Source organism: Oncorhynchus masou, chromosome 11 (assembly GCF_036934945.1).
Source record: "Oncorhynchus masou masou isolate Uvic2021 chromosome 11, UVic_Omas_1.1, whole genome shotgun sequence".
NCBI classification, from domain to species: domain Eukaryota; kingdom Metazoa; phylum Chordata; class Actinopteri; order Salmoniformes; family Salmonidae; genus Oncorhynchus; species Oncorhynchus masou.
The window spans coordinates 33292998-33365086 of record NC_088222.1 but is presented as its reverse complement, the minus strand read 5'-3'; the positions used below and the strand labels follow the sequence as shown (position 1 = coordinate 33365086).

The 72089-nt window shown below is 42.8% G+C and overlaps 3 protein-coding genes, 1 long non-coding RNA gene and 1 pseudogene across 4 annotated transcripts in view; 1 reads left to right on the top strand and 4 right to left on the bottom strand.

The window, feature by feature from the left end:
* The window catches only part of LOC135548567 (protein Wnt-11-like), an 18346-nt gene extending 1117 nt beyond the window's left edge, over positions 1-17229 (bottom strand). Inside the window, exons 1-6 of the mRNA XM_064978311.1 lie at positions 17037-17229; positions 15382-15577; positions 13582-13826; positions 10913-11190; positions 5678-5970; positions 1-128 (exon numbers count right to left, since the gene is read on the bottom strand). The exon at positions 1-128 is cut by the window's left edge and continues 1117 nt beyond it. Coding sequence (XP_064834383.1) covers positions 1-128; positions 5678-5970; positions 10913-11190; positions 13582-13826; positions 15382-15464 — 1027 coding nt within the window. The 5' untranslated portion in view covers positions 15465-15577; positions 17037-17229. The remainder of the gene's footprint in view (positions 129-5677; positions 5971-10912; positions 11191-13581; positions 13827-15381; positions 15578-17036) is intronic.
* An 8762-nt stretch (positions 17230-25991) lies between these two features.
* LOC135548564 (uncharacterized) lies at positions 25992-53031 on the bottom strand. The gene is made up of 11 exons (XM_064978308.1): positions 52716-53031; positions 44761-44881; positions 40969-41079; positions 40747-40795; positions 38677-40490; positions 38410-38443; positions 36484-38294; positions 36278-36326; positions 34252-36059; positions 29205-29241; positions 25992-29093 (listed from the first exon to the last, which is right to left on the bottom strand). The coding sequence occupies exons 1-11, from the start codon at positions 52814-52816 to the stop codon at positions 26638-26640; spliced, it is 8391 nt and encodes a 2796-aa protein (XP_064834380.1). The 5' UTR covers positions 52817-53031; the 3' UTR covers positions 25992-26637.
* A 390-nt stretch (positions 53032-53421) lies between these two features.
* LOC135547863 (52 kDa repressor of the inhibitor of the protein kinase-like) lies at positions 53422-58707 on the bottom strand (annotated as a pseudogene).
* A 5813-nt stretch (positions 58708-64520) lies between these two features.
* LOC135548566 (uncharacterized) lies at positions 64521-65882 on the top strand. The gene is made up of 2 exons (XR_010456845.1): positions 64521-64669; positions 65312-65882. It is a non-coding gene; the product is annotated as an uncharacterized LOC135548566 (long non-coding RNA).
* LOC135548565 (cytoskeleton-associated protein 2-like) lies at positions 64831-70228 on the bottom strand. The gene is made up of 7 exons (XM_064978309.1): positions 70123-70228; positions 69681-69748; positions 68804-69585; positions 66390-66744; positions 66225-66285; positions 65786-66056; positions 64831-65615 (listed from the first exon to the last, which is right to left on the bottom strand). Exons 2-7 carry the CDS (start codon positions 69723-69725, stop codon positions 65339-65341), a joined length of 1791 nt encoding a protein of 596 aa, XP_064834381.1. The 5' UTR covers positions 69726-69748; positions 70123-70228; the 3' UTR covers positions 64831-65338.
* Positions 70229-72089: the final 1861 nt, after the last annotated feature.

Here is a 72089-nt window from a genome sequence, read left to right as displayed (position 1 = left end):
TGACATAGCAGCACCAGTGGTACTTGCAGTGGCAGCGCTCCACCAGCTTCTCTGTGTAGGGGTTGTAGCCACGCCCACAGCACATCATGTCACAGCTGTCGCTGCCGATGGATGTCTTGTTGCATTGCCTGGAATGAACAGACAGAAAGGGGGAAAAAGTTACAACTATGTTTGAGAACTTTTTGCATTCCTAAATGACACTCATTCTGCCCCCAAACAAATGAGAGAAAAACAAACCATTCTACACACTGGTAATACATTGTGGTTTATTGAAAGCCCTCAAGGTCCCTAAAACATTTACATACACATAAACCCAGTCTCCCTAATAGATCCCCCCCCCCCAAACAACCCCATTGACCTTAGAAGAGTTCCACTCTCAAAGATCAACCCCAAAACGTTTTGTCCAATGTTTTGGACAATTCCGAAACCATCTCAAGCCTAACAAATGTCTCTAAAAGGGGGAGCTTGATGAATGCTTATTGTGCATTCACCCAAACATTTTCCCCTTGTGTTTTGTCTTAGGGCACCGAATCCTTCGCTTGGGACCCTTTCTTAAACCTGGGGGCATCTTAAGTGAGCAGAGAATAGCTGTATCATAAATCACAGTGAATACACACGGGAGCCCTCCCTCTATTTAACCCACTCTCGCTCCACATAATTGCATTGTTTTATAATACCAGAGTGTTAATGGCCAGCTTGGTGAGAGACAGAGACACCGAGAGGATGGCTGAAGCCTGCTGACACAGAGAAGGGACGAGGAGGGAATGGGTGGAGGGGCGGGAGGGAAGTTAGAGTCATTGGGAAAAGTAGGACAGACTCATTACAATAGTGGCCTTTGGGACAGGACAATTAACAATAGCTCTACACAGATATGTTTTGTCAGAGAAAAGCTGACCTTTCAGTCTGGTGCCTGGTGTAAAGTTAATGGATCAAAAGCACATTACCATCTGTAAACTCCACATCGCTCTCACACAGCTGTGTGTCTCACAGTCAGAGCTACTAATCCAATTCTGAACTAAAACATCCTTCGATGGTGCCGTCCCTCGTGAGACCCACAGCTCTTGTTGCCTTTGAGATACTGATCATCCCTCAGCTCTGGGGATGTTATTGAGGTTTAACTTGTTATGCATTTCTTATTAATACAGAACACATTCTAACCCCACAAGGAATGTTGCTACAAGGTATATCACTGGACAGCTTTCTACAGAAGGAGGCTTCCAACATTTCTATCCTTTACTAAGAAGTAGACTACATATGTTTACTGCTATTACACTCCAGGTATTATCAACGGGGTCAAAAATATCCAAGGCGAGGAGTAGCGAGATTAGAACTCACTTGAAGGGTAAACACAGATAAGGCCACCCTGAAGTGTGTACCATTGAACACGGCTCCGTCAGGGTCAAACAAAGTGCACTATCCCTTGTGGAGGGGCTAGGGATCGTGGGAGTGAGGTGGATGGTGCTGAGGCCATGTGATGGGGAGGTACGGTTAAAACATGCCCCAGGCCCCTGGGACCCTCATTGAAACACACACCACACGACACATCAGCGTCACACATAGTCACCAGGAGGCTGGTGATGCCTTGTGACTCAGCGTAAAGCACTGCATATATGCCATAGATCCTGTGTTACGGGCCCCTTATCAGGTTGGGGACAGCAGATGCATGGAGCACTGTGACTGCACCTGACATGGATCATGTCTTCAGGTTATCTGTTAAGTGGCCTAAAGAGACATTTGCATGAATTGTTTTCAATGTTCCGCATTTCCAGCTCCAAGAGCCCTGAACCTTACTCCTTACTGAAATGTGTCATACATCTTCTGCAGCCCAGCAGAGATTTAGCTACGCTACTAAAATGAATATCCATGGCAAAAGATACAAAAGGAAGAAAACCCACTAGGCTGCCAAAGATGGCAGTTGAAGTCGGAAATTTACATACACTTAGGTTGGAGTCATTAAAACTTGTTTTTCAACCACTCCACAAATTTCTTGTTAACAAACTATAGTTTTGGCAAGTCGGTTAGGACACATACAAATCATTAAAATCCAGACAGAAAATATTTACACAAGAAGCAATCTAATATCACACAGTCAAAACTCTCCGTCGTTTAGTTAAGTTCACCACAAGTCATGACACAAGTCATTTTTCCAACAACTGCTTACAGACAGAATATTTCACTTATAATTCACTGTATCACAATTCCAGTGGGTCAGAAGTCTACATACACTAAGTTGACTTCTGCATTTAAACAGATTGGAAAATTCCAGAAAATTATGTCATGGCTTTAGAAGCTTCTGTTGGGCTAATTAACATCATTTGAGTCAATTGGAGGTGTGCCTGTGGATGTATTTCCAGGCCTACCTTCAAACTCAGTGCCTCTTTGCTTGACATCCTGGGAAAATCAAAAGAAATCAGCCAAGACCTCAGAATGTGTTTTTAGACCTCCACAAGTCTGGTTCATCCTTGGGAGCAATTTTAAAACGCCTGAAGGTACCACGTTCATCTATATAAACAATATTACGCAAGTATAAACACCATGGGACCACGCAGCCGTCATACCGCTCAGGAAGGAGATGCGTTCTGTCTCCTAGAGATGTACTTTGGTGCGAAAAGTGCAAATCAATCCCAGAACAACAGCAAAGGACCTTGTGAAAATGCTGGAGGAAACAGGTACAAAGGTATCTATATCTACAGTAAAACGAGTCCTATATCAACATAACCTGAAAGGCCGCTCAGCAAAGAAGAAGCCACTGCTCCAAAACCACCAGAAAAAAAGCCAGATTACGGTTTGCAACTGCACATGGGGACAAAGATTGTACTTTTTGGAAAAATGTCCTCTGATCTGATGAAACAAAAATAGAACTGTTTGGCCATAATGGCCATTATGTTTAGAGGAAAAAGGGGGAGGCTTGCAAGCCGAAGAACACCATCCCAACCGTGAAGCACGGGGGTGGCAGCATCATATTGTGGGGGTACTTTGCTGCGGGAGGGAGGGACTGGTGCACTTCACAAAATAGATGACCTCGTGAGAATGGAAAATTCTGTGGATATATTGAAGCAAAAATTCAAATTCAACAACAACAAAAAACATTGAAAAAAAAGTGTGTGCGAGCAAAGAGGCCTACAAACCTGACTCAGTTACACCAGCTCTGTCAGGAGGAATGGGCCAAAATTCACCCAACTTATTGTGGGAAGCTTGAAATGTTTGACCCAAGTTAAACAATGTAAAGGCAATGCTACCATTAAAACTTGTTTTTCAACCACTCCACAAATTTCTTGTTAACAAACTATAGTTAGCAACGCTACCAAGGCAATGCTACCAAATACTAATTGAGTTGTATGTAAACTTTTGACCCACTGGGAATGTGATGAAAGAAATAAAAGCTGAAATAAATCATTCGCTCTACTATTATTCTGACATTTCACATTCTAAAAATAAAGTTGGGATCCTAACTGATCTAAGACTGGGAATTGTTACTAGGATTAAATGTCAGGAATTGTGAAAACTGAGTTTAAATGTATTTGGCTAAGGTGTATGTAAACCTCCGACTTCAACTGTATCTGGCCTTTACCCCAGACAAAGAAAATACCCCTTACTTCCCACTAAGTTCTCACAGTGGTCCGACCGACAACATGCAACGTGTATTTCCTAATGAATACCTTCAGATGAATAGAGAGAATCTTGTTTAATCTTAACCTGTTTCCTTCTGTGTCGTGCTCTCAAATCGATATCAGCTGAATGCACTCAGGCTCTAAGAATAACCACATTACTCACCCCTGTCTGATAGCAACACAAGGGCACGAGTCACAATGGGCATGGCAGTGACACGTGCTCAGACATACCACAGACAGGCCAATCTCAGGGACCACTTGCTTTATCAGGGATTCTCAAAACAAAATGGTGCCTGCCACCAGGGAAGGCGGCAGCTAATTAAATCAACATCCTGGACGAACTCCCCGCTTGAGAAAACAAACAGGAATGGTAATTTCCTAAATGTTAGCTGCACGGCCGTGAAGCAGGAACCAGGCAGAACCAGGCCAACATACTGAGTATGTAGAGCTTTCACAAAAGTGTAGCTATGATTTTGTAAGGTCCTATATTACAACATGGATTCAGGGGTAGACGTAACATAGTAAATGTATATTCGGGACACTCCAATTAGTATGATATGTTACAATTCTCATGGTATTTATTCATTTATCCATTTGGTATGATGTGCTCCGAATTACAATTCGTATGATATGTTTCCCGAATTGCAATTCATACAATATGTTACGAATTGGAATTTTTACAATATGTTGTGAATTTCCAAAACATATGATATGTTACATATTCTAATTTGTTTGTGGGTAATGTTAGCTAGGTGGCTAATGCTAACGTTAGATAGATGGCTAATGTTAGCTAGGCTATATATATATATATATATATATATATATATATATATATATACATATATATGTATGTATGACAGTTAAGCTCTACATCCCTTGTAAAGAGTATTAATATGCTTAATTTTAAGAATTTATTTGGCCACTTTAGTTGTGATACAAACCTTATCAAAGCATATAGGCCTATGGTCTAGGCTACATGAGGTGTTTGACTATGATTCTAAAAGGTCAGAAGTGGTAGTATATAATTCACAATTGATAGGCTAATATTGTCACCCATCAGTTTATTCTTGATTTAATCTTGTCTTTACATGTACTAAATAATATATGTGTGAAATTCGTTTTGATATAGAATGGGCCCTTATCAGGCACCTGTATCGAAACCGGGGCATCGGGAAAAATACACGTCATCTATGCACTTAAACAGCAAAATACACGTCATCTATGCACTTAAACAGCAAAATACACGTCATCTATGCACTTAAACAGCAAAGTACACGTCATCTATGCACTTAAACAGCAAAATACACGTCATCTATGCACTTAAACAGCAAAATACACGTCATCTATGCACTTAAATAGCAAAATACACGTCATCTATGCACTTAAATAGCAAAATACACGTCATCTATGCACTTAAATAGCAAAATACACGTCATCTATGCACTTAAATAGCATATGGAGGATGCTTTCCTGTAGTTCATTTTCATTCCAGCCAGGTCGGCTATACTCCTATTTTAAAGATAAGCAATGTGCTTAATATTTGCTTAATATTAGGAAAGTTGAGAAATACATATAGCCATCACTCTGTTTTCTCTCATAATTGCATAGCCTATAGAAATGTTGTGCAACATGAGCTCATGGGCTCTCATGAAGTGTTTGATTCGATTTTCGATAACATTTGCATTCAATGGGACAATAGAGTTATTAATATAACATTAGAACATTTAAATTGGCTCAGAATAGGGCTCGTACACATGGATTAGTGGCCTGAGGGCACACACTTAATGTGTTGTGAAAAGTGTTATGAAATGTAATGTCATGTAATATTTAAAATTGTATATAGCTGCCTTAATGTAGCTGCCTCAAATACACACATACATACACACATACACACACACACGCACGCACGCACGCACGCACACACGCACACACGCACACACACACACACACACACACACACACACACACACACACACACACACACACACACACACACACACACACACACACACACACACACACACACACACACACACACACACACACAGTTCCTGTAACAGTCTCACCTGTCCTGGGTGCCAACGGAACCCAGCTTGTCGTTCTTGGCACAGAAGTCCGGCGAGCTCTGCAGGTAGACCAGTTCGTTCTCTCTGACAGGCCTGATGTCAATGTCCTTGGGGACCAGCTGCTTGCGCGTACCCATGGGTCTGTGCACCACCTTAGTGGCTGACAGGTACTTGGTCTTCAGGTCAATGGCGATGTCCTTCAGGTCCTGCAGGCCTCTCCAGCAGGTCCGTATGGAGCAGGAGCCAGACACACCGTGACACTTACACTTCATCACCAGCGCATCTCTCAGGGCCTGGAGGACGTGAACGTAAAACACTGTTACTATTGAGGCTAATGCTATAGCAGAAACGTCAAAAGATTGCACAAAGGGATTGATTTACAGTCATATGCCCTGAAAAGAGCTATATACTGTGCATTCGGAAAGTATTCAGACCCCTTAACATTTTACATATTTTGTTACATTACAGCCTTATTCTAAAATGTATTAAATTGTTTTTTCACTCATTAATCTACACACAATACCCCAAAATTAGAAAGCAAAAACAGGTTTTTAGAAATGTTTGAAAAAATAAATAAAAATACAAACAGAAATACCTTATTTGCATAAGTATTCAGACCCTTTGCTATGAGACTTGAAATTGAAGTAAGGTGCATCCTGTTTCCATTGATCATCCTTGAGATGTTTCTACAACTTGATTGGAGTCCACGTGTAGTAAATTCAATTGACTGGACATGATTTGGAAAGGCACACACCTGTCTATATAAGGTCCCACAGTTGACAGGGCATTTCAGAGCAAAAACCAAGCCATGAGGCTGAAGGAATTGTCCGTAGAGCTCAGAGACAAGATTGTATCGAGACACAGATCTGGGGAAGGGTACCAACATATTTCTGAAGCATTGAAGGTCCCCAAGAACAAACTAGCCATCCATCATTCTTAAATACAAGGCTGCAAGTTTGGAACCACCAAGACTCTTCCGAGAGCTGGCCGCCCGGCAAAACTAAGCAATTGGGGGAGAAGGGCCTTAGTCAGGGAGGTGACCAAGAACCAGATGGTCACTCTGGCAAAGCTCCAGCGTTCCTCTGTGGAGATGGGAGAACCTTCCAGAAGGACAACCATTTCTGTAGCACTCCACGTTTTTAGTTATTTTACCTTTATTTAACCAGGCAAGTCAGTTAAGAACAAATTCTTATTTTCAATGACGGCCTAGGAACAGTGGTTTAACTGCCTGTTCAGGGGCAGAATGACAGATTTGTAACTTGTCAGCTCAGGGGGTTTGAACTTGCAACCTTCCAGTTACTAGTCCAATGCTCTAACCACTAGGCTACCCGTCTGCCCCACTAATCAGGTCTCTATGGTAGAGTGGCCAGATGGAACTCACTCCTCCTAAAAGGCAGATGAAAGCCCGCTAGGGGTTTGCCAAGGGACACCTAAAGGCCTCTCAGACCATGAGAAGCAAGATTCTCTGGTCTGATGAAACCAAGATTGAACTCTTTGGCCTGAATACCAAGTGTCACGTATGGAGGGAACCTGGCACCATTCCTACGGTGAAGCATGGTGACGGAAGCATGATGTTGTTGGGAGTTTTTCAGTTGCAGGGACTGGGAAACTAGTCAGGATCGAGGGGAAGATGAACAGAGCAAAGTACATAGAAATCATTGAAGAAAACATGCTCCAGAGGGCTCAGGACCTCAGACTGGGGTGAAGGTTCACCTTCCAATAGGACAACGACCCTAAGCACACAGCCAATACAATGCAGGAGTCTCTGAATGACCTTGAGTGACCCAGCCTGGACTTGAACCCGATCAAACATCTCTGGAGAGACCTGAAAATAGCTGTGCAGCGACGCTCCCCATCCAACCTGACAGAGCTTGAGAGGATCTGCAGAGAAGGTGCTTTAACAAAGTACTGAGTAAAGGGTCTGAATACTTCTGTAAATGTTATATTTCAGTTGTTTTTTTCTCACCTTTTCATTATGGGCTATTGTGTGTAGATTGATGAGGGAAAAAAATATTTAATCTATTTTAGGATGAGGCTGTAATGTAACAAAATGTAGAAAAACTCAAGGGGTCTGAATACTTTCTGAATGGACTGTATGCTCAAATAGTCATCCATATATCCATCTTTCAAGCCAAACTACTACTACTACTCCTACTACTACTACTACTACTACTACTACTACTACTACCAGCCTTAACCCTTGTGTGGCGTTTGGGTCTGTGGGACCCATTTTCAATGTTATATGAAGAACATGTAAAATAACAACTTTTCATTGAGTGCACACTGTGCACCGCCCTACACATTTTTATTACATATGTGGTGTTTGGGTCCACTGGACCCGAGGGTAATAAAAGTGTGGAAAAGTGTATGTGTAGGTGAAAACATGTAAAAATTAAACCAAAAGTTTTAGTGTGTGCCTTCTCTCTGTCTTCCTCCTCCTAACCTGGCTCTCTCCCTGCCTGTCTGCATGTATCCCGCTATTCTCGCACTCTTTACCATTTGTAGTGTGTGAAACTACACAATGTCTTGTGGGAACCTGCACAATGTTATTATAATACATTAGTCTGATACATTGTAGCTCCTTACCACAATCAATCAGTATGGCAAAAATAATCTCTGCTCAGAGGGCCTTAGAAATCATTTTTGCAGAGAGAGAAGCTACAGTAGTGCGGAAGGAGCATCTTCCACTTTGGAAGATGAAGACATTTCAGAATATGAGGATTAAGTCTCTGTCAATTCAAAGTCTGACAGTGAGTTGGAAGAAGAGGATGAGATTGCCCCTCAGCCAGCCCCAAAACCAGCCCATCAGCAGCCAGCCCCAGAACCAGCCCATCAGCAGCCAGCCCCAAAACCAGCCCATCAGCAGCCAGCCCCAGGACCAGCCCATCAGCAGCCAGCCCCAGAACCAGCCCATCAGCAGCCAGCCCCAGAACCAGCCCATCAGCAGCCAGCCCGTGGGCAACCAGCTCGTCAACAGCCTGCAGGAGGAGAAATATAGATGTAAAACAAAATGGTGACATTGAATGGTCTTCTTGCCCAAAGAATGAGCCACCCCGCATGGCTGGCAATGTGATAAGGATGCAACCAGGGCCGACGTGGATGATGGTTACTCATGTGCAGGACATAAAGTCTTCTTTTGAACTGTTCATCCCAGACACCATCCAGAAAATCATTCTGGACACTAATTTGGAGGGCAGGTGTGTTTTTGGAGAGAGATGGAAGGAGATGGACCAAACTCATTTACATTTTTAGATCCAATGGGAAATCCGCAGAATCCCCGTGGAATGCAGAAACAAGCAGATAACATTTCCGTGCAACAATGTCTCTGGAAAATGTACACATTATTTCCAGGATTATCCGCTTTCGATAACTGAGCCACCAGACCAGCTCAGCGGCAGAGAGACAAGCTAGCTGCAATCAGGTCAGTGCAGAGAGACAAGCTAGCTGCAATCAGGTCAGTGCAGAGAGACAAGCTAGCTGCAATCAGGTCAGTGCAGAGAGACAAGCTAGCTGCAATCAGGTCAGTGCAGAGAGACAAGCTAGCTGCAATCAGGTCAGTGCAGAGAGACAAGCTAGCTGCAATCAGGTCAGTGCAGAGAGACAAGCTAGCTGCAATCAGGTCAGTGCAGAGAGACAAGCTAGCTGCAATCAGGTCAGTGCAGAGAGACAAGCTAGCTGCAATCAGGTCAGTGTGGGACACGTGGGTGAACTGCCTTCTCCTGTTTTACAACCCTGGGCCCAACGTTACTGTTGATGAGCAGCTTATGCCATTTAGGGGCTGCTGCCCCTTCAGGCAGTACATACAGTCTAAACCTGCAAAATATTGAATCAAGATCTGGACTGCTTGTGATGCTTCTTCATCATATGCGTGGAACTTGCAAGTGTATACACGGAAACCAGATGGAGGAGCCCCCGAGAAGAACCAAGGGATGCGGGTTGTCCTGGATGTGACACAGGGACTTGGTGGACACAACATCACATGCGATAACTTTTTTACTTCCCACAAGCTGGGACAGGAGTTCCTCAAGAGGAAGCTGACGATGGTAGGAACCGTATGAAAAAACAAGCCAGAATTCCCACCTCAGGCCGACACTTCCCTAGTGTCCTACGTGCCAAAGAAAGGCAAAAATGTGGTACTCATGCTACATCGGGATGGGAGAATCTGTGGCCCAGGAACAACAAAAAACAGAAATCATAATGGATTACAATGCCACAAAAGGAGGGGTGGGCAATTTAAACAAGCTGCTTTCCAGACGATCCTGCAACCTCCACTTTTTACAGGTAGGCAGTATTTTGCTTGCCCTGGACTCCAGAGAAGTGACATAATATCCCTAGTTGTTATTGGCTGCTAACAGGAATGGTTGCAATGGCTGTAATGACAGGCTACATTTGCGCAGCGATTATGTGCATGTGTTAGCGTATGTGCCTCGGGCATGTGTGTGTGTGGGTCGCAAACTTTTAACCAACTATTTTTGGGATCTTGCAGGTCAAAACGTTTGAGAACCACTAAGCTAGCTAGGGAGAGAATATTGCCATAAATATAAATATTTTGGTGATCAAAAATATTAACTGTTTACTTTGCAAGCCCACCAGCAAAGGGGCATCAGGCATAAATTACTAGCATAGGCCTAGCTACTGTTATTTTGGTATGTCAAAACTGCTTGAAATGTATAATTGACTTACATTATGAATTAGTTGGAATTAGTTGCAAAGTATGTTATAACATAATCATAATGTGTTATAGACAAAATAATGAAAGGGCTGTCTGGAAGCCTCAATAAACAGTCATTGCATGTATAGGTTTTATTTTTTTACTTGACTTGAGACTTGACTTGAAAAAACGTGTGACTTGACTCGACTTGAATTGTTCTTGGAAAGCACGATTTAGATTTGACTCGAGACTCGACTCAAGACTCAACTCGTTCGACTTGAGACTCAGATCTTGTGACTTGCTCGTGACTCAAATAATAATGACTTTTATTTGACCTTTATTTAACTAGGCAAGTCAGTTAAGAACAAATTCTTATTTTCAATGACGGCAGTGGGTTAACTGTCTGTTCAGGGGCAGAACGACAGATTTGTACCTTGTCAACTCGGGGTTATGAACTTGCAACCTTTCAGTTACTAGTCCAATGATCTAACCACTAGGCTACCCTCCCATCCCACCTATGAATACTACTACATAGAATGAACAGTATGTCATCAGTGATCTGTGATAATAAAATTACTTTGTACCTGTCTCCCCACTTCACTGTTGTGCAGATGCATCAGCTTGTTGGCGTGGGAGCCTGCCTTCTTCATCTTCATCGGGGCATCAGAGAACTTGGAGCCCATGACCAGGCCATAGTGCAGGTTGTCTGCACATCCGCCCCAGCGGTAGCCCGGCTCAGGGATCTCCCCGGGGATGGGGCCACATGAACACAGGCGTAGGTCCCCCGATGTGCACGCCTGCGCTATGGTGTGGCTGATGGCCGCCGCAGACAGGGCATACACAAACGCCGACTCCCTCGTGCCTGTTTGGAACAAGACAAGGCCTTTTGAGTGAGGGAAAATACATCAGTGAGTATAATTCTTGTAGTAGAATCTAACCTTTATCTATTGTATCATTGAACAGTTTGCCAAGTGAAACCTCAGTAAGAGTAACATCAGATAGTCACTGGACAGATATGGTTATACAGCCGGAGTGGATAATATGGATCTAATGTAGGTGATGAAGTGCGTACACAAAGAGGGCAGATATGTCAATGCTGGACGATGGAGGTGGGAAACAGGAAGAACCAGCCAGACCACAAAAACTTTCCTGTATGAAGAAGACCACTAGTTTATTATTGGCCAGTGGCTTCTCAAGACTGGTCTAACAGTTGACAGATGGAGCTTGTCTTCTCCTGAGGCGTATCATCGTGGATCTCCTTAAATCTTTGATTAGGAGCCAGCTCTTTGTTGTGTTATATATATATATATATCTTCACCCAAACTCAGTGAAACTGGAACTGACATTGGCTCTGCCTGGCTCAGCAAAAATCCCTTTGGCAATGGAAATAAACCCATCAAAGTAGAAGTACAGAACATGGAAAGACTCTTAGACAAATCACTGAAAGGAGTGTGCATATAATGAGACAATGATCGATCAAAATCTGTAGGCACATACTGTATACTTTACTAATGCTTTGTACTGGAAGGAGCAACTAAGAGCCTGCCTATTCATACGACGTATGTTCAGTTGAGTTCGCTGATAATATTTAACATCTTGCAGTACTATAGAAAACCAGATGTGTGTAGGTAATGTGTGACATAAAAGGGATTTAAAACTGAGAAGGATGAGTTGTCACAAAAAAGATGTCTAGATCCCTTCTAATAGTCACTGTCAAACTCAATACTATCTCTCACATGAAGAATGGAATCTTTTGTGCCACAAAAGAGAGTCAAGGCACTGTTAAGCTATGAAGACAACCACATCAAGTACTTGGAACATAAAGAGAAGGACTTTGTAGCACGGATATTAGGGAGGTGGGTGGCTAGGGTGATAAAGGACCATTTTCTTTCTTTCAAGGGAACACAAAGAAGAATGGTAGCCTTTGCTTGGCCCAGTCTGCTCTGCCCTCAGAGCACAAAAGACCCCCAAGGACGATGATTAAGGCTTTAAACTCTCGCTTGTAAATGATCTCCTGCAACACTTGAATTAGCTTTTTGAATCACACCAAGGACACAGAGTTTCTACTGTGCTGATAATTTGGTCTGAGATGATCACTCCTAGTTCTATTGAAAAAAACGTTTGGGTTGCACACCTAGCACAATGGATCTCACACCACCATTTCAATCAATTGATCTCACAGCACCATAAACAGTAGGGGAGACTGGGGTTTGTTGTCTCACGGGTTTTGGTATTTGGCATTTAATTAGGATCCCCATTAGTTACTGCTGAAGCAGCAGCTCCTCTTCCTGGGGTCCACACAAAACATAAAACATGACATAATACAGATAATTAATAGACAAGAACAGCTCAAGGACAATCTAAATGGCACTGTGCAATATTTGTACGGTTAACATGTGTGCATTCTTTGAAAGAACCGATCCACCTGGTCTATTCATGTCAGCATGTCAAAACAGTGAGGTTAGGAGAATTTGTGTTTGACATAGATGAGGGGGGATTTTCTTTACTTTTTTTGTTTTAATTACGGGAGTATCCATGAACAATTATGTTTGTTGAAAAGAAGAGAGGGAGAGCTATATTTCAAACCTATTTTCTGAGTTCCAAGGTCCAGCCATGTAGTAACTGACATCTGTATTAGCATTGGGGTTGGTTGTCACTATCAACTCCATTATAATAAATCCCAAAGCTCTTTTGTGCTTGTGCTATAAAAAGTTCCCTTTGTTGCCGCTCTCTCACACAAGTATTTTCTATGTCCGTGCCCCCCCCCCACACACACACACACGCACACACACACACGCACACACACATGCTTGTGCAAACAAACACATACACACCCAAATTTACTCAATATGTCATATGTTTTTCTTTTCTCACGGCATAAAATGTTGAATTTGTTAGAAATATCCTTAGTTCAAAGAAAGGCTTTTTCTAAGATGATGTATGCTATATTGCTTCATTTCCTGTTACAAAACGAATAAGCTGCTAGCAAACATTGTGACAACCAACAACATACTGTGTGACATCCTATCCCACGATGGGGCTGGTTGTCACAGGTGGACAGAGTGTGTTTTGATGGCTTGTAACTCCATGTTGGAATAAGATATGAGGGTCCCCATTTCAACCCAATACCTTGGTATTTCTCCTAATATTGAAAATAGCCTTTTAAGATATACTGGTGCTGAGAAATACACACAAGAGTAAAAAGTGTGACAGCCAACCCCGGTCTCCCCTAGATTGTGACCAGTAGGCCTACCTCTGTCAAGATCTGGACGATACCTCGAGGAGTCACTGGGGATTTCAATAGAGGAACAGTTCCAGCGCATGTCAGCGAAGGTCTTCTGGCAGGTCTTCTTGACCTCGCGGGCTGCGGCGATGATGGTCTGCATGAGCTCCAGGTTGCTCCGACACAGTTGGGCTTGTGACGACACCAGGCCGGGCAGCAACTTGCAGTGTTGGGTCTGGTTGATGTGTAGGGACGTGGGTGTGTGAGATAGGGCCCTGGAACAGAAACAGATGTAATTATAAGTACTTCATTATGATGGCTTCAACTCAGAGGTTTCTATACTGCAAAAATGTAATCTGAAAAATTCCAAGATCAAAATATTTCACGTTTTTGATATGAAATATGACATGATTTTATGAATGCAAAAGCCGATGCCATAGCTAAAAGTCATTTTCTCACTTCTAACATACATACATTTTTAGGCCCATAACTATAGTTATGATACATACTGAACAATTGCGCTTCAAACATGTTTTGAACCAGTCAAACAGATTATCAGAACTGTTTGAACTTTTAACATTTTTGGCATTCGTACCACTTGACTTGGAAGATACAAAAATACCAGAGAGAGGATGCCAATGAAAATCTCTCAAGAAGTCACGAACAGGTAAAACATAACAGACCACAGCTTGGCATCAGACTATTCTCCTGATTTAGTTCAGCAGAGGAGGTTCCAGAACATGCCAAATGATGAATTCATCATAGGCAAAAACCCTGACCCAGATCTAACTGACAGCACTACATCTATCCATCTATCATCATTTACATTCTTCATTGTTAAATGGATTGCATTCTACCGAGAATTTTGTTTGGCATAAATCATCTGATTACGAAATCTAAAAGGGGGGCACACATACTTGATTTGCACATAGACAGAACAGAAGATTAGTTCATAGAAAAACCACCAGAGAACCTGGTCAGTCAGTGTCTGACTCTGTTTTCTATGTCTTGTAGCAGCACTGCGAGGGAGAGAGAGTTCCGTGAGAACCAGCCAGTGCCTCCTGCACTATGGCCTGTTTCGGATTAGGAGTGAGGGGAGTGGCCACTCCATGCCCAACGATAAGTTGTGACAGACTCCCCTGTGCTCGTGGTAACCCAGAGCTCACAGGTGTTTATGGCCGCATCTGGTTCACATCCAGGCCCCGTAGAAATATCAAGGCTGGGAGAGACCCTTTCTACTATAGGATTTAGCACAATGTCATGCAATCTCCATCTCTCTCTCTCTGAAGCACATTTGCTGTTCGACTGTTATAGCCTATAGAAATCTTACAACAACTCACTCATAGGTTTCAGATGCTACAGATTGTAAAAACAAACATCCCAAATCATGTGCAGGCATAAAATGTCAATCAATCTATGAACCAAAGACAAATATGTACCAAAGTCAATGAGGAATATGTATATCTAAGGGAAGAACTTCCAAATGATGTCACTCTTGGTTATAATGATGTTTAACACACAAGCTGCTTGTTGCTTTCGAGTACTCTGTTCTAACAGAGTATTCATTTTTCACTCCATAATTCCCATTCAAATCTTCTCATTAACATTCATCAGGGGACAAATTGAGAACCTGGACTGAAATAATGCACAGCCTTTCTTTTAGTTTACCGGCAGAAAATGTGGCAAATGTTCATCCTCAGATGGACAATAAAGTTATATTATATTTTTCTGCAGGTTTAGAATAAATACAGTAGGAAACACAAGCCACAATAAACAGTAAAGCAAAAGGAAGACTGCACACACATAAAAGACAACATAAAAGTTCCTTACAGCCATTTGATGCCGGAGCAGATCTGGGACAGCAGCAGAATGGTTAGCAGACAGAGTGGGAGGGTGTTAGACGTTTTCTTCATAATGATAGTGTTCCAACTTAGAGATGACAGTAATGCAGGTGGCTGTTGGCTTTTAGGCTCTTATAGGTGCAATCACAAGTCAACTGCCATGACACCGTCTCCCCCTCTTTCCCCTGTTTGGTGGAATACAAAAATACACCATTAAAGGAACACTCCACACTATTCAAAGCAAAATGTCAAAAGATAATCTATGCTATAATGGTTTTGTTCACTGCCACATGGAAAAGTAATAGAGAAAAGTAATAGAGAAATCTAAAACCCTATTTCAAGAAATGTATTAATTGTGGAACTCTTGGGCTCATCCTTCCCACTGGTGCAACAACACTCACTGCAGGGGCTATTGAGAGTTGACAGATCCCCCCCCCCCCCACACACACACACACACACACACAAACTGAATTGTATTTTCTGCTTACCTTCAGATACATTTCAGATAGTAATATGATCAGTGGATGGCAACACCAGCAGCGCACACTACCCTACAGCAGACACGGTTGTACTTGTACAGGGCATTACCTCCATCAGATAGGGTTTTTAATTGTCGTGTGATGATAAAGAAGCTCTTTGAAAATAACTTTAATTTTATGCCTCAAACAAAACACTAATCTCACTGATTATAGTGATATTTAAAGTGGAAATAATAGTTGCTTAATACGTCTCATCAACACAAATAATAAGACAGTATAATAACACTATTATTTGACTCTATTTTCACCATGTTGCAAATCTTCCTAAGCATCTCTAACCATGTGAGTAATACAAACCTATAGCCTAATGTATATACATGTTGCGAATTGTGATCTAAATTGGCTACGCTGTACAGGAGCACAACATCAGACCCTTTGGAAATGTCAGCTACAGCACATGTGGTATAACGGTTAGCAAGCAATCAACTATCAGCAGGCAATCCGTTTAGATAAGAATATCCGATTTACCATTAAAAACATTTATTCAACATTTATTCAACATTTAACATTTCTTCACAAAACCTTAAAGTTGTGGTCGTTCCATTTGTCCCGATCTCCCATTTTATATAAGGTGCATTGGGTTTATGCGAGGGAAACCCTTCTATGCATGCAGAGGTTACTTTGGTATTTTGTGTGGGGTGAAACTGTCAATGAAATGAATAGGTTTCCCCATGATCACCTTCAACGAATATCTATTAAATTCCCGTTGTATAATATAGCCGTATCAGCCACTAAACCTAAACATTGGACCTTTATTCCACATCGTCTCTTTCAAATTCCCCTCCATCTGCATGTTTGTCTCCTTGTTATTATAGCCTTCTACCTCTATTCAGTCGCAGTGGGAACAATAGGTAAATAAAGTTACTCTTAAAATGTAGTTTGAGTCACGTTCAAGTTAATAAGGCAGCCTACACTCGAGTCCTTATTCGAAAATATCTTGGATATTATCTATCCAAACTCAAATCAGATATATAGTAGCCTAATCTTTTAAATAGCCTGGTTCGTGTTCAACCAATTAAAAGCTATTAAACTTTGAAAATAAGCATGTCATCGATAACTTTAGACTTTGATTGTCATGTCATGAAACTCGACCATTGCTCCTCACCTTTAATGATGATTCGTGTCAGTGTGTAATATCCCTTTGAATTCAATATCCTCCACAAATTCGTATAAATCCACAATTTCGCAATTCAAATGAATCCAAAGAAGTACGCATCGTTTACTCCCCAGCAACAGTGGCTACCTCTTCTCCCTCGCAGGTTATTCAGCGTGCAGTGCCTCTCGCTGCGGAATGTGTTGGATTCATGGCAGTGGGGCAGCCTCAACTCATAAGTACTCCTGCGCCGCTTTGATCTCGCTGGTGATGTCAGGCACAATTAGCATAACAAAGCGGGTTGAATTTGGACTTCCAAGGAGAGACGCAAGATACCCACACTGTCATTGTCTAATCTTGCTCTACATGTTAGATCATTTTAACCAGTTGCGCTATAGTTTTTGTTATATATTTTCGCAGTTTTATTTTCTAGGTTGCCCCCAACACTAATGCTCACAATAATGATAATAGTTTAATATATAATAGAAACCACGAATAGTTTCAAGTTTTAATGTCACATACACAAGTACAGTGAAATGCCTTTCTTGCAAATTCAAAACCCGACAATGCAATAATAAATAACAATGTAATACTAGAAAAAAACACATGAGAAATAAGACGAAATATGAAAAACACAATTAGTAAGTAAGTAAGCATACTGCAGAGTCTTTTCTAATACCATATTTACAATGTGCAGGGATACTGCAGTAAATACTGTATGTATAGGTAAGGTGAAAAAGCAACATTATATAAGATTAACAGAGTAGCATCTGCTTGTATGTGAATGAATGTCCGTGTGTGTAGAGTCTGTACAAACGTATGTGCATATTATGTGTGAGTGAACAGATGTTGTGTACGTGTGTAGGGCCCTGTGAGTGTGCATAGACAGAGTACAAAACTAAAACTAAAGGTCAATAACGATACAAGGTTAACTCAGATAGTCCGTGTAGCTATTTTGTTAACTATTTATAAGTCTTATTGCTTGGGGATAGAAGCTGTCCAAGAGCCTGTTGGTGCCAGACTTGATGCACCGGTACCGCTTGCCGTGCGGAAGCAGAGAGAATAGTCTATGGCTTGGGAGGTTAGTATTTAACGATTTCCCGGGCCTTCCCACCACACCGCCTGATATAGATATCCTGGATGGCAAGGAGCTCAGCCGAATAGGCCCAATAATATATGATGATGATGATGATGATGATGATTATTTTTATTTTTAGTATTATGCTATTACCATAATGGGTATGTTGTTTTATTATCAGCATCGTCTATGCATTAAAAAAACTGAAATGTAATTCCAACTCAATGTGGACAACTTGAATATGCTGAGTATTGTTAAATATATTCAATAATAATAAACAAAAACAGGGGCGTACTGAAAATGTTTCATGCACATAATGATTCCACCATGGTCACCTTATTAATACTTTTACAAGCAAGGCAGGTAACTATTCCCTTATAGTTTCTGTGTTTTAATATCAGTGAATGTTCCCATGCATCGCCATATGCATTTTCTATTAACCAATAACCTGGCTCTCTTTGCTCACTTTGCCTCATGCAGAGAATTCTGTAACGCTCAGTGCTCTCCCCTCAGTAAAAACAACCACACACCCAAGCGCTGTAACAACCATGCAACTAAGACACCTTCATTAAGAATGTTTCCACTGTTAACACGGTTCCAGTGTGTTGTTGTCTGACTGAGGCAGAGCTCCGCAGGTAATTTGTGTTTTTATTTTTTTATTTTATGGGGACAAACTTAATGAGAAAGGAGCGCACAACAATGTAGGCTACAATTACATTTCAGAACGCATGGTCCTATAGGACCATTAACTATGAGTGTAATTTATGTACATAAGATTGATTACGAGGGTAAAAACGCACATGACAGAATAAAAAGTAGGATGGCATTTTATTTTACTGGCTAAACCAGCCCAGAATGAAATTTAATCATTTATAAATGAAAATGTCGAAAACAACGTTTATTAAAATGGGAAATGTTTTATGAACAGTCCTACTGGAATGTTACATTACATTATGGAATACTTTGCCGAGTAATTTTGAAACCCTGATACAGTCTTTGCAAAAACAAAAGACAAACTGGAAAAGTTATTTCGTGATATTTAAACAAAATTAACTTTAATATCCATGTTCCATTTTTTTTATACCTTTAATAACAGTATAATGACAGCCTTTTTCTTCTGTTTGGAAATTGTATGAAAACAGAAATTACATGTCCATTGAATATAACTGGTTTAAAAATGATCCAGGGAGGCTCCAGTTGCTAGCTGGTGGAGCCAGAATACACGGATTAGAAATAGAATCATGACATTATACAAAAATATTAAGTATTTTCAGCGTAAAGGAAATTCAACTGAAACTAGTAACACTATCACAGCCGCTTTCTCACATCATCTGTTTTTACTCAACAGGGGTCCTCTACCAAACAGTATTATTTTTCTGGTCGGGTATCATGAAACTTGCTTGAAACGCAATAAAGGGAAAGCAAATTAATACGCACGCGCACGCGCGCGCAACCCCCCCCTCTAGAGTGGGCTGGGCTCCAGACTGGCCTGCAGGCATGGTTTAAACCACTGACCTTGCTCCCTGCCCCACGCCCAACATGCTAGCAGATCCTCTACTGGCTGCTCCAGAGGGGAGAAGGATTAAGATCTGTCACAGTTTCTTACTGCCGGTTTGATCATGTGGGGTAGACACATTTACGAACCAGGACATGCCCACTTTCCCTCTGCACAGGGGGATTCTGTGGCCCAAATCTCTTTGGCAAACATGATACAATCCAAGGTTGTTATTTGACAGTAAGGTGTCTAGGGAACGCTTGGAGTTTGAGTTAACCTTTTACTGCAGTGGGCTAAATCAGGGTCACACAGAGTAGACTTAAACAAATCCTATTTGTAGTGTGACTGCACTATGCCATGTTTCTGGTTCCGGCGGAGTGGGTGAAAGGTGTTTTATGGCAGTAAACTGTGAATGGACATGGGTTGTACTGTGTGTGGGGAAGGAGGGGGCTGCAGCAGAGCTTACTGTAGCTGGAGCAGTACAGCACCGTCTCAGGGTTGACCGTTTTACACAGAGGCTCTCCATTCCTGTCTGAGCCAGGATCAACATACAGGCCTTTGATCTCCCATCTCACCTTTCAACCAACACACAGGGGAAAGGAATCCCTTTTTTTGGCTGTTCTGACTGGACAGCAAAGCCACACGACTTCATAAAAATGAAAAACCTCAGTTGTTTTACCCAATAACAGCCAAACCTTCGTCAAACCTTTGTTTGGATTTAGCACCTGCAATTATTCTCTGTATATGTATAACAAACTCACAATGCCTTGTTCTACCCCACAGAAAGAGCCTGAAGAGGTCTGAATACAATGCTTAAACGTTTGGGAGGAATGGCTTTTCCAGCTCACAATGTTGTGCCATTGTCTCCCCAATCACAAGTGTACCAGAGCTATAGCAAGAGGAGATAAGACCACTCACCTTTCGCCTCCTGGGATACAGGCCTGAATGGGCCCTGAGTCACAGCTACCCAGCTACTACCCCCTGAAAAGACTAACCTGTCTGGCATCCATTCAACCCTTTCCTTTTATTTCTCTATTCCTCCTGTTCCATGTTTCTAAGCATCACCACCAGACTGGCAAGTTTCATCATGGTGTTGCATAAACTTGTTTTAGCGCTCACATCAAATCAAATCGTATTTGTCACATGCCCTGATTACAACCTTATCGTGAAATGCTTACTTACAAGACCTTAACCAACAATGCAGTTCAAGAAATAGAGTTAAGAAAATATTTACTAAATAAACTAAAGTAAAAAGTAAATAAATAAAAAAGTAACACAACAAAATTACATAACAATAACGAGGCTATATACAGGGGGTACCGGTACCGAGTCAATTTGCGGGGGTACATGTTACTCCCATCTACAGGCACGGGTGTTAAGCGGCTAGTAACAGTGCCTAAGTTCAGGGCAGGGTACTGAGCGGAGGAGGGCTAGTGGTGTCTATCTCCAGATGGTAGCGGGGTGAACAGGCCGTGGCTCGAGTGGCTGAGGTCCATAATGATTTTCCTGGACTTCCTGTGACACCGGATGGATTAGATGTCCTGGAGGGAAGGCACATATACAATGCAACTGAATTAAGTGTCCTCTTGTTGATGAATATTTCAAAAGATCCTCACTGTAAGCTTAACTTCTTCTGAAAGCAGATGGAAATCCTGGAAATCTCTGAGACACAGACAGACATAGCTCTTTCTGGCGTCCTGCAACATTATTCCATAAATTATTACCTCTTACTAGCTCAGACTTTGATGAAAATGGTCTATTTGAATTTTTTTCATCAAATGTTTACCACCAAACACTACGGGATTCTATTATCAGTTTGTTCTGATATAAAACATGACATTTGTGTCTGTGACATCCTATACAACACCATAATCAATGAAAGCACCAAACTTTCCCTATAAAAAGGGAAAAAGCATCATCAAAGAGGCAGCTCACCAATGTGAAAATACTATCTTGATGTGTGGATTTTCAGGAGCTCTTCTTTTGAAAACAGGCAATAGTGTACCTCACAGCAGGGTCCACAACAGAAACAACGATCACCATCCAATTTGTGCTCTACAGCCAGGAGAAGATAGGAGCACATCTTTTGTGGACCATTTGTTTATAACCATTCTTAAACTCTGCTTTGAGGAGCCTAAACCCTTTCAAGTGACAGATGGGTGGCACTTAATTTGGTCTTCAAGGAGTGCTCAGGCCTGTATAGGACTGTTTATCCATTCATGGACCCTTTGGCAAATGTACTTGTCTGGATCCAGAGTCCAACACCATTGGTTACTCATTTCAAAGGTGAAATTATATATTTACAGATTAATTTAAAATGAATATCATAGTTCCATACTAAAATCCAGCCACAATATTATATTAAAGGGATACTTCAGGATTTAGGCAATGACGCCCCCAGAGTAAGATGAACTATGGATACCATTTTTATGCCTGCGTGCAGTTTGAAGGAAGTCGCTAACTAGTGTTCGAGCAATTGCTAACTAGCTTTAGCGCAATGACTGGAAGTCTATGGTGCCTACTAGAATGCTAGTAGATACAATAGATTTCCATTCATTGTGCTAACGCTAGTAAGCATAGGCTACCTCTAATTTCCTTCATACTGGATGCAGAGACATAAAAATGGTATCCATGAGTTGATCTGACTCTGGGGAAGTAGATAAAGGGCTTCATTGCCAAAATCCCAAAGTATCCCTTTAAGTGATTTCTCAATTTGCTCTGCTGTAACTGTCAAGGTTTATAAAGCGCTTATAAAGCACATACAAAGGAGGCCTTCACAAAGATTATGAATGTTGTTCCTTGAAGACATTGTGAGATAAAATTAAATAACACATGAGCATTAAACTACTGAACAAAACAAATCAATATTTTCTTTAGGGTATTATGACATGAAATTAGGATCAAACGTACTTTTTCACCACATGCAGATAGAGGACACGGGACATTTCCTGTAACATGAAAAGAGATGTCAGTGTCGGCTTCTCCAGACCATCCATCATACGAGAGCATATCATGTCTGACGAGGTGTTGCTGAAAGAGGAGGAAAGGGGAGAGCAGGTGATAAAGGTAGCGGAAGGATGGAGGTAAACTACCTGGGTGGGGTGATGCTTCCCTTCACAGTTCAGATTCACTCTGCCAACACCTCTCAAGAAGATTGACCCAGACAAAGATGAAGGAGCCAACAGGGACAAGTGCCGCCACCACAGGACCACAGGCCTCTGGCACAGCATAATAGATCAATTGTGCAGCAGAAAGACATGTTTCCTTTCTCCTCCTCAGAATCGGTGGAGGGGTATCAGAGTACTGGAGCAGTCTTTAATAATGGGTGACGCTTAAATCTGAAAGTGGAGCAGCAGTAGAAAAAGGGGTTACCAAAGCAGTAACCTGATCACAAGTTAATCGTCTTTGCCCTCTGCTGGTAAAGGGGCACATTTTTACTGGGCGAAGCTCAGCGGACGAGCAATCAGTGACCGACTGCTGATGCCCTGGCTTTAGGAGAGGGAGTAGATTCAAGGAAATGTCAGCAGTAGAATTAATATCTCAAGAATATCTATCTATACTTTGTATACACACAGCTTTGGAAGCGCTAAGTTTATCAATGGCATTTCTATACATGTCACAAATATATATTTCCAATAGTACAGTTTAGTTTTAAATGTCTGTCCAGTGCATGAAAACCTGTTTCTAGGTCTGATCGGCTGACTTGGTGTTGCGATAACTCAAATCAAATGGTCTATTTGTCTGTGTTTTAGAATTATGGGGGGCGATGCCATTTGTCCCCTGCAAAAGGAACCTTTAAATAAAATCCAGTTAAGCCTGTCTGCCTTCCCCTCCAGAGGGACCTTCAATTCTAGCAATGGACATGATTAGAATGCCACAGGTCTAACATTAGAGCAGAACCTTTACTTCCAATAGGAAACCAGCACAGAAGTTCTAATTATGACAAGCAATTTCTTGTTTTGATGGGAGATGAAAAGGCATTTCTTGCTTGTTATAGCAAGGGGTCCCAAAAACAACCAACCAAAAAGAGTCAACATGAGATACAGTACAAAACACCTGCAACGAGGTCCACCTTTATTTCTGTATCAGTGGAAATGAGAGGGATACCAATAGCTTATGGGACTGAGCAGAGCAAAGTTTAGGAGTTCCTTAGCTGGATGTAGCCACCAGGGTTGTGGTCAATACCATTTCAATTCAGTCAATTAAGAATGTAAACCAAATATTTTCTCATAGAGAAGCATCGAGTAAAATTGGAATTTCAGTGTACTCTCTGAATTTAAAAGGAATGGACCTCAACCATGGTGGCCACAGCTAAGGAGAATGGGCTGTAATCCAATCTGCAAACAAGGCTCTGGGCTTGTCAGTGACGACCCAGAGCACAGCAGAGACAAATCCGTTTGCTCAGCAGTTGACCGAGGGCATGGAGATGTTCCTTTCACACGGAGCTGAGCCCCAACAATACATCCTTTCTTGTAGGGGAGGTTTCTGCTGTTACAGATCACAGGAAGAATACATGTCCCTTGAAGTAATAGTTGAGATGGGGATGCACTGCTCTTTAATGCATAGATGGAAAGAAACTGTTTTTTTCTTGGTGTGTGAGTCCCAAGGTGATGAAAGAATCACTGGGTCAAAACATATTTCAGTTTATAACCAGTTTGTTTATGCCAAAATACTATCATAAAATAATGGTTAATTGTGGTAATTTCAATTAGATAGAAACAAACAAGATTTCTTCGGTTTTAAGTCAGGATCTACCTTAGTAGTTATTTTACAAATCAAACACTTTCCTCAAAACACATTTTTTTTAAAGGAAAATATATACCTATGGGACTTACAAAATCAGTTGGGTAATCTGAAATTTGAACACATTTGAAAGCACACAGAACCCCAGTCCTTTCTGCTGAGCACTAGACACATATCTGGCAGGCAGATGACAAAAATAAAAATGTATTGCTTGTGGAAAATGTGGTCAGTACCTAGGTCAAAATCTAGAAATGACTGGGAAATTCTCTAAACGATGAGAGGAACAAGAATTTGGCGCGTCTGCACAGCGTCCATCTTTTCACAAAACTTTTAAAGCTTAGCATATCAGGAATGGTTGTCAGGATAGATTCAAGAAAGCAATCTTCTGGCTTTCAAGACTTCTCTATAGATAACAAACACAATGTAGAAAAATGTATAATACAGTGGTTTCGCTCACCCAAAATCTGAAAACGTCTTTCATGGGTGTCTTTTCATAGAATATCTACATCATAGTTCAACATTAGGAAAAGCCCAAGATTCCTTTAAAAAAATACTGCATATTACAAGTGTTTTACTGATGACCTAAAATAGTTGATTTGTGAGAGCAATTATTGCATTGTCATCTTAAGGTCTTTGTTCTAATTGGGTTCATAAGGCTTCTGAAGTGCCCTCCTCACAGCAGCTAACCTCAGAAAGATCATAGGTTATTGCCCTAAACCGACCCAGAGCCCAAGGTCTCACTGAAGACAGACTGATTGCCTCCCTTCAAGATTGGAAGACATCAGCTTGAAAACAATACCCCAGTGATTGATGCCCAGTCCAGAGACTAGGCTAAGGATATGTTACAAATCAGACAAGAGGGAGTGTAAAAAAATAAAATCACCCTCAACATTCAACATTTAAGATATTTACCCCGACAGTGGGAGGAATTAAAATTTGTAGAAAGTGAAGAATGAAAAGCAACCAATGGGAGGAAAAAGTTGGAAGTGCATAGGTCTACTGCACAATAAGCAATTATGAGATGAGATACTTCCTTTTGTTGTTGTCTAGACCAGTTCATATGTTTGAGATTTGTCTTCATGTTTGAGATTTCCCATTAAGATTACAAATCGGTAAGATATACAGCAAGCTACATGGTTTATTTGGCTTTGGATCCCATATCAAAAGGTGTGGCAATGCTTACATTCTCCAATCCTCAACAGAGCAGTCAGCTGCAAGTCCCCCCCCCCCAAAAAAATCTAATTATTTAAATAAAATGCTTTATAACCAAACATTTTCTTGATCAATAAAGGGGACTCTTAATATATTCCAAATTAATTGCCAAAATAATGTCGCCCTCTTGTGACTGCTTTGAACATTGATTTTCTCACGATGGTATGCCTGCTACAGCAATGTGAAGTCATTCAATAAGAACATTGATTTACTCACGATGGTATGCCTACTACAGCAATGTGAAGTCATTCAATAAGAACATTGATTTACTCACGATGGTATGCCTACTACAGCAATGTGAAGTCATTCAATAAGAACATTGATTTACTCACGATGGTATGCCTACTACAGCAATGTGAAGTCATTCAATAAGAACATTGATTTACTCACGATGGTATGCCTACTACAGCAATGTGAAGTCATTCAATAAGAACATTGAGTCTTTTTAGAACTTTATTTTCATTTTTTGACAAATATATATGAAATGTTGAACTCTTAAGGAGACAGTATTTGGAGAATTCTTTACAGAAAATGAACTCTCCTAGACAAGAAAGCATCATAAAATACATCTACATGATTGAACTAACCATTTCTATTTGTGCCAAGGAAGAGAATGATACAACTTATTGACAGTGAATTGATGCAAGTGATTCTTAAATTCAGTCCAATGTTATTTGGTGCTGACAAAAAAAAGTTATTTCAAAAAGCCTGATGGGACTGTCATTTTCAGACATCTGTATTTTTATGATTCATGGGGTTGACTGTTAGTTTTGCATAAAGGCACACAAGCATTGGTAACCCTCAGGTGAGCATTGCTTTTTTTGTCAAGACATTGGTCCCATTAGGCAGTACAATTATCCAAACAACTTAAAACAAAAATGTTATAATAAAAAACAATGAATAAAATGACCAAAATATTTAGATCATTCATGTATACAGGGAAATGTCTTCTAGTAAGTTAAAATGTTTATTGAGACCTAAATTAGGTTGGACATTTACTCAAGGGTACAGTGGGTCAGCAGTATAGGACACCAACTCAGAAACCTGCTTTATGCTAATAAGAGCTTGAGGGAACACAAACTTATTTACAGAGGATGAAGTTCAGAAAGAGACCTGGTCTCCTGCTGTATGAACCCCTGGAGGCTTCTCTTTCCCTGCCTGAAGGTACTCTCCCTCCGGGAAAATGGTAGGATGACCAGGAGTCTTAGGAGGGTTTCAATGTTACTAAAGCTCCTAATGTCTGATGCCTTCAGAGTGTCGAGCACAGTGGCTGGAAGATACCCGGACATGGGATCCAACCACTTCTCTCTCCAAGACTTCATCTCTGTTGGGAGTGAGACCAGGTCAGGCATGTCATCTTTGTACATGCGGAAAACGTGAGCATTTACACCGCTGTTTTCTAGCTTCGACATGGCGTAAGGCACAATCTCCAGGCACCTCAGGGTACTGAGGACCTTCTCTGTGAAGAACTCACTGACCTCAGCAATGGAGTGCTCTATCACCTTCTGACTCACCGCCATTTTGTAAAACTGACTCAGGGGTTCAAGCAGCGCAGAGTGCAACAACGTTATCTGCAGCTTGGAAGCTAAAGAGACAGCTTCCTTGAACCAGGCCTTGTGATGTGTGTCGATATCGCTCTTCAATTCATTGAGGGAAGTTAGGAGATCGGGCAAGCTATTCATAGCTAGCAACACATCTAGGGGTTTTCCTTGAAGAGATTGGCTCAGCTTTTTGGTCGAGCTCAGGACATTCTTCAGCACGACAGCGGTGAAGATGAACTCAAAACGTCTGACTTTATCGAAGTATAGCAGTGCTTGGCCACTCCCTAAGCTATTCTCCTCACTTTTCAGCTCATTCAAGCACAGCATGACTACCTCCAGGAGCTCTACCATCAAATCATGCATATCATGACTCTTCTCCCAGTTCTTAATAAGCTTGTCCCTAAGCTCATTACCCTTCCCCTCATCATGTTGGAATATGGTAATGATCACCTCCTCCAGTTTGATCTGTCGTTCTGCATCCTCTGTGAGCCACTGTAACATGTTTTCTACAGACACTGCACAGTCTGCTGCTGCCACTGCAGGAGATGATCTGGCTAGCCACACATTCAGAGACACAGCAGAGCTGACCATTTGCATGGCCAGGGGGTATTTCTGGGCTATTACAGCAGATACAGCCCTCATCCGAGACCCTACCTCACCAACACTTAGCAAAGCTTGCCCTCTACAGTACGCCATATTGAGCCCCCATTTCTCTGATAGGGCTGTTTCAATAGCATCAGCCAAGACAGCAGTGTCCTGGCTGAACGGGATGAAAGCTACAGTCTCCTCGCATTGAGTGTCCTGTTTGTCCAAGTACCTGATGCACAGGGGGACATAGAGCTGTCCCTCAATCTCAACCGCCTGTTCCGTTATTATTGTAAAGAACTGTGAGTCCCAGAGTTCCTTAAGTATTTCCTCACGCACAGGTGGGTCATAGAAAGACATAGCCTGCCTCTGACCTTCCACCCTGTCCCCTACCATTACAACACCATCCTCCGCCTGTGCGACGCCGCCCTGCGCCTGCCCCTGGGCGACGCCGCCCTGCGCCTGCCCCTGGGCGACGCCGCCCTGCGCCTGCCCCTGCGAGACGCCGTCCTGCGCCTGCCCCTGCGAGACGCCGTCCTGCGCCTGCCCCTGCGAGACGCCGTCCTGCGCCTGCCCCTGCGCGACGCCGTCCTGCCACTGCGCGACGCCGTCCTGCCACTGCGCGACGCCGTCCTGCCACTGCGCGACGCCGTCCTGCGCCTGGGCCACGCCGTCCTGCGCCACGCCCTCTTGCTCCTGGGCCACGCTTTCTTGCTCCTGCGCCACGCCCTCTTGCTCATGCGCCACGCCCTCTTGCGCCTGCGCCACGCCCTCTTGCGCCTGCGCCACGCCCTCTTGCGCCTGCGCCACGTCCTCCTGCGCCACGTCCTCCTGCGCCACGCCCTCCTGCGCCTGGGCCACGCCCTCCTGCGCCTGGGCCACGCCCTCCTGCGCCTGGGCCACGCCCTCCTGCGCCTGGGCCACGCACTCCTGCTCCTGCGCCACGCACTCCTGCTCCTGCGCCACGCACTCCTGCTCCTGCGCCACGCACTCCTGCGCCTGGGCCACGCCGTCCCCCGCCACCAGCGCGCCGTCCCCCGCCACCAGCGCGCCGTCCCCCGCCACCAGCGCGCCGTCCTCCGCCACCAGCGCGCCGTCCTCCGCCACCAGCGCGCCGTCCTCCGCCACCAGCGCGCCGTCCTCCGCCACCAGCGCGCCGTCCTCCGCCACCAGCGCGCCGTCCTCCGCCACCAGCGAGCCGTCCTCCGCCACCAGCGAGCCGTCCTCCGCCACCAGCGAGCCGTCCTCCCCCACCAGCGCGCCGTCCTCCGCCACCAGCGCGCCGTCCTCCGCCATCAGCGCGCCGTCCTCCTCTTGCAACTCTCCTGCAAGGGGTTGTTCTGCCATATCAGCTTGGTGTTCCTCAACTGTCTGCTCATGTCTCTCATCAGGGTTTACATCCAAAGCTCTGAAATCTAAACACACACAGTTAAATAAACACCCCTCTTTCCTTCATTTTCACTCTACTATTACATGGTTCATGTAGAATGTCATGATGAATCTTCATGATTTAAACATTCACTTACCACTTTCCAGCTTCAGACCTTTCATTTGTTTCTTCACCTAAATTACATAACAGAATTGAGTACATTTAAAACACATTTATTTGCTATGCATATCTCCTTTGCCAGGGGATAGGGGGGTGATCTTGCTGTATTGTTTACTGTTATTATGGGGCGGCAGGGTAGCCTAGTGGTTAGAGCGTTGGACTAGTAACCGGAAGGTTGCGAGTTCAAACCCCCGAGCTGACAAGGTACAAATCTGTCGTTCTGCCCCTGAACAGGCAGTTAACCCACTGTTCCCAGGCCGTCATTGAAAATAAGAATTTGTTCTTAACTACATTTACATTTAAGTCATTAAATGTAAATGTTAACTGACTTGCCTGGTTAAATAAAGGTAAAATTAAAAAATGTAATTATCTGTCTGTTTGTAAAATGGACAATTCATGAATAAAATAATTGTATGCATATCTATACCAGGGATTTTCTGGATCAAAATGGGGCTTAGGTATAAAAGACACCTGTCCACAACCTCAAACAGTCGCAAATGGTGTGGTCGATGACCGTAAATTTTAGGAGGCCTTCCTGTTGGCCGCAGTGACAAAATGTAGCCGTTTAAAAGCAAATTACATGCTTTTATTTTGGTGATTTGCTCTCAAAGATGAACTTACTTCAAAATGTACAGGTCCATTATCTTTTCTACATACTTTATATCTGTGGTTTAATTTTACACAAAAATAATTAATCACCCCCCACCCCAAAGAAAAACAAATGTTGTGTGTGTGTGTGAGATAGATATATATACAGTGGGGCAAAAAAGTATTTTGTCAGCCACCAATTGTGCAGGTTCTCCCACTTAAAAAGATGAGAGGCCTGTAAATTTCATCATAGGTACACCTACAAACAAGCTAGATTTCTGGCTCTCACAGACCTGTAACTTCTTCTTTAAGAGGCTCCTCTGTCCTCCACTCGTTACCTGTATTAATTGCACCTGTTTGAACTTGTTATCAGTATAAAAGACACCTGTCCACAACCTCAAACAGTCACACTCCAAACTCCACTATGGCCAAGACCAAAGAGCTGTTAAAGGACACCAGAAACAAAATTGTAGACCTGCACCAGGCTGGGAAGACTGAATCTGCAATAGGTAAGCAGCTTGGTTTGAAGAAATCAACTGTGGGAGCAATTATTAGGAAATGCAAGACATACAAGACCACTGATAATCTCCCCCGATCTGGGACTCCACGCAAGATCTCACCCAGCAGGGTCAAAATGACCACAAGAACGGTAAGCAAAAATCCCAGAACCACACGGGGGGACCTAGTGAATGACCTGCAGAGAGCTGGGACCAAAGTAACAAAGCCTACCATCAGTAACACACTACGCCGCCAGGGACTCAAATCCTGCAGTGCCAGACGTGTCCCCCTGCTTAAGCTAGTACATGTCCAGGCCCGTCTGAAGTTTGCTAGAGAGCATTTGGATGATCCAGAAGAAGATGGGGAGAATGTCATATGTTCAGATGAAACCAAAATAGAACTTTTTGCTAAAAACTCAACTCGTCGTGTTTGGAGGACAAAGAACACCATACCTACTGTGAAGCATGGGGGTGGAAACATCATGCTTTGGGGCTGTTTTTCTGCAAAGGGACAAGGACGACTGATCCGTATAAAGTAAAGAATGAATGGGGCCATGTATCGTGAGATTTTGAGTGAAAACCTCGTTCCATCAGCAAGGGCATTGAAGATGAAACGTGGCTGGGTCTTCCAGCATGACAATGATCCCAAACACACCGCCTGGCAACGAAGTAGTGGCTTCGTAAGAAGCATTTCAAGGTCCTGGAGTGGCCTAGCCAGTCTCCAGATCTCAACCCCATAGAAAATCTTTGGAGGGAGTTAAAAGTCCATGTTGCCCAGCAACAGCCCCAAAACATCACTGCTCTAGATGGGGTCTGCATGGAGGAATGGGCCAAAATACCAGCAACAGTGTGTGAAAACCTTGTGAAGACTTACAGAAAACGTTTGACCTCTGTTATATACCCTTTGTTGGCAATGACAAAGTATTGAGATAAACTTGTTATTGACCAAATACTTATTTTCCACCATAATTTGCAAATAAATTCATTAAAAATCCTACAATGTGATTTTCTGGATTTTTTTCTTCTCATTTTGTCTGTCAGTGTACCTATAATGAAAACTACAGGCCTCTCTCATTATTTTAAGTGGGAGAACTTGCACAATTGGTGGCTGACTAAATACTTTTTTGCCCCACTGATAAATATATATACATACACATATATATATATATATATACACACAGTGAGCACCATAATTCATTGGACAGTGATTATTTGTGTTATTTTGGTTCTGTACTCTAGCACTGAGTTTGAAAGGATACAATGACAATGAAGTGCAGACTGTCAGCTTTAATTTAAGGGTATTTTCATACATATCGGCTGAACCGTTTAGAAATGACAGCACCTTTTGTACATGGTCCCCCCATTTTAAGGTACTACAAGTATTTGTTGAATTGGCTTCACAGATGTGTGTTGTTAGGCAGGTGTATTCATTTTTGTTGTTAGTGAATGAGCTGTTGATGAATAGTATTGATTATAGACTTTGCTATTGCCTTTGGAGGTTGTTGTTGGGGTGTGACAACATAGGGCTCAGAAATGAAAATCAATAAAATCAGGAACATTGCAAAAACCCTGGGCATGCCCAAGTCAACAGTTTGGTTCATCATTAACAAGAAAAAACAACAACCGGTGAACTCAATTATGTCAAAAGACCCGGTAGACTGAGGAAGACCACTGTGCTCTCTCTTTAGCCTCCAAACTCATTGGACGGCAATTCATCGTGCAACAAGACAATGACCCTAAAACATACTGCTAGAGCAACGAAGGGGTTTTTGATGGCCAAAAAGTGGAAAATCCTTGACTGACCAAGTCAATCACCGCATCTGAATCCAATTGAACATGCATTTTACATGCTGAAGAGGAGACTGAAGGCAATAAGTCACAGGAACTGAAGATGGCTGCAGTACAGGCCTGGCAGAGCATCACCAGGGAAGATACCCAGCATCTGGTGATGTCGATGCATCACATACTTCAAGCAGTCATTGCATGCAAAGGATATGCGACCAAATATTAACAATGAATACTTTATTCTACATTATGTTAAACTGTCCAATGCTTTTTGATGCCCGAAAATGGGGGGGGGGGGGACTATATATAAAAGCTTCTATGATTTCTAAATGGTTCATCCGATATGTATGAAAATACCCTCAAATTAAAGCTGACAGTCTACACTTCACCCGAATTGTCATTGTATCCATTCAAACTCAAAGTGCTAGAGTACAGAACCAAAATAACAACAAAAAAGATCACTGTACAATGAATTATGGTGCTCACTGTATATATATATATATATATATCAAAAGTTTGGACACTCACACTCATTTCAGGGTTTTTATTTTATTTTTTTACTATTTTCTACATTGTAGAATAATAGTGAAGACATCAACACTATGAAATAGTACATCATGTAGTAACCACAAAAGTGAAACTATTCCTCAAAGTAGCCACCCTTTGCACACGCCTGGCATTCTCTCAACCAGCTTCACCTGAAATGCTTTTCAACCGTCTTGAAGGAGTTCCCACATACGCTGAGCACTTGTTGGCTGCTTTTCCTTCACTCTGCGGTCCGACTCATCCCAAACCATCTCAATTGGCTTGAGGTCAGGTCATCTGATACAGCACTCCATCACTCTCCTTCTTGGTCAAATAGCCCTTACACAGCCTGGAGGTGTGCTGGATCATTGTCCTGTTGAAAAACAAATGATATCCCATCTGGTTCACGCTTAGCGGGACTGGCGTATCGCTGCAGAAAGCTGTGGAAGCAATGCTGGTTAAGTGTGCCTTGAATTCTAAATAAAATCACTGACTGTGTCACCAGCAAAGCAACCCCACACCATCACACCACCTCTTCCATGGTTCACGGTGGGAACCACACACGCAGAGATTATCCGTTCACCTAATCTCACAAAGACACAGCAGTTAGAAGTAAAAATCTCACATTTGGACTCATCAGACCAGAGGACAGATTTCCACCGGTCTAGTGTCCATTGCTCGTGTTTCTTGGTCTTCTTATTGGTGTCCTTTAGTAGTGGTTTCATTGCAGCAATTCGACCAAGAAGGCCTGATTCACACAGTCTCCTCTGAACAGTTGATGTTGAGATGTGTCTGTTACTTGAACTCTGTGAAGCATTTATTTGGGCTGCAATTTCTGAGGCTGGTAACTTACGAACATATCCTCTGCAGCAGAGGTAACTCTGGGTCTTCCTTTCCTGTGGCTGTCCTCATGAGAGCCAGTTTCATCATAGAGCTTGATGTTTTTTGCAACTGCACTTGAAGAAACTTTCAAAGTTCTTGGCATTTTCAGGATTTACTGACCTTCATGTCTTAAAGTAATGATGGAATGTTGTTTCTTTTTGCTTATTTGAGCTGTTCTTGCCATAATATGGACTTGGTATTTTAACAAATAGGGCTATCTTCTGTATTCCACCCCTACCTTGTCACAACACAATGGATTGGCTCAAATGAATTAAGGAAAGAAATTCCACAAATTAACAAGGCACACCTGTTAATTGAAATGCATTCCAGGTGACTACCTCATGAAGCTGGTTGAGAGAATGCCAAGAGTGTGCAAAGCTGTCATCAAGGGAAAGGGTGGCTACTTTGAAGAATCTCAAATATAAAATATTTTGATTTGTTTAAAACTTTTTTGGTTACTACATGATTCCATGTGTGTTATTTCATAGTTTTGATCTCTTCACTATTATTTGACAATGTAGAAAATAGTAAAAATAAAGGAAAAACCTGGAATGAGTAGGTGTGTCCAAGATTTTGACTGGTATATAGATTTTTTTTTTACCGTTTGGACATAGGCAGCCCGAGAAAAAAAACACTTAAGCGCCCCGTCCAAGACTTTTCTATGCCGACAAAAACCTGTGTATCAATAAAATCAGTCCTTAAAACATCAGCTTTGGAATGCTAGAATGAGTATTGCTTTTAATTTACCTGCTCAAGACATGGGATGCTTTCTGGGTCAACTTCGATGCACTTCTCAATGACCTCCCTTAGTCTTTGAACAGTTGGGTAATGCATGAGAAGCATCACGGTGTCGGTTTTGCTGCCCTTGCAGACAGTGTTCTTCAGCAGAGCCCTCATGGAGTTCAGGGTGGTCTTCATCAGGTCCCACTCCATACTGACGCTCGGTAGAACAGCCACCAGTCTGAGCAGCATTGTCACTGTGGGATGGCTTTGAGATTCTGGGTGAAGCAGTATCTCAGAGATAGAAGCTGGTGGTGACATGTCCTGATATTTCTCTTTCCACACTGTGGCCCAGTTACTGATATCCTGCTCTACTGTGTCAGGATCAGGGAGGTCAGACAGGTAGAGACTGTATAGCTTGTCTGTGGACTCTGCACGGATTGGCTCTGAAATGGGCTGTGGATTGCAGGTGGGAAGAAGAGACAGGAGCTTCAAGGCTTTCAAATGACTGTCGGAGAAGTTGTACTTCATTTCATCAATGAGGCAGTGCAGTACAGGAACACTAAAGTTGTCCCTGTAGTACACCTCTGGAGACTCATAAGAGTTGGCTTCCTCTGGGAAACACACTTGCTGAGGGGCCACCTTGGATGCTAGTTGGAATGCCTCTTCAAACCAAGGTGTGTGTACAGTGCTTATGTTCTCCAACATCTTGTTCAGTGTCTCGATGATTGGTACGATCTTCTCCACCTCACAGATGATGTCAGCAGGGTTACCACAGCGGAAAACAGTGCTGCAGTTTCGAAGAGGAGAACATGCGTTCTTCAGGATCACAAGTGTGACGACAAAATCCATCTCTCTCAAAGCAGTGGCGAGGACCTGTGCATGTAGCGACATAGTGCCCGTGGCGCTGGAACTAACTGAATCCAGGCAACTCAAGACTCCCTCCAATGTGTCGACTAGGAGATCAAAAAAGTCCTCCCTCTTCTTCCACCTGGAGCAACAGGTTTCTGGAATCTCCTCCAAGGCCTCCCGAGGTGTATTCAGTAACCCATCCACGGCCTGTGCTAACTCTGCCTCCAGTCCAGGTGACTGGTCAAAGAACAGTAGAAGATCTTCCACAATTCCCAGCATCTTTGTGACAGGTGGGCAGTGTACACTTCCTGCTAGCCAACAGGCAAGACCACAAGACTCACTGGGTGTGATGACAGACAGAGGATAGCTCTCGAGGAACTCCAAAGACATCTTCTTCAGGCTGTGACAACCTGAGCCCATGCGCATGAATGCTTGTCCACGACACTGACTCATCGGCAATCCCCAGTCTTCGGTTATAGTTGCTGAAAGATTCTTGACTTGAACATCAACGTCACAAGTTTCAAAAAATCGCAAAAAACCAATGAGCTCTACCTTGGGGGCACATTCCCCAACATATCTGACAAAGACAGGCAGATAGCTCTTATTAGCAATTACAACAGGTTTATCTGTGATAAGAGAAAAGAAGGGGGACTCCTGTATTTCTAAGAGTATGACTTCCCTGATGGATTTTGTGAGAAGCTCTACCATTTCCTCCTCTCCTACGTTAAGCGTGAACTTGCCATCTCTTCCAAACCAGTGGCACAGGCCGAGATCCTGGATGAGAAGGACTTGATCTTCTTTGGAGAGTTCGGAGAGCTGACACTTCTTTTTCCCTAGACGTGCAGCCAGTCTGAAAACCATTTCCAAACTCTGTCGATTATCTCCAGTGTGCCCATTCTCATCCACTGCTTTCATTTCCTGGTTCTCTTTCTTGTCAGAACACTGATTCTCAAGGTCCTCTGTTCCATCTTTGCCATGATCGACTATAAAAAATATAAAAGGTAAATTATTGAATTCAATTTACTCAGTTCAAGTTCTATAATTTTCTATCAGAGAGAGTTAATTTATTTAGTCACTTGACAAAAGCTAGGTCCATCCATATTACCGACATACTAAATGGTAAGTGTTAATACATATTTAGTACCTTACAATTACATAGTCACATGGGGATTCATTGTAACAAATATTTTCCATAACATACCTTCCATGTTGGCTTCAGAGTTCTTCATCAGACTTTTGGATTCTTTATCCTAAAAAACATAAAATAAAAAGACATTAAAAGGAAATCATTTATTTTAAAATGAAAATGAAAACATTTCAGTATCGGCTGCTCTGAAAGACTACATAGGTTTAACGTATTAGACAAAGTAATAATCATGGACATTTATTTCAACAGCGAAAACTTACCAAGCAGATGCCCTCTAAAGCCTGGGGAGTGACCTTCAAGCACTTAGTCACCATCCGGTCCAGATCTCTGCTGAAGTTGGTTCCCACCTGCAGCATGGCCAGACATGGGGACCTGTCCTTGGGGCTGGTGTTCCTCAGGTATTCCTGGAACATCTTGTGGCGCATCACTTCCCCACAGTTCTCCAGTACTGTGCTGGGTAGCACAGACATGATCCTCAGCAGTGTGTTGATGTTCCCAAAGTACTGCATGAGTGGCAGACGGAGAGTCTGAAAGATTGTGTCTGGGATGGTCACGGATGCAACTTTGGTCTTCCACTTCACCCTCCAGCAGCACAACTCGGTGAAGAAGTTGTCGGAGTCAGGCAGATCACTGGCGTAGAGAGGAGGCTTTGACCTCAGGATCTCAAACATGTAACTCACAGTCACAGAGCAGGGAACCAGGGAGAGGAAGTTTAGGGCCTCCTTATGGTCCTCAGAGAAATGATCCTTAACAGCATTGGTGAGGTTGTCCACTAGGGGCACACTTAGTGCATCTTTGTAATACAGAGCTGGTTTCATCATGCTATCCCTGGACGCAGAGGAATTATCAGGCACTTTTATCTGCACACCTAGACTCTGGGCGAGCGCACAAGCTTCATCAAACCAATTCTGGTGAAATACTTTGATGTTTGTTTTGACCCTGTTAAGAGTAGCCACTATACCACTGATCTGGCAGAGTTGGGATGCTGCGCTGAAATGATCCTTCTGGAGTCCTGCACTCAGTTCCCTGGTGAAGGACGAGGTGTTCTTCAGGGCTACCATGGGCACAATAAAATCAAAGTCCCTTATCAAACGCAGCAGTGCTCCAGCTTTTAGAGAGAATGAGGATTTCCACCTCTGTGGGTTGCTCTTGATTTTCTCCAAACATTCGACAAGGGGCTCCAGCATCTGCACAAAAACTTCATAGGAATCGTGCTTCTCCTGCCAGACGGTACAGAACTTCCCCTGCAATTCTTGAACCTTTTCATAGCTTTCCCTAAGACCAAATGCAATGACATGATCCAGTTGTTTCTCAAGCATAGGCATGCTCCCAAAAAACATCAAAACCTCTTCAAAAACATCCAGGGCCCGTTTGACTGATGACACAGGGGTGGATTTTGACCACCATATGTTAAATGAGTAACAAGAGCAGTGTGTGCATATTGCAAGGGGGTACTTTTCTTGGATTTTGCAGGCAAATGCTTTCAGCTTGTAGGAGACATCGCCAGATCCTAGGTAGGCCTGACCTCTGCAGTAACACAAATCGAGATGCCACTCTTTGGTGACAATTTCCAATATGCGCTCAGACATGGCATCACAGTCAAGATCCACATCCAGAAATCCCATGAGCTCCAATCGCATGACATCAAAACTGTCCACAAACCTGAGGAAGAGAGGAAGATGTTTTTTCTCCCCTAACTTCACAACGCGGTCGATGAACAGAGAAAAAAAGGAAGTGCCCACCTCCATAAGAATTCCCTCCCTGACAGCATCCTCGCATACTCTGAGAACTTCTTCCATCTCAGACTTCGACACATACTTCAATGAGTCTTCCACCTCGCCATCCTGTTCAGCAGAGGCCTCACCAGCCTGTCTGCTCTGGCTGTTATATGCAGCTGTCACAGCAACCTGCAGAGCAGATTTGAGTGCCTCCTTATTAGTTTCTGTGGCTGGGAGTTTCGGTTGCCCCACTCTCTCGGTCTCCATCTCAGAGGGTATGTCCTGTGGTTCTTCTTGTGTTTCTTGTACATTCTCTTTTAGAGTGTGATTCCCATCATTCTCAGAGACAGGTTCTGAAATAAAGCAGTGAAGAGCATGAGCCAAGAAGGAATAATTAATAAAACATAGGCATTAATGCAAATATTTGGATATTTACACAATACTGCAATAAATATTGTACTTCCTTACCAGCGTCAGGCTGCATCTCTATTACCTCATCATCCTATGAACAGAAAATAAAAGCATTTAGCAAAATAACGCTTTTGTTCAGTAACTGAAACCTACAAATGCAAATATTAGTAAGAAAACAAGTTAAGAAATATCCAACATCCACTTACAGTACTTTCATTTTGTTTAGTTTTTCAAATTATTTGAAATCTTCAGTTTATTTGAGTGCGGCGCAAAGACTTTAAAAACAACAAGAACACAATAACTGTTATATTTAAATAAACTTACCATATGCAAAAACTGCAATATGTCAATATGCTTCTCCACATAGGACTCAACCATGTCTTCCACATTGAAGTGCACGTCTTGATTGACATAGACAAATGCCATGTTGCACAGTCTCTTATCCTCCGGTGTGGCTTTCAGGTAAGACTGGTACCGCTCCAGCACCATGTTGTACTGCCCATACACGTCTGCCTCTGCGTTCACACAGGGGATGGTGCCCAAAACTCTCAGCAGGCTCTGCACATTTGGGTAAAATGCAATGTCTGGGATTTTCAATGTTGCAAACACTGTTGTGGGCAGGATCCTCCGCTTGCTAGCATGTCTCCACTTCACCTCCCAGCAACCAAGCTCATCATAAAACGTGTCGGGCCGAGCGAGGTTGTTCAAGTTTGCGTCCGCCACTTTATCCCTGCGGATACTGAAATTGTGGTCAGCCATGTAAGACGGCACCAATGAGAGCCATCTCAGAATCCGTACCATCTCCGTGCTGAAGACCCTCTTTACCTCCGCAACAAGGTACTGTAAGATCTGCCTGCTCAGAGTCTCTCTGTAGAAATCCTCCAGAGGGGTTTCAGTTGCAACTGCCTCGCCAGTCTCAGGTGAGCTCTCATCCGGCCTAGCAACCTCCACTCCCAGCTTCTTAGCCCTGCCCACTGCGTCAGAAAACCACTTCCTGTGGAATATTGCGATCTCCTGCAGATGTTTGTTGACCAGCTTTAAGGCGTTGGAGATTGTGTACTGCAAGGTGCTGCTGATGCTGATGGCTCCCCTGAGACTCGGGTTGAGGATGCTCACACAACAGAGGGTATTCTTCAGAACAACCAGGGTGATAATGAAATTGAAGTTCTTCAGGATCGGCTTGAGCTTGGCCATCTGCTCACAAGTAGCGGTGTCTGCGTTCGCAGCCGAGCACACCTCGTTGATGCAGGCGAGGAATGGTTCAAGAATGTCCAACATGGTCTGGAAGGCATCAACACCATACTCCCAGGTGTTCTGGGAAGCCTCTATGATCCTGTCCACTTCACCTTTAAGGTGGCTGTATGAAGACTTGATTTTCACCTCCAGTCTTTCCCAAAGATCTGGGGATCCTCTAATTATTTTGGCGACCTCCTCCACTGTGTTCACAACCTTCTGGATATAAGGTATGGGCATGGAGCGGATTAACCACATGTTAAAGGCATATGGGTCACTAGGTGCTAGCACTACCTGAGGAAACTCCTGCAGAATCCTGCTGGTGAGATCCTTCATTTTCTGACATAAACCACCTGTGGTCAGGTAGGTAAGTCCTCGACAATGCTCCATCCGCAGCCCCCACTTATTCCGAATTTCTGAGAGCAGCATGTAAAACAGGCCCTCAGCATCTGCATAACAGGGCAGGAAACCCATGAGGTGTTTCTGGGGGAACCCTGCCACAGTGACGGACCTGATGAAAACTGGGATCTGATCTTTTCCCTCGATGTTTGTCACATCTTGAAGCAGGATGGAGAAAAAGCGTGCCAACCTCAAACTGTTCCGGATCTCCTCCCGCATGAGGTCCTCGCTGAACTGGAGGACTTCTTTCTGGTCGATTTTTTCAACACAGATGGGGTTGAGAGACTGTTGTCCTCTGTGGTCTCCCATCGGCTCATCTGTGTTGGGGTTTGCATCGTTCCCTATGCTGAATCCAGTGAAGGCAAGGGTTTCCTTAAAGTAGACTTTAAGGATTTCCTTTGCTTTGGAGTTAGCAACATCCTCTCTCTTTTGTTCCTCTTGCAGTAAATCACATGTTGCGCTATTCTCTCCTGGCTTATCTTTCACCTCAGATGGAGCATCATCTTCTGTAGTAAAGGAGAAAACATGGACAAGAAATTGAAAAAAAGTGTTCCTACAAATACCCTATCAAAAGGTGTACTTTCCTAACTTAACATATAGCCTATGACAATACAGACCACATTACTATGCACTACTAGTTGCTACCCAATTACACGTAATTTCTGGTAGGAAAATAGATATAATTTTGCAGCGAGTGGCCAAATATGGAAATATTTTATTCTTATGGTAAAACAAACAACAAATGAGAAGAAATAGATTTACCAAACCAATCCCCTTTAGCTTTCTTCAAGGATGCAAGCTCTGCCTCAGCCTAAATGGATTAAAGACATACTTAGATGTAAACTGGAATTAATGCAATAGTATCAGATTATACACATACTGAGATCAGGTTAAGGATGACTATATTGGGTACAACATTCAGGGTCATGACCTTATAAGGGACACTATAAACCACTTGTGTGTTTTAAACGTGACAATACTTACAGGTTCTCTTATTCTTTTATTCCGGTTGTGGCCTGATGGATTGTTCAAATGGCTTGTAAAATCAAATCTGGTTGGAATAGCACCCTCTTTCAAGGATGTTCTTAAAGTGCTCTGGAAAAGAAACGAGCAAATAATTATAACAATTTCAATGCAAGTAAGAACCTACAGGGAGAAGCATGACCTTCTAATACAGACCTACTAGTGGTATTCAGATAGACCTAGTGCATTATGATTAAGCTAGTCCCAACAAAGGTCTATATGACTTACACATCACGTCACACAGTATGTGGGAAAGCTATTCTACAATAGTTTTTAATTCCCCTAAGCATGTGACAAGACATTATTTCTAGTGTGCAAGATATTTTATTCTGAGAGCAAAGTATATAATACAAGGTGCAGTGAAATTTGTGGTTTTACAGGGTCAGCCATAGTATGACATAGCCTACATCCCAATCCCGGTCAATGGGTCTATTTGCTAATGCATAGATGAGTCACCACCTGAACGGGTCATCTGTAACTCAAGACTCCGCCCTATTCCTGAACAATATAACTGACTGAAAACGTAAAATTAATGCTTTTTTTTTTGCAATATACAGTGCGTTTGGAAAGTTTACTGACCCCTCGACTTTCCCCACATTTTGTTACGTTACAGCCGAATTCTAAAATGGATTCAATAGTTCTCCCCCCTCATCAATCCACACAAAATACCCCATAATGACAAATCAAAAACAGATTTTCTTTAAATGTTGCACATTTCTTAAGAATAAAAAAAACTGAAATATCACATTTACATAAGAATTCAAACCCTTTACTCAGTGCTTTGTTGAAGCACCTTGGGCATCGATTACAGCCACGAGTCTTCTTGGGTATGACGCAACAAGCTTGGCAAAGCTGTATTTGGGGAGTTTCTCCCATTACTGTGCAGATCCTCTCAAGCTCTGTCAGGTTAGTTGGGGAGCGTCGCTGCACAGCTATTTTCAGGTCTCTCCAGAGATGTTCCTGACATGTGCCTTTTACTGCGGTAAAAGGCCTGATTGGTGGAATGGTGCAGAGATGGGAGAATCTTCCAGAAGGACAACCATCTCCACAGAGGAACTCTGGAGCTGTCAGAGTGACCATCAGGTTCTTGGTCACCTCCCTGACCAAGGCCCTTCTCCCCTGATTGCTCAGTTTGGCCGGGCAGCAAGCTCTAGGAAGAGTCTTGGTGGTTCCAATCTTGTTCCATTTCAGAATGATGGAGGCCAGTGGGGACCATCAATGCAGCAGAAGTTTTTGGTAGCCTTCCCCAGATCTGTGCCTCAACACAATTCTCTCTCGGAGCTTTACGGACAATTCCTTCAACCTCATGGCTTGGTTTTTGCTCTGACACACACGGTCAACTGTGGGACCTTATACAGTGGGGCAAAAAAGTATTTAGTCAGCCACCAATTGTGCAAGTTCTCCCACTTAAAAAGATGAGAGAGGCCTGTAATTGTCATCATAGGTACACTTCAGACAAAATGAGAAGAAAAAAAATCCAGATAATCACATTGTAGGATTTTTTTATGAATTTATTTGCAAATGATGGTGGAAAATAAGTATTTGGTCACCTAACAAACAAGCAAGATTTCTGGCTCTCACAGACCTGTAACTTCTTCTTTAAGAGGCTCCTCTGTCCTCCACTCGTTACCTGTATTAATTGCACCTGTTTGAACTTGTTATCAGTATAAAAAGACACCTGTCCACAACCTCAAACAGTCACACTCCAAGAACAACAAGCTGTCAAAGGACACCAGAAACAAAATTGTAGACCTGCACCAGGCTGGGAAGACTGAATCTGCAATAGGTAAGCAGCTTGGTTTGAAGAAATCAACTGTGGGAGCAATTATTAGGAAATGGAAGACATACAAGACCGCTGATAATCTCCCTCGATCTGGGGCTCCACGCAAGATCTCACCCCGTGGGGTCAAAATGATCACAAGAACGGTGAGCAAAAATCTCAGAACCACACAGGAGACCTAGTGAATGACCTGCAGAGAGCTGGAACAAAAGTAACAAAGCCTACCATCAGTAACACACTACGCCGCCAGGGACTCAAATCCTGCAGTGCCAGACGTGTCCCCCTGCTTAAGCCAGTACATGTCCAGGCCCGTCTGAAGTTTGCTAGAGAGCATTTGGATGATCCAGCAGAAGATGGGGAGAATGTCATATGGTCAGATGAAACCAAAATATAACTTTTTGGTAAAAACTCAACTCGTCATGTTTGGAGGACAAAGAATGCTGAGTTGCATCCAAAGAACACCATACCTACTGTGAAGCATGGGGGTGGAAACATCATGCTTTGAGGCTGTTTTTCTGCAAAGGGACCAGGACAACTGATCCATGTGAAGGAAAGAATGAATGGGGCCATGAATCGTGAGATTTTGAGTGAAAACCTCGTTCCATCAGCAAGGGCATTGAAGATGAAACGTGGCTGGGTCTTCCAGCATGACAATGATCCCCAAACACACCGCCCGGGCAACGAAGGAGTGGCTTTGTAAGAAGCATTTCAACGTCCTGGAGTGGCCTAGCCAGTCTCCAGATCTCAACCCCATAGAAGATCTTTGGAGGGAGTTGAAAGTCCGTGTTGCCCAGCAACAGCCCCAAAACATCACTGCTCTAGAGGAGATCTGCATGGAGGAATGGGCCAAAATACCAGCAACAGTGTGTGAAAACCTTGTGAAGACTTACAGAAAACGTTTGACCTCTGTCATTGCCAACAAAGGGTATATAACAAAGTATTAAGATAAACTTTTGTAATTGACCAAATACTTATTTTCCACCATAATTTGCAAATAAATTCATTAAAAATTCTACAATGTGATTTTCTGGATTTGTTTCTCTCTCATTTTGTCTGTCATAGTTGAAGTGTACCTATGATGAAAATTACAGGCCTCGCTCATCTTTTTAAGTGGGAGAACATGCACAATTGGTGGCTGACTAAATACTTTTTTGCCCCACTGTATAGACAGGTGTGTGCCTTTCCAAATCATGTCCAATCATTTGTATTTACCACAAGTGGACTCCAATCAAGTTGTAGAAACCTCTCAAGGATGATCAATGGAAACAGCACCTGAGCTCAATTTTGAGTCTCACAGCAAAGGGTCTGAATACTTATGTTAATAAGGTATCCGTTTTAATTTTTAATACATTCGCAAACATTTCTAAAAACCTGTTTTCACTTTGTCATTATGGGGAACTGTGTGTAGATTGATGAAGGAAACATTTTCATTAATCAATTTTAGAATAAGGCTGTAGCTTAACAAAATGTGGAAAAGGGGAAGGGGTCTGAATACTTTCAGGATGCACTGTAACTCGTGATGGGCGGGAAATCTAGATTTACAATTTTATTTTGGACGATATTATATCAATACTTTGACTCAATTTGTAAAAAACAAACATAGGTAGCGTTAGTCAGTTGTACCTCCTATAGCTTGTTCTCCATCTTAAAAAATAAAGTGAGCCAATAACATGTTTTCAACACTTATTTCCATGACTGATCAAAACAAATTCTCATGCTCTCTCATCTCTCTGCAGCAGACAGATATTGAGCAGAAGTTTTCCCCAAAAAATCTTAATCTGCTCAGAATTAAGATAGAATCTATTCTGTTTGCAACATCAAATCGCAGGATCGAATTGCAATATATATAGAATTGGGAGCGTTGCAATATTACTCGTATAGGCACCTAAGTATCGTGATAATATATTATTGCTAGGTCCCTGGCAATTCTCAGCCCTTGATAACTGGTCTCTTCAGTAAATAATAATACTTACGTCACGACAAATCAAGGAAGGCTCAAAATGATTTGCACAAATTTGGAAGGAATTGTGTAACTCCTCAGGGGTTTTTGGCTCCAAGTCAGATCGATGACAATTATTTAACCATTGTTTACATCTGAAAGGAAAAATTCACAGGATTAGATTTCAAAACTGCAATAAGGATAGGCCTGGCCCCATGTTATAGACAGATGAAAAGTTATATCTGCATATCACTAGCAAACCGTCCTGTGACTGTTTAGCGACATGGAAGGTAGGTCTACTACCGTAAACCACGGTAATGGATTTACACTGAGAGATTTTTTTCACACAAAATGCCAAACAAAAACATTTATTTCTAAGTTAAAGTAATCATACAACTCTATGAACAAGGCCTACTTTTAATACAACTTACACAGACATTTTTACAAAAACGCATTTACTGAAGAACTGTGCAGATGCAAAGTTGGGTAACAGAATTTCGGGACATTCTCAGTTTTTTGCACGACCAAGTTTTCCCTCAAAAATCTTAAATCTGCTCAGAATTAAGATACAAATATGTCTGCAGATGGAATGAAGTGTTAGCTATTATATGAAACCTTTGGTTTGGGAAAAAAATATTTTGGTTATTGAACGACAGTAAGTGAAGTGAACCTACACCCAGTAACAGAATTGTGGTAACGAATTTCATCATGCATCTGTACTGTAATTTGTTTAACACGTTTTTGGTTACTACATGATTCCATGTGTTATTTCATAGTTTTGATGTCTTCACCATTCTTCTACAATGTAGAAAATAGTAAAAATAAAGAAAACCCCTTGAATGAGTCGGCGGCAAAACTTGACTGGTACTGTATGTAACAGTATAACTTTAGACCGTCCCCTCGCCCATACTCGGGCGTGAACCAGGGACCCTCTGCACACATCAACAACAGTCACCCACGAAGCATCGTTACCCATTGCTCCACAAAAGCCGCGGCCCATGCAGAGCAAGGGGAACCACTACTAACTAGCTAGCTGTTTCACATCCGTTACATATATAAATAAATCTTTCTGAATGAGAAAATATTACATCAATTGTTTTGATGGAGTGACTTAAGTTGAAATGACAAACAATTTTTTGTTGATCAAGACTACTTGCATCCAGGGAAAGGGTTCAAAGAAATTGTGACAAAGTGGTTTTCCCAAGTTACCCTACGTTTTAAGGAAAGGAGAAATATTTGCTAGTGTCTGACATACGCTGGTGGCTTTGATTAAAGGGCCCTTTTACTGGTTTGTATGTGTGAGTTTGCGGATTCTCTATAGGCCTATATGTTCATTCAGAAAGTTTCCTAAAGTAGCCTGTCTGGACTGTCAATCCTCTGTCTTGATCACATTGAAGGAGAGGTTGTTGTCCTGGCAGCACACTGACAGGTATCTGACCTCATCCCTATAGGCTCTCATTGCTGTCGGTGATTAGGCCTTCCAGCATCGTGTCGCCTGCAAACTTAATGATGGTGTTGGAATCATGCTTGGCCACACAGTCGAGGGTGTACAGGAGGGGACTAAGCACACACCCCTGAGTGGCTCCCATGTTGAGGATCAGCGTGGAGATGTGAAGTTGCCAACCCTTACCACCTGGGGGGTGGCCCGTCAGGAAGTTCAGGATCCAGTTGGAGAGGGAGGTGTTTAGTCCCAGGGTCTTTAGCTTAGTGATGAGCTTTGAGGGCACTATGGTGTTGAACGCTGCGCTGTAGTCAATGAATAGCATTTTCACATAGGTGTTCCTTTTGTCCAGGTGGGAAAGGCCGTGTGGAGTGCAATTGAGATTGCGTCATCTGTGGATCTTGAAGAGGGTTAAACCAAGGCCTCATACCTTTTAAAGGGTTAACAAAATGTGTTATGATTAACTGTAAGGTCTTCTCTTCTCAGAGATCTCTGTGTGTGTATTAACACTTGTTTGAGTGTTGTGCCCTTCAGACATTATCAGAAGGCGGAAACCCCCTACGTTCATACATACTCCTCCTGTCTGGGCCCCACCTGGCTATCTGAGGTTCTGAGAACACGACTGCTTTTCCGAGAACAAGGCTGCCGCAGGCCTGATGAAAACAGCCACCGGTCAGAAGATGCTTGGACTCGTTCACCTTGTTATGAACCTTGAACCTAAACTTGATCTTTCATCACAAGTATCGGTCAAACCCACTTCTGAGCTTTTAATTGCTGAGAAGATGGTTGCTGCTGTCAGGTGGAGGTTAGAATTATTATAATGTTGTTGCCAGGGAAACTCACGCAAGGAGGACTGGAAGAGGCTATATGAGTTACAGGATGTCTTTGTCATTTTGCAGAACCTGGGGAGAGATATCATATACTGTACTCTGTACCAACTTCTGCCTACAATTGTATTACTAAAGGATCATTTTAATACTTAAACAGAGTGTTTCCTTTCCATTACTAATGTATGTTCGATAATTATATAGAATTGACCATTGGTTGAAGAAATTGACCAACAATCTGTAGGATGCGGGTCTAGGGTTTATCATGATGGTGCTGATGTGAGCCATGACCAGCCTTTCAAAGCATTTCATGGCTATAGAGTGCCATAGGTTGGTAGTCATTTAGGCAGGTTGCCTTGGCATTCTTGGGCATAGGGACTATGGTGGTCAGCTTGAAACATGCATGTATTACAGACTTGGTCAGGGACAGGTTAAAAATGTCAGCGAAGACACTTGCCAAATTATCCTATTTACACTTTGTAGTCAATTTTGACACTAGAATAAATGTTGACTCATATCAATGCCACATATGCCGTTTTCAAAACGAGCATTTGCTTTTTAGGGGCAGTTGACCTCTAATTCCAATGCTTCTCTAGCGCAGAGACCCTTAGAGTGCATAGTTCTTCCTGATGTTGTACGACCTCCAGGTGTTGACACAGTGATCCCAGCCGGTAATACAGCTGTCCCCCTCATGGACCGGCTCGTACATAAAACATCCTCCATTCAAGGCTGAAAAGGCCTTGGGTTTTCTCCTTAACTCGATTTAATGGCTTGTCAGTGGGAAAAGAAAACGGGCAAAATATGTATACTGTCTTAATAAAACATTTTCCACCACCATGCTACAGTGGCTAATACTACTTCCTGATGTTGTGGTGCGCATTCAGACAGGGGTAAACGGACGCTGTGTGTAACACCCGGGAGTTGTCAGAAAATCCGAAAACGGGCGGTGAAAATGGTGTTTTATTAAGACCGTACACAATTTCCCACTGACGTGTCATTGACCCGAGTTAAGGAGGAAACCGACGCATCCTGAATGAAGGATGTTTTACGTACGAGACGGTCCATGGGGGACGTGAGTGTATTATCGGATGGCCACATTAAAGTCGGATGTAAGAAGACAAACAATGTAAAAGGAATAACAGCGCCATCTTGCGGCTGGTAGGCTTCTACAATGTTAAGACAATGTTATGGTAAAAATAACTGTGCTTACAGTTATTAACTGTATACATGACAAACTTGTGGGGCTAGGCCTGCCCTGACTTCTGCAAGGTAACATTTTGAATCACCATTTTCGGGGAGCTTATATTCATGAAGCTCACACACTTGATGCATTGATTCACAATACACTCAGTGGCCATTTTATAAGGTACACCTATCTAGTACCGAGTTGGACCCCGGTTTGCCTACAGAACAGCCTGAATTATTTGGGTCGTGGAACCCAATGTTTCAAGAGACCTAACGTGTGCCAGGAACATATCCTCACCAGCACACCACTGCCACCAGCCTGTATCGTTAACACCAGGCAGGATGGGGTCATGAACTCAAGCTGCTTACACCAAATCTTGACTTTGCCATAAGCATTATGCAACAGTGAACGGGATTCGTCGGACCAGGCAATGTTTTTCCACTCCTCAATCGTCCAATTTTGATAATCGCATGCTCACTGGAGCCACTTCTTGCTTTTAGCGGATATGAGTGGAACCCGGCGTGGTCGTCTGCTGCAATAGCTCACCCATGACAAGGATCGACCAGCTGTGCGTTCCGAGATGCCGTTCTGCACACCACTGTTGCACTGCGCCGTTATTTGCCTATGATTCTTGCCCTTCTCCTTTGACCTCTTATTAACAAGCTGTTTTTCGATCCCAAGACTGCCGCTGACTGGGTGTTTTTTGTTTGTCATACCATTCTCGGTCAACTTTAGACACTGCCGTGCATGAAAAGCACAGGAGGCCAGAAGTTTCTAAGATACTGGAACCAACGTGCCTGGCACTGACGATCATACCACGCTCAAAGTCGCTTAGGTCATTAGTTTTGCCCATTCTAAAGTCCAATCGAACCATAACTTAATGCTTGATGCCTGTCTGCCTACTTTATATAGCAAGCTACGGTCACGTGACTCACTGTCTGTAGGAGAGAACCATTTTCCTGAAGAGGGTGGTGTACCTAATAAACCAGCCTGTGAGTGTATTTGGACAATCGTCAACATAAGGGGGGGTGGTAAGCTGCTTACATCAAAGCTAGATAGCCTGCTAGCTAGTCTGATTAAACAAGCTGTAATACAACATTTGTATTTACAGCGGGAAACTCATGCCTTCAAAATCATGTAAATGTTCCTTACAGGTCAGAATGTTGAATAAAATTTAAACTTTACTGGTTGCGTGTACGATTTGTCCTTCACCTGCCCAAAAATGTAGACAAAATATCCACAGGAAAGTATTGTTTCCAGAACTTCTTAGAAAGCCGGTAGGTATATGGTTCGGCACCAAAGTAAAGTTAGTTTTAAATACACTCAAAACTCCTTGTATATAGTCTTGTTATTGTGTTGCTATTTCCCTTTTTATTGAGCAAATATTTGTCTTAATTTTTAACTCTGCATTGTTGGGGATGGGCTCGTATGTAAGCATTTCACTTAAGTCTAGACCTGTTGTATGACACATGATGTGACTAATAAAATGTTATTGGATTCAGTTCTCTTGTCAATAGCTATTGAACCAAGCATGCCATGACAATGAAAATGGTATAATCTGAATCAGGGAAGGATGGAGAACAAACCTGCGAATTTACATTTTCTAATTTGGATTTCAATTGTCAAAAATATTTTATCGAAGACAGATTGTTCTCCATCCTTCCCTGATACAGAATATACAACTTGCCCTGGCATGCCTTGTTCAATAGCTATTGACAAGAGAAAACCAAACATCCAATATAAAACCAACTTTACCTCGGTGCAGAATGAGTCATATAGAGAGCAATAGTAATGGCTAATTCCACCATGGTTCGTTGGACAAAACCTATGGGGAAATGGAGTTTTTGGTTAAATGCCAAAAAAGATGGTCTGTAGTAAGCTTCAGAGATCTTATACATTTTGTTCGCAGATAAATCTTCATCAGTTGTCACTGTGAATTTTGCAGCATTTATGTAAAAAAAATGTAAAAGCACAAAAAGGATTCATAAATCATAAAGATCATGTTAACTGACTGACTGATAATGTCATAGAACAAAACGTATAAGATCTCACAAGCCTGTGTTAAACACAAGGTCTGAGGTTATCATAAAACTCTACTTTCCCCATAGGAATGGCTGAACTAATGTTTTTTTAGGACTACAAGCTGGCGACCCCTATAGACGGTTTGGTTGTTCAGCAACAAAACCGACGCATGCGCAACTATGGGGCAAAACAGACGGGGTTGGCTTAGATTTTTAACTATATTTTGTATCCAATGCTTATTGAAAACATACATGTGCACCTGTCTCAAATACATTGTTATAGTTGTTGGTTTGCTAGCTATTAGTATTGACATGAAACAGTAAAAATACCTCAAAAACAAGACATGGTATCAAAAACAAGATGAAACGAGTCACTTACGATTTCCCACATGGCAGTTTGTCATTGTTGTAGCCATCTGGCCATCCAGAATCACAACAACTCACGGACTTCTGCTCCACTGAAGCATGCGCATTGTTTTTGTGACGTTGTCAGCTTACCCATCTATACATACACGCCCTCTACAAAGTTTGGTAAACAATAACTAGCTACTTTGCTGTGGATATTTGATCTCAAATTTCAAGCAGGAGAAGGACAAACCGTGCAGACAATCCGTAGAGTAAGTTTAAATGTAATTTATTCAACATTCTGGCTTGTAGGAACATGTACACGATTGTGCAAGCATTGTTTTAGGCTGTATATAGACCCATTTGGGATTTAGTGGAGGGTAAACACAGTTTATGCACCTTTTTAATTTGTGTTTACGCACATTTTTATTTAGTTAATTAACACTCACACACGTTTTATTGCGTTCCCAGCATTGATCAACGGTCACAATGTTAATTTTCTTGATCGGAGTTAAAAATCGTGACTGCCTCTCTGCGAAGAGTGGACTCTTGATTCAGGTATGCTCGTTATGTTCGCCTACTCCCCCCGGATTTGTTGTGTTAGAAGCACCTTCCTTCACCACTCTGTCCAAAGCCAAACCCCCCGCCCAGGCACAGACGTGAAACAAACTACCTCAGCCCAGAGGTGTAAAGTACTTAGGTAGTACTTTTACTTAAGTAGGTTTGGGGAGTATCTGTACGTTACTATTTATATTTTTGATGACTTTTACTTTACTACATTCCTAAAGAAAATAATGTACTTTTTACTCCATACATTTTCCCAGACACCCAAAAGTACTTACATTTTGAATTATTATCAAGACAGGAAAATTGTCAAATTCACTCATTATCAAGAGAACATCCCGGGTCTCCCTACTGCCTCTGATCTGGCGGACTCACTAAACAGACATGCTTCATTTGTAAATGATGTCGGAGTGTTGAAGTGTGCCCCTAGCCATCTGTAAACTATTTAAAAAACAAGAAAATGGTTTGGTTTGCTTAATAAGGAATTTTAAATGATTTATACTTTTGATAAAGTATATTTGAGCAATTAGATTGACTCCTGCGGTGTCAGACATAATCTTAACAAAAGATGGGCTACATAGATTCACATAAAATAACTTTGCTTTATAGCGAGTAGTGAGAGAAAGTGGTGAGGCAGACTAGGGTGAGGCAGGCTGCAATGCAGAAGGCAGCAGAGTAGACACACAGAGAGAGGAAGCAAGCAGAGGTTACAGTGATTACCAAACTTGGGGTCTTCTGAAATTTAAAATTTGATCCCTGAGAGAATCTGTAATTGTATCAAACACAATAACATGTTCTATTCAAATGCATATAGAATACAACTATTTGTATTATATTTGGCATTTTACAATACAGAATTGTATTGTGCAGCTCACATGAGATACTAAGAACATGAACGTGATTAAAAAGATAACATTTCATTATAAAGATCTCCACATCCTATTTCTCTTGACTTTCCTAGTGTCCAGTCCAAATAAATATTTTTCTGAGGGCGACCTGATGTGCATTGTGTAACTACATAAAATTACAATAGGCCTTCCCTATTGACCTGCATGAAAATGGAATCAAACAATGCAGTTCTAAAATTGTAATGTTTTGGTTTATATCGGTGGCGGTTCGTCTGATCTCGATCGCCCACTGGAGTTTATAGTTTACCCACCTTTGTTTTACCACGACATCACTGATACCAATTAATTGTGTATTACAACTTGATTAATCTGACTACCCAATTTAGCTAGCTAGCTACAGTACAACATATGAAGATGATGTCAGATTAAAGATAACTTTCATAACTTTGAGGGATGACCAGGGACCACCCTCTCACGAAAACATACTTCCAATTCACCCTTAACGTTAAGTAATTAATACGGTTTCCTTAACCACAATGTAGCCTTTTAGCAAGCTAGCTAGCTGGCTAGCAAACAACCCATTTTTGCCATTACCATCAACGTTAGCACAAGCTAGGCTAACTAGCAAGCTCTAGAGGTTTCAATGGATCAGCCAGCTAGCTAGTTGGCTAATTAAGAATACCAATTTTACTTTAAAAAGTATAGTTTGTAGTGGATTGTACACTATTTACATCTAACCCAATTATATTGCACTTACCGCTCCGAGTCCAAGGGAAATCTGAAAAATGGGACGTCTGATTTATCTGTACAGATATTACAATTTGGTGCGGCACAGCGGTTGGGCATTTTGGGATCCATGCACTCACTGGTTCAGAATAAATCGTGCATCGTGCAATTAATCCGAAATCCACCCGTATTGAATCTTTAGCTTAATATTTGTACAAAGTCTTTAAATTAACTTTGTACCTATCTAGGTAATTTAATTATTTCATTCCGTAAAAAGTTGATTTGTTGAGCGGTGTAGTTGCCCTAGTGTTCCTAAACCAGGAAGAACACCTTTGTAAAGCGGAAATCGACACCGCTTGGCGCATTGATCTCTGATCTCAGTACAATGTGCACAATTGTATATCTTTGTATTTTTCCTTCTATGTGTATGCAGTGGCGTATCAGTACGATTGTAATAAATGTATTTTGATAGCTGTATTAATTAAAGTTCCGCATATGACAACCGAGTAAATTATATCGGAATACCACGAGGCCTCAAAACGCCTACTTGTCACGTGACAAGATGACTGAACGAGTTCATGGTTGTCAAAAAAGCCTGTTAAAAGCTTTGAAAACGGTGGTTATAACAGAAATAGCTACATCATAGACATACATTGAGAAAAAAAATGCACTTTACTGTGAAGTGTGTGATCAAAGTCAATGAGGAAAGAAACATTTTCAACAATTTATTTCAGAAATGCAGCTATCACACAATAAAATGGTGTAAATAAATGTATGACAATAATAGCAATTCTTATTAGACTGAATCAAAAACGTTGATCTTTATTTGTAATCATTTTTACAAGAAAGAACACAGTCTTAGATCAAAGCAGGTTGCCTAACAGTTAAGAGCGTTCGGCCAGTAACCGAAAGGTCACTGGTTTCGAATCGCCAAGCCGACTAGGTAAAAAAATCTGAAGATGTGCCCTTCAGCAAGGCACTTAACCCTAATTGCTCCTGTAAGTCGCATTGGATAAGATCATCTGCTAAATGAGACAAATGTAACTGTATTTACATTCAGTTCTGTAATTTACATAACCAGTTGCATAAACATTTTAAAAAATGACCTATACATGAATTCAAATCACAAAAAACTTGAAACTTAGTTTCAACTAAGTGTTTTGGTGCATACTAAATCTAATGATTCCCTCAAACTTGCAATGGTCATTGATCAACTTTATACAGCCAAAATAAGTGGTTTCAAGTCAACATATCAAACATCCAATAAGTAAGAGGTCAGCTCGTCACAAATGCTGAAGAGACTACAATTTATACAAGAACAAGTCAACAGGCTGGCATTCTTGCTCATTAGGGTCATGAAATTAATTGGATTTAACTTTCATTGTGAGGGTACATCTTAACGTAACTATCAACCATAAAGTCCAGGTCATGTCTGGCATTATAATGTATGTTTAGAAATGCCAGACTCTTGGAATCTGTGTTTGTCAGGTGTGTTCTGCAGGTACACCTGAAAACGTTTACGAAAAGCATTGCCGTCGACATCCTCAAGGCCCAGGACTGGCAGGTTGCTGAGCACCCTCAAGAATGCAAGCACATCGGGGAAGAACTTCACTTCAGCAAAACTGCAGCGTCTCATGGACGGTGAAGGGCAGGGTCACCTTGCCCCTATGCTTCCACTTCACCCTCCAGCAGTGAAGCTCAGCAGGGGGAGTGTCTGCGTTGGGAAGGTCGTTCCTGTACATCTCCACGTTGTTATCTTCAGACATGTTGAATTTCAGCTGCCCCATGACAGCAGGGACGAGCGTCAAATATCTCAGGGCGATAAGATGGTTCTCAGAGAAGAGGTTGTTCAGTTCTTTGATGACCTGACTCACCACTGGGGCAGTCAGGTGCTCTTTGAAGTAGCTCTCGGGCTGGATTTCTGTTCCAGCTTCTGGGCGGTGCTTTCTCAAGTAGGTTAACAGCCTCTTCGAACCAGAAATCATGATACACCTCAATGTTATCCAAGACCTCGTTCAGCAAGTGGAACACAGCGGTCAAGCTGCTTGCAGCAAAGTAGACAGCTATCGTAGGCCTTTGCAAGTTCTTGCCGAAGGCTGTTGTGAATGACATGGTGTTTTTCAGTACAACCAACGCTGCAACAAACTCAAAATCAGCCAGAGCCTCTGATATCTCCAAGGCATCATGTGTGTCTTGGTTATTCCACCTCAGATCTTCATCGTCATGAACACTATCTACGCAGAGCAGTAGAGATTCCACGACGTCGACTGCCACCTCAAATGTATCATGCCTCATTGTCCAATTGGTATGGCAGGCCTCTTTCAGATCACTGGCCTTCTCTTCATTGCCCTGATAGAAAATGGAGATGGCATTCTCCAACTCTAATTGCAGTGAAGGTGACTTGTTGAAAAAATAATCAATATTCTTGAAAGTAGACATGACAATCTGAATGCCTGTCAAAGCCACTCCACTTGCAATGGCGTTCATTTCGCAAGAATGCACACAGGAGCTTAAGTGGGCCTGCCCTCTGCAGTAGTCCATATTCAAGCCCCATTTTTTTGTCACCTCAGTCAGCAGCCTCTCCATCAGGGTCTCCTCTCCCTCAAAAGGAAGGAATCCCACAAACTTCTCCCGCAAGCAGTTGGCCTGGTTAAAAAAAACATAAGAATATGGGGATATGGCACTCACCTCATTCGGGTACTCCAACAATGCCTGGAAGTTGCTTGGCGTGAGACCGTCGCACTCCTGCACCTCCTCAGTATGTCTATTCAGAGGTATGTTCTGTTTCCCCAACACCAGAAGAACTTCAAATAGTGATTTGAGATATTCTCTGTGCTTCTTCTCCTCAGAGGTCAGCTGGGGGGGTGGTTTATCTCAGAGTCATCTTGGCCTTCACCATCATCTTTGCTAGTCTTTGATTGGTCCACAGAGTCCTCTATAGGAAAATAAAGTAATATTGATTAAAAATAAGATTAGTGTAACTTTTTGCTTATGTGGGTCCTGTGATATTTTTTATTTAACCTTTATTTAACCAGGTAGGCTACTTGAGAACAAGTTATCATTTACAACTGCGACCTGGCCAAGATAAAGCATAGCAGTGTGAACAGATAACACAGAGTTACACATGGAGTAAACAATTAACAAGTCAATAACACAGTAGAAAAAAAAAAGTCTATATACATTGTGTGCAAAAGGCATGAGGAGGTAGGCGAATAATTACAATTTTGCAGATTAAGACTGGAGTGATAAATTATCAGATGGTCATGTACAGGTAGAGATACTGGTGTGCAAAAGAGCAGAAAAGTAAATAAATATAAACAGTATGGGGATGAGGTAGGTAAATTGGGTGGGCTATTTACCGATAGACTATGTACAGCTGCAGCGATCGGTTAGCTGCTCAGATAGCAGATGTTTAAAATTGGTGAGGGAGATAAGTCTCCAACTTCAGCGATTTTTGGAATTTGTTCCAGTCACAGGCAGCAGAGAACTGGAACGAAAGGCAGCCAAATGAGGTGTTGGCTTTAGGGATGATCAGTGAGATACACCTGCTGGAGCGCTTGCTACGGGTGGGTGTTGCCATCGTGACCAGTGAACTGAGATAAGGCGGAGCTTTACCTAGCATGGACTTGTAGATGACCTGGAGCCAGTGAGTCTGGTGACGAATATGTAGCGAGGACCAGCCGACTAGAGCATACAGGTCGCAGTGGTGGGTGGTATAAGGTGCTTTAGTAACAAAACGGATGGCACTGTGATTACTCAGCAAACTGGATGCAGTTTGCTGAGTAGAGTATTGGAAGCTATTTTGTAGATGACATCGCCGAAGTCGAGGATCGGTAGGATAGTCAGTTTTACTAGGGTAAGTTTGGCGGCGTGAGTGAAGCAGGCTTTGTTGCGGAATAGAAAGCCGATTCTAGATTTGATTTTAGATTGGAGTTTACAGTCTAGCCAGACACCTAGGTACTTAGATGTCCACATATTCTAGGTCGGAACCATCCAGGGTGGTGATGCTAGTCGGGCGTGCGGGTGCAGGCAGCAAACGGTTGTAAAGCATGCATTTGGTTTTACTAGCGTTTAAGAGCAGTTGGAGGCAACGGAAGGAGTGTTGTATGGCATTGAAGCTCGTTTGGAGGTTAGATAGCACAGTGTCCAAGGAAGGGCCAGAAGTATACAGAATGGTGTCGTCTGCGTAGAGGTGGATCAGGGAATCACCCGCAGCAAGAGCAACATCATTGATATATACAGAGAAAAGAGTCAGCCCGAGAATTGAACCCTGTGGCACCCCCATAGAGACTGCCAGAGGACCAGACAACATGCCCTCCGATTTGACACACTGAACTCTGTCTGCAAAGTGGTTGGTGAACCAGGCAAGACAGTCATTAGAAAAACCGAGGCGACTGAGTCTGCCGATAAGAATATGGTGATTGACAGAGTTGAAAGCTTTGGCCAGGTCGATGAAGACGGCTGGACAGTACTGTCTTTTATCGATGGCGGTTATGATATCGTTTAGTACCTTGAGCGTGGCTGAGGTGCACCCGTGACCGCCTCGGAAACCAGATTGCACAGCAGAGAAGGTACGGTGGGATTCGAGATGGTCAGTGACCTGTTTGTTGACTTGACTTTCGAAGACCTTAGATAGGCAGGATGGATATAGGTCTGTAACAGTTTGGGTCCAGGGTGTCTCCCCCTTTGAACAGGGGGATGACTGCGTCAGCTTTCCAATCCTTGGGGATCTTAGACGATATGAAAGAGAGGTTGAACAGGCTGGTAATAGGGGTTGCGACAATGGCGGCGGATAGTTTCAGAAATAGAGGGTCCAGATTGTCAAGCCCAGCTGATTTGTATGGGTCCAGGTTTTGCAGGTCTTTCAGAACATCTGCTATCTGGATTTGGGTAAAGGAGAAGCTGGAGAGGCTTGGACGAGTAGCTGCGGGGGGGGAAGCTGTTGGCCCGAGGTTGGAGTAGCCAGGAGGAAGGCATGGCCAGCCATTGAGAAATGCTTGTTGAAGTTTTCGATAATCATGGATTTAATCGGTGGTGACCGTATTACCTAGCCTCAGTGATAGGGCATTGTCTCATGATGAAAAGGGAAATACATCCATACTAGTCATTCAATTTAAACCTAGAAAATTATTGCATTGCAAAGCATTCAGAAAGTATTCAGACTCCTTGACTTTATCCACATTTTATGCTACAGCTTTATTCTAAAATTGAAATAATCCCCCCCTCAATTTACACCCAATTCCCCATAATGACAAAGGGAAAAGAGGTTATATTTTTTGTTGTTGATGTATTACAAATAAAAAATAGCATATTTAAATAAGTATTCAGACCCTTTGCTATGAGACTCGAAATTAAGCTCAGGTGCATCGTTTCCTTTGATCCTCCTTGGTGTTACTGCAACTTTATTGGAGTCCACCTGTGGTAAATTCAATTGATTGGACATTATTTGGAAAGGCACAAACCTGTCTATATAAAGGTCCCACAGTTGACAGTGCATGTGAGAGCAAAAACCAAGCCATGAGGTTTAAGGAATTGTCCATAGAGCGCAGAGACAAGATTGTGTCGAGGCACAGATCTGGGGAAGGGTACCAAAAAAAATCTGCAGATTTGAAGGTCCCCAAGAACACAGTGGCCTCCATCATTCCTAAATGTAAGAAGTTTGGAACCACCAAGACTCTTCCTAGAGCTGGTCACCAGGCCAAACTGAGCAATCAGTGGAGAAGGGCATTGGTCAAAGAGGTGACCAAGAACCTTATGGTCACTCTGACAGAGCTCCAGATTTCCTCTGGAGATGGGAGAACCTTCCAGAAGGACAATCATCTCTGCAGCACTCCACCAATCAGGCCAATACAGTGGCCAGATGGAAGCCACTCCTCAGTGAAGGGCACATGACAGCACGCTTAGAAGTTGCCAAAAGGCACCTAAAGGATCATGAAAAACAAGATTATCTGGTCTGATGAAACCAAGATTGAACTCTTTAGCCTGAATGCCAAGCATCACGTCTGGAGGAAACCTGGCACCATCCCTACGGTGAAACACGGTGGTGGTGGCAGCATAATCATCATGCTATGGGCATGTTTTTCAGTGGCAGGGAGACAAGTCAGGATTGAGGGAAAGATGTACGGAGCAAAGTACAGAGAGCTCCTTGATAAAAACCTGCTCCAGAGTGCTCAGGACCTCAGACAGGGGTGAAGGTTCACCTTCCAACAGGACAACACAGGAGTGGCTTTGGGACAAGTCTCTGATTGTCCTTGAGTGGCCCATCCAGAGCCCGGACTTGAACCAATCTAACATTTCTGGAGAGATCTGTAAATAGCTGTACAGCGACGCTCCCCATCCAACCTGACAGAGCTTGAGAGAATCTGCAGAGAAAGAAGGGGAGAAACTCCTCAAATACAGGTGTGCCAAGCTTGTAGCGTCATACCCAAGAAGACTCAAGGCTGTAATCGAGCGGTCGCATCTACACTTCGGTCCGCAGGTAGTATAACTTTTCATTACATTTCATTATAGTACAACGGTTTGATTTGTCTAATCTTAGCAATTTCTTCTTAGCTAGCTACATAGCCGTTTTTGTATCAAAGATAATTGCGTAATTATCGTATTTCGTCGTCCTAACGTAGTCTACACTGCTATCTGCCCAGCAGCTAGCTAACGTCTACCGTCTACTAGCACTGTAGAAACTATTACACTCAACTGAACGACTCGATTAGTGTAGTGTTAGCTAGCTACATAGTTGTCTTTGCTGTCTTCGTATCCAAGATAATTGTGTAGTTTAGAGTGTGTAGACAGAGTGATTTTCTTCATTTACCGAGGTTAGCTAGCCAGCTATTTGTCGTCCTTAACGTAGGAGATACTGCTAGCTAGCTAGCCAACAGCTAGCCAACGGCTACCGAATTAAACTTCAACAACCCGGTCAACATCCCGCTTCGCTCCACAGGTAGTATCACATTTTCATTTCACTTCATTACAGTACAACGGTTTGATTTGTTTGATCGTAGCTAGCTAGCTACATAGCCGTCTTTGTATCTAAGACAATTGTGTAGTCTAGAGCGATTTTCTAGGTTAGCTAGCCAGCTATTGTCGTTCTTTTAACGTAACGTAATCAACACTGCTAGCTAGCCAGCTAGCCCCCGAATAGCAGCACTGTAGAAACTATTACACTCGACGGAACGACTTGATTAGTGTAGTGTCAACAACGCAGCCACTGCCAGCTAGCCTACTCCAGCAATACTGTATCATTTCAATCATTTTAGTCAATAAGATTCTTGCTACGTAAGCTTAACTTTCTGAACATTCGAGACGTGTAGTCCACTTGTCATTCCAATCTCCTTTGCATTAGCGTAGCCTCTTCTGTAGCCTGTCAACTATGTGTCTATCTATCCCTGTTCTCTCCTCTCTGCACAGACCATACAAACGCTCCACACCACGTGGCCGCGGCCACCCTAATCTGGTGGTCCCAGCGCGCACGACCCACGTGGAGTTCCAGGTCTCCGGTAGCCTCTGGAACTGCCGATCTGCGGCTGAGTTCATCTCAGCCTATGCCTCCCTCCAGTCCCTCGACTTCTTGGCACTGACGGAAACATGGATCACCACAGATAACACTGCTACTCCTACTGCTCTCTCTTCGTCCGCCCACGTGTTCTCGCACACCCCGAGAGCTTCTGGTCAGCGGGGTGGTGGCACCGGGATCCTCATCTCTCCCAAGTGGTCATTCTCTCTTTCTCCCCTTACCCATCTGTCTATCGCCTCATTTGAATTCCATGCTGTCACAGTTACCAGCCCTTTCAAGCTTAACATCCTTATCATTTAATCGCCCTCCAGGTTCCCTCGGAGAGTTCATCAATGAGCTTGATGCCTTGATAAGCTCCTTTCCTGAGGACGGCTCACCTCTCACAGTCCTGGGCGACTTTAACCTCCCCACGTCTACCTTTGACTCATTCCTCTCTGCCTCCTTCTTTCCACTCCTCTCCTCTTTGACCTCACCCTCTCACCTTCCCCCCTACTCACAAGGCAGGCAATACGCTCAACCCCATCTTTACTAGATGCTGTTCTTCCACTAACCTCATTGCAACTCCCCTCCAAGTCTCCGACCACTACCTTGTATCCTTTTCCCTCTCGCTCTCATCCAACACTTCCCACACTGCCCCTACTCGGATGGTATCGCGCCGTCCCAACCTTCGCTCTCTCTCCCCCGCTACTCTCTCCTCTTCCATCCTATCATCTCTTCCCTCTGCTCATACCTTCTCCAACCTATCTCCTGATTCTGCCTCCTCAACCCTCCTCTCTTCCCTTTCTGCATCCTTTGACTCTCTATGTCCCCTATCCTCCAGGCCGGCTCGGTCCTCCCCTCCCGCTCCGTGGCTCGACGACTCATTACGAGCTCACAGAACAGTGCTCCGGGCAGCCGAGCGGAAATGGAGGAAAACTCGCCTCCCTGCGGACCTGGCATCCTTTCACTCCCTCCTCTCTACATTTTCCTCCTCTGTCTCTGCTGCTAAAGCCACTTTCTACCACTCTAAATTCCAAGCATCTGCCTCTAACCCTAGGAAGCTCTTTGCCACATTCTCCTCCCTCCTGAATCCTCCTCCCCCCCCCCCTCCTCCCTCTCTGCAGATGACTTCGTCAACCATTTTGAAAAGAAGGTCGACGACATCCGATCCTCGTTTGCTAAGTCAAACGACACCGCTGGTTCTGCTCACACTGCCCTACCCTGTGCTCTGACCTCTTTCTCCCCTCTCTCTCCAGATGAAATCTCGCTTCTTGTGACGGCCGGCCGCCCAACAACCTGCCCGCTTGACCCTATCCCCTCCTCTCTTCTCCAGACTATTTCCGTAGACCTTCTCCCTTACCTCACCTCGCTCATCAACTCATCCCTGAACGCTGGCTACGTCCCTTCCGTCTTCAAGAGAGCGAGAGTTGCACCCCTTCTGAAAAAACCTACACTCGACCCCTCCGATGTCAACAACTACAGACCAGTATCCCTTCTTTCTTTTCTCTCCAAAACTCTTGAACGTGCCGTCCTTGGCCAGCTCTCCCGCTATCTCCCTCAGAATGACCTTCTTGATCCAAATCAGTCAGGTTTCAAGACTAGTCATTCAACTGAGACTGCTCTTCTCTGTATCACGGAGGCGCTCCGCACTGCTAAAGCTAACTCTCTCTCCTCTGCTCTCATCCTTCTAGACCTATCGGCTGCCTTCGATACTGTGAACCATCAGATCCTCCTCTCCACCCTCTCCGAGTTGGGCATCTCCGGCGCGGCCCACGCTTGGATTGCGTCCTACCTGACAGGTCGCTCCTACCAGGTGGCGTGGCGAGAATCTGTCTCCTCGCCACGCGCTCTCACCACTGGTGTCCCCCAGGGCTCTGTTCTAGGCCCTCTCCTATTCTCGCTATACACCAAGTCACTTGGCTCTGTCATAACCTCACATGGTCTCTCCTATCATTGCTATGCAGACGACACACAATTAATCTTCTCCTTTCCCCCTTCTGATGACCAGGTGGCGAATCGCATCTCTGCATGTCTGGCAGACATATCAGTGTGGATGACGGATCACCACCTCAAGCTGAACCTCGGCAAGACGGAGCTGCTCTTCCTCCCGGGGAAGGACTGCCCGTTCCATGATCTCGCCATCACGGTTGACAACTCCATTGTGTCCTCCTCCCAGAGCGCTAAGAACCTTGGCGTGATCCTGGACAACACCCTGTCGTTCTCAACTAACATCAAGGCGGTGGCCCGTTCCTGTAGGTTCATGCTCTACAACATCCGCAGAGTACGACCCTGCCTCACACAGGAAGCGGCGCAAGTCCTAATCCAGGCACTTGTCATCTCCCGTCTGGATTACTGCAACTCGCTGTTGGCTGGGCTCCCTGCCTGTGCCATTAAACACCTACAACTCATCCAGAACGCCGCAGCCCGTCTGGTGTTCAACCTTCCCAAGTTCTCTCACGTCACCCCGCTCCTCCGCTCTCTCCACTGGCTTCCAGTTGAAGCTCGCATCCGCTACAAGACCATGGTGCTTGCCTACGGAGCTGTGAGGGGAACGGCACCACAGTACCTCCAGGCTCTGATCGGGCCCTACACCCAAACAAGGGCACTGCGTTCATCCACCTCTGGCCTGCTCGCCTCCCTACCACTGAGGAAGTACAGTTCCCGCTCAGCCCAGTCAAAACTGTTCGCTGCTCTGGCCCCCCAATGGTGGAACAAACTCCCTCACGACGCCAGGACAGCGGAGTCAATCACCACCTTCCGGAGACACCTGAAACCCCACCTCTTCAAGGAATACCTAGGATAGGATAAAGTAATCCTTCTCACCCCCCTTAAATGATTTAGATGCACTATTGTAAAGTGGCTGTTCCACTGGATGTCAGAAGGTGAATTCACCAATTTGTAAGTCGCTCTGGATAAGAGCGTCTGCTAAATGACTTAAATGTAATGTAAATGTAATCGCTGTTGAAGTTGCTTCAACAACGTAATGAGTAAAGAGTCCGAAAACTTATTTAAATGTGATATTTCAGTTTTATTTTAAATAAATTTGCAAACATTTCTAAAAACCTGTTTTTGCTCTCATTATGGGGTATTGTGTAGATTGAGGAAAAAAATAATTTAATCATTTTAGAATAAGGCTAATGCAACAAAATGTGGAAAAGTCAAGGGGTTTGAATACACTGTACATTGAAACAGCCTCAACATAAGATGCACAACTTACTTTTCCTCAATTTCATTTGCCTTGCTTCATCTTCACTCTGTAGAATATAATAGCAAGAGAGAAACAATAACAAGCCATTTGATTTCAATACAATGAGTATGACTAGAGATTTGTTACATGGAAAAGAAACCCCTACCAGCTCTTTAATCCTCGTGTTGCCTACTTTGTGGCTTATTGAGCTGGCTTGATAAATCAAAGATGGTTGGTGTGGCATTATCCTTCAGCCTTGTCCTGTCGGAACTCTGGAAATATGAACGATTTATTAAACTACCTATTTGATAGGTGTGTGTAGCACTAAATAAGTACACATCTCTGTTCAACTACATCAATTTCAAATGTTAAACGTTTCAGCTAGGACAAATGCCAAGCAAATTGCATCAGTGTCACTTACTGCTTTACAAATCACGGATGGTTCAAATTGCTTAGCACAAAGTCTGCAGTGTCTGTTCAGCTGGTCAGGTGTTTTATCTTCAAGATCATTGCCATGACAGTTTTCCACCCACTGCTTGCATCTGTGCACAACAGACAAAACAAACCTCTCATTCATACATTTAGCTTCATTGAATGAGATTGAACATTAAGAACGAGTTATTCAAACACTGACGTCAGTGACCAATAAGAAAAACGACCCTCTCTGACTAAAACATTTGGTATCACTAGCAAGCAGCTTGCTGTATGTTTTAATAACGTACTGATTTGCAAACCCCAAAAGTCTGGTTATACAATTATTCTGCAAGCATGCTGCAAAACTAGCTACAAGCTAGCCAAATAGCTTGCACAGTGCACATATTTAGCTGACAACTAACGTTAGTTAGCTTAATGTGCAAAGTCAAGCATGGAAGACAGTCTTAACGTACCTTTCAGTGTCCATTGGAAACCTGAAGAATAGCAATGCTGACCGATTACTTTTTATGGTGCAATTTGGAGCTGCGACATGGTTTGCTTATGCTAGTATAATGCTTTTCAAAAGTAATTTACTTCAATATTAATTTATCCAGAAATTAGTAAAGAATGGACTCGCACGCAACAGTGCTTTATGTAGCCTGGAGGAATCAACGCGACGCGCGATTAAATCACGACCTTCCCACAATGCTTTGCTAACATAACTCAGTACGCATGTTTGTCACTATCCTGTTCATATCACCTCATGGTTCCAATACTGATATTAGCTTTCCTTGCGCCCTTCGGATCAACACATGCCTGCACAATTATCCACACAAGACATTTCAAAGGAGTTTTGACGTGGTTCATGTTTGGCCCTCCGAAACTCGTTAGCCAGGTATAGGACAGTATTTTCTAACTTACCATGTCCCTATTTGACTAAAATTACAGTCCAACAGAAGGGAAGTTGGATCCAGTGAGTAATCAATGAATACATTTCTTTGTTAAGGTATGTTATTGCATGATTTCCCATGTCAAAGGCAATAATTCCACCAGAGAACCATTTTGGTATAATTTTATTGAATAGTGTCACTTTTCCTGGATGTACAACACACATTTCTTTATTTCCTACCAGATGATTTGAAGGTGATAAAAGGTGTGCTGTATGTAATTTATCTATGGTAAAACCTAGTGATAGATAAATGATCAACTCTGCATTAAAATAAACAATACATTCATAAAACAAACACAGTAAGACAGCAGAGAGAATGCATACAGCAAATAAAAGTGAAGGTGTAGCAGATCAAGCTATGGCAAATGTCCCTTCTTTATGAGAAGTACCAACAGAAAACAAAAGGCATGCCAAATTGAGGCACCCAGTCTTATTGTATTAGTAAATCTTGCCACACAAAGCCCATATTATCACAATTTGGATTAACAACCATTATGGATGGTAAGACAGCAAATAATCTATTTTCATTATTTTAAAACCCCTTTGTAAAGTGCCCATCAGTTCCATATTCTTTCTATTCATTTTCAGGCATCCTCATCCCACTCATCCAAAGACTCAGATCCTCTCCAGGTCTTTGGGATGGTCAGGCAGGTCCTCCAGGAGAGCAGGGTTCCTCCTGTAGATGTAAGCGCTGGCATCGTCGTCCAGATTCACCAGCTCTGCCAGTGAGGACACACAGGTGTCGTGGTCTGTCAGCATCCCAGGCAGGTGGGATGACTTGCGCTGGATACGACAGGAACGACGGACTGGTGTCAGGAACTTCAGATCCTTGATGGTGTTTTTTCGCTTGGAACCACTTGCACATGCTTCAGTGTTGATTGTTCTCTTAACACTAGAAGGGGAAAGATAGACAGAATTGTGTGGTTAGTTGACAGCCATGTTTAGTTTAATATACATTTCAATATAGAGATGTGAAGTAGTGATGTTCTCCATGACCTCCAGTATTTCCAATAATTGTATGGAAGTGATTTTAAAATAGGTATTTAAGATAAGAAATATCACCTTTGAAGGTATGGAGTTGTCTTCAGATTGTATTTCACTATGGAGGCTCCCTCTGGTGTAGTCTCCATCAAGCATTCGTCATCATAATCACTATCAACTTCCTCAATATAACCCTTCCTTACTTTCTGCTCTGAAGCGCCCTCTCCTACTTCACTTTTCACTTCCTCAGACCTGTCAAAATTATTCTCAGCAAACTCTTTCCTCTCTTCAAATCCATTATTTGTCTCAACCTCCACAATTTTCTCTTCAGATTCCTTTTTCTCAAGTGGCTCTAAAAGAAAAGAAGAACACACCAATGAATAACACATGAATAAAGTTCACATGATAAAATGTTACTCTTACATGATTTGAACCTTCCAGTTGCATGGTTTGAATCAGGCAGATGATGCCAAGTGAGCAAGTAAATTTGACTGTTTGCTGTGAATGTAAATGCACTGACCACAAAAACTTGCTGAGGGCGTCTCCAATGCCTCCAAAGCATCACAAAGGTTGACCACAACCTGTGATAAGACAAGACAGTGGTGGTTAGGTTATATTTAAGAATTTTGATGAATAAAATTACAGTACCAAAAAAATTAATTACTAAACAAAGAATGTTTCTTACATCATTCATTTGAACCTCTGGATCAATAGGGAGAAAATATGTATCAGAGTTGTCAAGCAAGTCCAGCGTCGTGTTCATTATCAATGGAGTTGAAGCACAGGCTGCATCCTGCTCAGGGACCACCTGGTCATTTTTAGGCCGAACAGTCGGTTCAGGCTCAGGACCAGGTTGTTGTGACGTCTGATCAGAGAAATGAGGCTCAACATTGGTCTTTTGTGTTGAGAAGGCTGTGGATACTGCGTGGACTTCAGGCTCGGGCTGCACAACTGGTTTATACTTTGGGAGTGCCACTGCCGATATGGGAGGCCTTTTCAGAGTCTTTCCCTTGGATGCCAGCCACTCCGCCAGCTTTGCTCTGGCAATCAATGATTAAAAACATCAGTTAAAACCAGTGGTGGAAAAAGTATCCAATTGTCATACTTGAGTAAAAATAATAAGATAACTTAATAGAAAATGACAAGTAAAAGAGAAAGTCACTCAGTAAAATACTACTTGAGTAAAATGTAAAAGTATTTGGTTTTAAATACTACTTGAGTAAAATGTAAAAGTATTTGGTTTTAAATATATATATATATAGCTCCAAAAAATTAAGGGAACACTTAAACAACACAATGTAACTCTAAGTCAATCACACTTCTGTGAAATCAAACTGTCCAATTAGGAAGCAACACTGATTGACAATAAATTTCACATGCTGTTGTGCAAATGAAATAGACAACAGGTGGAAATTATAGGCATTTAGCAAGACACCCTTAATAAAGGAGTGGTTCTGCAGGTGGTGACCACAGACCACTTCTCAGTTCCTATGCTTCCTGGCTGATGTTTTGGTCACTTTTGAATGCTGCCAGTGCTTTCACACTAGTGGTAGCATGAGACGGAGTCTACAACCCACACAAGTGACTCAGGTAGTGCAGCTCATCCAGGATGGCACATCAATGCGAGCTGAGGCAAGGATTGCTGTGTCTGTCAGCGTAGTGTTCAGAGCATGGAGGCGCTAAAAGGAGAGAGGCCAGTACATCAGGAAACAGACTCCATGAGGGTGGTATGAGGGCCCGATGTCCACAGGTGGGGGTTGTGCTTACAGCCCAACACTGTGCAGGACGTTTGGCATTTGCCAGAGAACACCAAGATTGGCAAATTCGCCACTGGCGCCCTGTGCTCTTCACAGATGGAAGCAGATTCACGCTGAGCACATGTGACAGAGTCTGGAGACGCCGTGGAGAGTGTTCTGCTGCCTGCAACATCCTCCAGCATGACCGGTTTGGCGGTGGGTCAGTCATAGTATGGGGTGGCATTTCTTTGGGGGGCCCGCCAGAGGTAGCCTGACTGCCATTAGGTACCGAGATGAGATCCTCAGACCCCTTGTGAGACCATATGCTGGTGCGGTTGGCCCTAGGTTCCTCCTAATGCAAGACCTCATGTGGCTGGAGTGTGTCAGCAGTTCCTGCAAGAGGAAGGCATTGATGCTATGGACTGGCCCGCCCATTCCCCAGACCTGAATCCAATTGAGTACATCATGTCTCGCTCCACCCACCAACGCCACGTTGCACCACAGATTGTCCAGGAGTTGGCGGATGCTTTAGTCCAGGTCTGGGAGGAGATCCCTCAGGAGACCATCCGCCACCTCATCAGGAGCATGCCCGGGCGTTGTAGGGAGGTCATACAGGCACGTGGAGGCCACACACACGACTGAGTCTCAATTTGACTTGTTTTAAGGACATTACATCAAAGTTGGATCAGCCTGTAGTGTGGTTTTCCACTTTAAATTTTGAGTGTCACTCCAAATTCAGACCTCCATGGGTTGATAAATTTGATTTCCATTGATAATTTGTGTGATTTTGTTGTCAGCACATTCAACTATGTAAAGAAAAAAGTATTTAATAAGTATATTTCATTCAGATCTAGGATGTGTTATTTTAGTGTTCCCTTTATTTTCTTGAGCAGTAATATATTTATACTAAAAACGGCACAAGTAAAAAAAAAAAAAATAAAGAAAAATGAATTTACACATAACCGGGGACACACTACAACACCATTTACAAACAAAGCATGTGTTTATTGATTGACCAGATCAGAGGCAGTAGGGATGACCAGTGATGTTGTCTTGATAAGTGTATGAATTGGACCATTTTCCTGACCCATTAAGATTTCAAAATGTAATGGGCACTTTTGCGGGTCAGGGAAAATGCATGGAGTAAATAGTACATTATTTTCTTTAGGAATGCAAAATTAAGTTGTCAAAAATATAAATAGTAAAGTAATGTACAGATACCCCAAAAAACTACTTTAGTACTTTAAAGTAGTTTTACTTAAGTACTTTACACCACTGGTTACAACTATTTTGAGCAGTTGACAAAAGTACCAAAAATATCAGTTATTGGACAATTCAAGAATGTTAAACAAAAATTACAAACCTTTTCTCTTCAGCAGTCTCTGTGTTAGCCCTGTACTGGCTTAGGGTGCTGGCAACCGGAGGCTTGCGAACTTTGTCAGTTGTCATCTTAGGCTTGGTTCTCTGTGGCAGCTCTTTCCCCTTTGATGTCATGGCAGACCTATTGGAACTTTGGAGAGCTGTGGTATGTAGAGCCATACTGGCAGGAGGGACTGCAGAGCAAAAGCCTGTTGGACGGCATGTGGCTGGGCACTTGGAGACTGGAGGAGGCCCATTGGACACAGACTTGGATTTTGAGGGTTGACATATTTGAGGGGGCTTGAACATGGAACGCTGAGGCAAGTCAGCAACAGCTTTGGGCCTGATCTTTGTCAAATTCCCAGGCTTTAGGCTTTCAACTTTGGGTGCCGAGGTCTTGGTAGCAGCTTTGCTTTCTACCCCTCCCTCCAGGCCACTAGGCTTCCTGAAAGAGCTTATTTTGGATTGGACAACCTTGCCTTTGTAGGTGCCAGGGACAGGTTTAGCTGGGACGGTAGCTGGCTCTGAGGCCTCTGCAACCAGTTTTCTCTGTCTGACAGCCTGTTTGGTGAGTAAGGTTTGGCTGAAAGTGTTGCGTCTCTTTGTATCGCCAGCTGTTGCCATCTTGACCTTCTTCAGAGCATCTTCTCCCTTTCCCAAGTCCTCCTTTTTATTGCTCTTGGAATGCAGAGGGGCAGATGGAGCTGCCACGGTTTTAGTAGGAGCAGCTCTGGTAATAAAGGACTTAGTGGGTCCACTTGCTGGTCTGGCATTCTCTTTGTTACCCTAATAATAGCAGACAGGACAAAGAAACAAGAAATAATACATTGTACAAAAAAGTAGTAGGCCTAACAGAAAAAAGGAAAAAAGAGCTACATTACCTTTTTGAAGTTGGTGTTCTTTCGTGTAACTGTATCCATTGTCATTGGTGTCACAAATGGCAGACCCCCTAAATATTTACAAATATACTTGTTCAGTAACAGAGCTTGAATACATAGTTAAAAAGCCAGGGAACAACATGTGTTTTACAAAGGAATTCAGCTTGTATAACGTTAGCTAGCTACTAAAATGTCTTCCCTGTTTAGTCATCTATATGGCTAGTTACCCACCTAACTAGCAGCGTAGCCTCTAGTAGTAGTAATAATACATCTTTGATATTAGTATTGTTAGATAGCTAGCCGAAAGCCGTTTTTTCGACCACGTTGGCTTGCAAAACGTAGATTAAACTGGCTAAATGTATAGTACGTTAGCTAGCTGGAAACCTTCAAAATACGGGTGTCAATTTCAATAGCAAAGTAGATAACAATTTCAAATCGCGCTTACCTTCTGATTCAATGTATTGTAGACAAAAATAAAAACCGCCAGCTAAAACGTCCCTCGCAAAACAAACCCCGATTCAACATTGGCGCTGTATTACGGAAAATGAGATTGGTCGAGATGTTGTCGGGAAAACTCAATTTAGCCAATCGAATGTCTCGAGATTAGGTCATAGGAGAATTTGGAGGAGGGTTTGGGCGGGTTCATCTGCGATGAAGGCATACGTCTGTACTTTTGAATGTTTGAACCATAATAGAATTCCTAAAATACTGTCTGACTGCTACACCCAGACCAGAGAGGAAGACAACATTTGATATACCTTGTATAGACTGATTAACGCCCTAACGGTATTCCAACTTCAGAATCACCTACATGCTACTTTATTGACCGAGATCAATTGTGTATTGCTGCGTTCATAGCCAGGTGTGAAGATGGTAATTACAAGTATGCTATGTTGTTTTTGATTTTAACAACATGTACTTTTTAACTAATTTAAATGTAACTTTCAAATGCTGTGTTTTATGCTTTGTTGCCGTTTTTATGTGTATGAAATGATGTAAAAAATGTATGAGCTGTTTTTAAAGGAAATTAGTTAATACAATTTTCCAAAAGAAAAAATGAGACTTGAAATTGAGCTCAGGTGCATCCTGTTTCCATTGATCATCTGTGAGATGTTTCTACAACTTGGAGTCCACCTGTGGTAAATGCAATTGATTGGACATGATTTGGAAAGGCACACACCTGTCTATGTAAGGTCCTACAGTTGACAGTGCATGTCAGATCAAAAACCAAGCCACGTGGTTGAAGGAATTGTCCGTAGAGCGCAGAGACAGGATTGTGTTGAGGCACAGATCTGCAGAAGGGTAGCAAAACATTTCTGCAGCATTGAAGGTCCCCAAGAACAGTGGCCTCCATCATTCTTAAATGGAAGAAGTTTGGAACCACCAAGACTCTTCCTAGAGAGCCTGGCCAAACTGAGCAATCAGGGGAGAAGGGCCTTGGTCAAGGAGGTGAATAAGAACCCGGTGGTCACTCTGACAGAGCTCTAGAGTTCCTCTGTGGAGAAGGGAGAATTTTCCAGAAAGACAACCATTTCTGCAGCACTGCACCAATCAATCCTTTAAAGACTCCCAGACCATGAGAAACAAGATTCTCTGGTCTGATGAAACCAAGATTGAATTCTTTGGCCTGAACGACCCTAAGTATACAATGAAGACCACGCAGTAGTGGCTTCGGGGAAAAGTCTGTGTTCTTGAGTGGCCCAGCCATAGCCGGACTTAAAACCGATCGAACATCTCTCGAGAGATGAAAATAGGTGTACAGCGACGCTCCCCATCCAACCTGACAGCGCTTGAGAGGATCTGCAGAGAAGAATGTGAGAAACTCCCCAAATACAGGTGTACCAAGCTTGTAGCTTCATACCCAAGAAGACTTGAGGCTGTAATCGCTGTCAAAGGTGCTTCAAAGTAAAGAGTCTGAATAATTATGTAAATGTTTTGTATTTATAAATTTGCAAAAATTTCTAAACCTGTTTTTGTCATTATGGAGTGTAGATTGATGTGGGGGAAACTATTTAATACATTTTAGAGCAAGGCTCTAACAAAATGTGGAAGAAGTCAAGGGGTCTGGATAGTTTATGAATGCACTGTATATGCATCTCCTCAGGAGAAACAAGTTTCCCATAAGGATCTTTAAGCTCTGCCAATTCACAAAGGTGAACACATTTTGAAAGGGTGTGTAAGAGTATCTATTGGCACTGTAATGCTGTACAGGTAACAAATAATCTTGGCAATGTTGATTAACTTGGAACAAGCATATCTCCTGTCCTGTTTTAGTAGTGCCAAAAATAAGGGGTCTAATATATTTTTTTTATAAAGCCCTTCTTACGTCAGCTGATGTCACAAAGTGCTGTACAGAAACCCAGCCTAAACAGCAAGCAATGCAGGTGTAGAAGCACGGTGGCTAGGAAAAAC

Excerpts from the sequence above, each read along its gene's own strand:
- LOC135548564 (XM_064978308.1), bottom strand. The coding sequence starts at position 52,816 with ATGGATCCCAAAATGCCCAACCGCTGTGCCGCACCAAATTGTAATATC. Across the intron at positions 36,060-36,277 it reads CTCTGAAGCCAACATGGAAG|TCGATCATGGCAAAGATGGA; the intron begins GTATGTTATGGA and ends TATTTTTTATAG. Across the intron at positions 29,094-29,204 it reads AGGTCTGAAGCTGGAAAGTG|ATTTCAGAGCTTTGGATGTA; the intron begins GTAAGTGAATGT and ends GTGTGTGTTTAG.
- LOC135548565 (XM_064978309.1), bottom strand. The coding sequence starts at position 69,725 with ATGACAATGGATACAGTTACACGAAAGAACACCAACTTCAAAAAG. Across the intron at positions 69,586-69,680 it reads AGAACACCAACTTCAAAAAG|GGTAACAAAGAGAATGCCAG; the intron begins GTAATGTAGCTC and ends TGCTATTATTAG. Across the intron at positions 66,286-66,389 it reads CAGAGGTTCAAATGAATGAT|GTTGTGGTCAACCTTTGTGA; the intron begins GTAAGAAACATT and ends GTCTTATCACAG.